This window comes from Balearica regulorum, chromosome 6, assembly GCF_011004875.1.
Source record: "Balearica regulorum gibbericeps isolate bBalReg1 chromosome 6, bBalReg1.pri, whole genome shotgun sequence".
Taxonomy (NCBI): domain Eukaryota; kingdom Metazoa; phylum Chordata; class Aves; order Gruiformes; family Gruidae; genus Balearica; species Balearica regulorum.
The window spans coordinates 38,236,003-38,308,091 of record NC_046189.1 but is presented as its reverse complement, the minus strand read 5'-3'; the positions used below and the strand labels follow the sequence as shown (position 1 = coordinate 38,308,091).

Here is a 72,089-nt window from a genome sequence, read left to right as displayed (position 1 = left end):
CAGCATGCAGGCACAAGTCTGGAAGAGCAACTCTGCATCCAATGTCTGGTTCCAGAAGAAAATAACTTTTCATTAATGAAAATGGATAAAGTTCCAAAACTTTGCAATTCACTGGGAAAAACCCTAGGAAACTAGTAAACTATGTGATAATATAGAAATCATACATTATTTCTCACATTCTTCACCAGAGAAATGATATTTTTCATATTTGTAGTAGGTTTTAAAATATTTAAATTAAAAAGGAGAACAAAGAATTATGTCTGTATGGACAGTAACTCATACTCTTGCTCACAGCAATTGTTTGCTCAGAGAGCTGATGTCCATTCGGTAGTCATTATTTTTTTGCCATAAGGGCTTTGAATATTTAATGCCAGCAAAAACATTTCTAGTAGAACATTCTTGTGTATCAAGAAGGCCATGCACGTGGACATGTAACAGCTCCAATAGTTTATAATCCATGTTAACAGCAGTCTCTAATATTACCTGCTTGGGCAATAAATGCTTATTATGTAGAGCTCGCATGTAAATGCCAATGTAAATATACAGTAATGATTCAATTCATACAACCCTCTCAACCATAACATGCATTATAAATATTCTGGTATCATCTTCCAAAACCTTCTACTCTGAGTTGATTTTTCCCCTAAATAATCCATTTTACTTACCACAGTCTTAGAAGCACAAATGATATTTTTTAAAAAATTGTCGCAGGTGGGAGAAAATAGATCCTTAGAGCTTCTCTAGAGGTTTAATGTTTGCTATATGGGAATAACATATACCTTGTGACTTGAGGTCTAAAACCCACAACACTCAAATTTTAGGAGACAAATGATCTTACACCAGAACGTCCCTTAACAGCTGAGCTGCTAAAGTTTTGATAACGGTTGTACTTTACAAAGCAGCAGAGAAGTTTAGAATAGAATTCTCTGGACACTTCCTAATAAAGATAATTTTGCCTTATAATGATGTTTGGATTTAGAAATATTCATAGGTAAGAAAACAACATATTTATTTTTACACTCATTATTTTTGAAGCCTTCCTAATGTAATTTTTCACTGGTTAAAAAAAATAAATAAATAGGGCACTAAAGTTAATGAGTAAGAAAGTTCTACATTCATCCAAGCTGGTCCTTTTCTCTCTCTTTCCCAGGTGTTTTAGGGATCTCAAGATTTATTTTAAAGGCCAGCTTTGCCTAGGGCTATTTTTAATAACTTAGCAAAGTCACTCCAACCCATTGTGTAGTTATACTGTACTAAAAAAGAGAGAAAACCACAGCATATGTTGATGCATTATGTAAAGACTTTCCTTGACAGGATTTAGTTACATGCAAGCTCTAAATGCAGTGTAAATGCATTTTCCGGAGTGTTAGGCCTCCAAGTGCTGAAAGTGCTACGATACCAAACTGCCAAAAAGGTGGTTTTACATCACACAGTAATGGACCTTAAAAAGACAAATGAGTCATGCACTTTGGGTGATAATATCTTAATCTGTGCACCCATGATCAAGTCAGAGTTACAAGGTGGTGCTAGCAAAATTCTCTTCAAAGCCCTTCTCTCCTCCCTGGTGTTCACCACTGGCTTCAGGTGTGACCCAAACTCTCCATGCCAATAACTTGTTGACTGGAGATATTCCAAAAACTGTCAATGTTTTCACAGTAAAGGAAGTATGAAATAGCTGTTCTTGATATAAAAATGATACTCCAGCCAGTGTTGTTTCCACCTCTATTAAAAGAGCTTCAGCTACATGGTGAATAACAGCAGGGAAAGACCCAAGCCCTGTAAAATCCCACGCTGAGGATGAACGCAGAAGAAAGCCGAGATGTTCTGGGATACTCTCTTCCTTTGCTTCAGCCTTTGAGGGAGAAGAGGATCACTTCTACCGTGTCAAGTTCCACAATTACAAGCAGATAAACATAAGCATACAGCAACACAAGGCGTTCACAAAAATAATGTGGCCTTCATCAAATCTAGTGGAAATTAGAATTCCTGAAGTCATCGCTTGCTTCTTCCTAATACGGCTGTTAACCACGTGGTAGGCTCTGCTCTTGCTCTGCTCACTCCCACGCTGCCATCACAGAACGAGTCAGAGCTGCCCAGGCAGTTGTGCCAGGAGGAAGAAATCAGTAAAAACAAGAGAAAGTCAGATGTGGAAAGTAAAACTCCTCTGCAGACAGATTGTCCTCTCTCGTGTCCAGAAGCAGTCAGGGGATACTATGCTGCCTGAAATGGACTAGGAAACAAAAAAATGAATCAGTTTATCAAAGACTTGAAGCAGGTAGTTGAATTAAATAATTCAGTATGTCAGTTCCAATCGCTTCCTATGTTTTTATTTGCCCACGTAACACAAGGATACTTCTAATTTTTGTACACAGCTGTACTCCGTTGCCCTTTTCCCCAGCGCTCTCCTCCTGACATTGTACATTCTCATATGATTTGGGAGATATCAGCAAATCTTACTGGTTATTGGTGAACAAGGGTATCCAGATCTGGGGGAGGGGGGGAAAAAAAAAAAATTAAATGTACCACCAGTGCAACTAATAGACACCAAGTTTCGTATTAGATATGTTAGCTGCTTGCACTTCTTGGAAGACTTCTTCACAGGAGCCACCTACACAAAATAAGGAGGTTTTTACTCAGACCACTCCAGCACGTCCACACAAATACATTTAATTTCAGCTTGCTTCAAGCAGACAAAAATAGAAAACTGACAGCCTTCATTCTATAGCTTTTGGGATTGTTCCAGTTTTTCAGTTCCTTCTAATCTCTATAGTGTGTGGTCTCTGAAGTCACATACTTCCTTTTTCCTTGTTTCTCAAGACCACTCTGTCCTCCCCTTTCCTCTGGTTCGTGCTTGTAATCTTGCTTTTATGAGCCCCTTTTTATTCTATATCTGCCAAAGTTAATTGGGACTGTCCTAAAGCAGGTACACAGCACTGTCCTATTCTGATGCTGTAGTTACCCATGGAGGTTATCATAGATGAATCGCCTTTACACTACAATAGCAGGTGCCTAGCGCCATTTTTATAACATCTCCACTCTTGCCTGATGCAGGGGTGTGTTTAGCAAAAAATATTACAATGCTATGCATAATTCTCATCAGAATTATATCTTCTGAACTGTGAAAAGCATTCATTCAGATCCATTATTTCTATTAGTTCAGACAAGCTCTACAATAGAAAAAAGTGTATCATTAGTAAGCAGTTCAAAAGGCAAGTGGTATTTAGGGTTAGGGAATGTTTTTAGGGGTTTAGGAGTATTTTGGATTTAGGAAAGAGGGAGAGAGGGAGTTTATGCTGTTAGGTGAGGCACTGCAGGTAGCAGCCCCCACTCCTTGGTCATGCACATGGACAGGAGTGTCAGCAGAACCACATCTCTGCTGCAGCCTCTGTGGGTTTATAAAGACTCTAATTAATTAGAGTCCCTCAAGTCCAGCCACCCACCTGTGTTATCAGTTCACCTTTATTTCAAGATTCAGTTATCATGACCCTTCTAGTTCTTCTGAGCAAATCAGTGTTGAACATTAGGCCTGTTGGGAAAAGTGTTCTCCATGGGACTTTTTAATCTTGGTTTATTCTACCCTTGGAACAGGGTCTGCAAAACCAACTTGCACTCATTACTCATTTCTTCACAGAGCCAAGAGTTCTTTTTTTATAACCTTTAACAGCGACAGTGTGATGGAGGCACCAGCCCTTCTCCCCTCATGCACAAGCTTGCAAATCTAAAATAGGACCTTAATGAAAAAAAATTTAAACATTATAACTCCACAGTGTATGTCATTATGATACACTGAATGCAAAGCAGCTGTTCTTAACAGATTTGGCATATAACAGGGGTAACGTAACTTTACACAAATCATTATGTTCATTATATTAAATTAATAGATTAAAATTAGTCAGTGATGTTTTTTTAAGACCATCTACCCATAGATCCCTTTATCCTTATATTCCAAGGTTCGGGTAGTTTTTGTCCTCAATATTCTGTGCAGAGAGGACATAAATGCCCAGATCATTAGGAGCATAAGCCCCTAAATTCATGGCTGTTGAGCCTCTTCCAATATAGGCATCTGAAGGAAAGGTACTTAAGGGAAATAGAAAATGACATCATTTTTTTCCTGATCTTTTGAAGAGTGAATTTTATTTTTTTTTTTCCCCCCATCATACAGGAACAGATTCTGGACTATTTTTTCCTACTAAAGGCTTTAAAGTCTAAAATTCATCAAACATCTTGTCCTCAGAGACAATGTCATCCAAGTTCAAAGGATCTATAGCCCTGCGAAACTGATGTCTTCTTTCAGAGCTAACGTCTTTGTTTTCATTGAATGTTTGATTTCATCAAATTAAACCACTTCTTATACTTCTATAAATGTGAAAAAAATAGAAGACAGAACCTAACCTCTTGATTCTCTGAAGAAGAGCACACATATAGATGTACATATATCATATACATTCAATTGGTAAGTTTTTCTGTCTAATATTTTTCTAGGATAGATTTATTGTAGATTATGGTTTTTTTCAGATGCTTTTTGAAGAGCCTTTGAATTGAAAATAGTAGTCCTTCAAGGCATTTGTTTTAATGAACATCATTATAATTAAGAGCATGCTTTTCATAACTAAATATAAAAAGAATTTTTTTCCAGTGAAGTCTGGGTCTGATTACTGATGGAGGAACTTCAAGATCTTTTTTTTGCTAAGCATTTCAATATTCATTCAGAAAAATGTCAAGATAACAGACTTTAGCATGTAATTTTGGTGATTCATACTTTTTTATCACTTCAGTTTTAATATCCAGTTAAAGCAAGAAAGTTTGAATAAAATAAGAACACTAATGAAAATGAAGCAGTCATATGCTACATCCATACCTCCAGAGAATTTAGGATCTTCCAAAAATTGACCCGTAGCATTATCCTTCATATGTATCTGATACAGAGCAATAGTACTTGATTTATTAGTTACATTTGAGAAGTTGAGAGTAATTTCTTTCCAAAATTCAGTGTACTTGTCACTCCTGCTTTGGTCCAGAAGGAGTTTACCTTATCTAACTGTTCTTTCAACAACAGATGAAACTTAGATGCTATAAAGCGGTTTAGAAATTCATTAGATTAATCTGCCACTGAACTATGTTCAAACTAGAAGTCATAAACAATCGTAACAAATGGGATTTTCACCTCAATTTAAGAGTCAAGTTCCAGTATTTTTTAGTATGCCACTATACATGATGTATGCCATTATCTTAATAAGCCATTTTTGCCAACTGTATATTAAACAGGATACGACCTAGGAGAGCAGGAAGCATAGAAATTAAGTGTGAGGTCTTGAAATGCACGTTAGCACGACTGCATAATCAGTAAAACTGAAATAACTGGCACCAGGATGGTGAACCATAAAACTCGAGTTGTGTCCTGAGGTTCCCTGCTGGGTAGAGAAGAGGTGAAGCACCCCGAAGGCAGACTGCACCGCCACCGAAGGGAACTAGGCTTCAGCAGGGCTTTCCATTACCCCTGCACTGAGCAGAATTACCCTAAATTCAGCAGTGAAAAATACCTTTAAATGTTTTTACCAGTTCCACCTGGGCTCAATGGCTTTGGCATGCTTGGCAGCACACCTGGTTGAAGCTCACGTTACCTGCCCATCCTCCCTCACCACAGCTCTATACAACTGCAGCTCTTGGTTAGCATCTATTTATAAAAACAGAAAAAACCATGGACTTCCCTTGGGCTGACAAAGGTGTAACATGCAGGGACCCTCCTCCCACAGTTATGCTCCCACCAGTGAGATCTTCTTAGTAAGGCTGATGGCTCCACCATGCACTTCTCTACTAGTAGAGCTATCATTGCTTTACTTACTGCGGAGTTTTATCCAGTTGGATGTGCTAGGGATGTTTTCTCAATACTGGCTTTGACTTGGCTGCTCAGGAGACCAAAACACATCTTTGGTCCTGGATCACGAAGGGTCAGCCCTTCAACCCCCCGTTCTAGTGGGTGAAACCTTTTCCAAGCTGATGTGCTGAAGAACTTTTAAGATAGCCTATTGTAAAGAAATGTATGTTATTAACCATTAAATTTAACCATCACTCTTCAAAAACTAAACTCTCTTTAAGTGAAGAAACACAGTAAAGCTTATTGGCATATTTGGACCCTAAAGAACAAAACAAAAGGGTAATCAGAGCTGCGTTTTTAAAATTACATAGTTTAAAATGAAGGTCATCTGCTGTGGGCAGAGGCTGGAAGAATACCACTGGTGTTGCCATAATTGTACCTGAGAAATCAGTTGATAGAGGCCTTTCATTTCTTACGCCAAAATTTTCCTTTCTCTTTCTCTACACATAACCAAAGAGCCTTACACTGATAGATTCTACATTTTATAGCTGTCACATCAAAACCATTTTTACAGTCTCAGTGATACAGAAACTCATCTGTGGAGTCAGGAAAAATAACCCTTTCAGAGGCAATTAGGAGAACTCAGAAGCAGGTGAATCTGGACTTTCCCTCACAGACAATTTCTCTAAGGACACTTTCACCATATTTTCTCTGTAGAAAGCAGCAGTACAGGAAAATCTAGGAACATCCTTAAAAAGAAATATCCACACATTAAAAAGTTACCAGGTTGCAAAGTGTTACTCTCTCCAAGAAGGTAAGAATTGGCAAAATCTGTTGCCTCTTGACCACATTGGTTTAAATTTAGTATCATACACAAGACCATCTGAGCACTTTGCATAAAGTTTCAGCTAAGACATTAAAACTGCTTCCATGTCCTATCTGAAGGATGAATATTTCTGAAAATTTCATGTCACCTCCCAGCTGAAAATTCAAATAAAACACTCGTTAAAAAGAAACAGAGTGTCAATGTGCGTGAGGTATGTCAGACATAGCTCACTGCTAAAATAGAAAATATATTACAGGCCTGTTTCTGCTGAGATTCATTTCAATAGCTCCCAGTTCTTCAGATTTTGTGCTCAAGTAACAGTGTGAATTTGCAGACGTCCTCCGGACAGCCTTGCGACAACCACCTCACAGCATGCTCTCTCCCAGACGGTGAACCGACCCACCAGGAAAATTTGCAAAGGAGCAAAGCTGCAAGTTGGACCCATGAGACTTGATTCATACTCTCTTTCTGCAAACGTATAAGAACACCTATGCCGCTAAATCCAGTGTCTCCAGTCGCAGGGAACTTGGTCTGTGTTGCAACAGGTGAGACTGTGAGCTACAATGCCATCTACGTGGGTATCTACACAATCTATACTCCACCAGGCAGGTGGCATCCCAGAAGGCACAATTCCTTTCAAGCTGCAGTGGTATCTCTAGTGCTCACATGCTTTCTTTCATTCAGAACATGCTTTGTTGTGAGGAAAGAACTGAAAAAGTTTTCATATATAACTTCATTTTTATACCTGGCACTGTGATGATAAGACTGCCATTTGCTTTTATTTTGAATTAAGGGTTTTCAGTGCTGCTCGCCCCCATGCTTCTTTCAGAAGCCTGCATAAATCTTGCCCCATATGGGACTCATTTTGAACATATTAAATAATGATTTTTCCATGTCTCTCCCACTTTGATGTAGCCTCCTAGGAGAAAGAACTATCCTGGATATACGAGTTGATCATGTTTTAACAATTTGACGATCTCTTCAAAATCCTTCAATAAAATGCAAGTTTAAAAAAAAAAAAAAAGAAAAAAAAGAACTTCTGCACTTAGCTCAGTTGATAAGAGGCCCTGTGCCCCACAAATTACAATGTAGCAACTTTTGAACATATACTTTAAATTCACAATTCGTTTCTTATTTTTAAAGCTATTTTTTATCATTTGATTAATTGCTTAAAACCGTACACAAAGATAAAGGGAACTTTGAAATTCATACCTTGGAGTATTAACATGTACTCAGGACTAGATGTAAATGTCAGAGAGAAAAAAGATCTAATGAACTCTTTATTGGTGAAATACAGTATTGCAGCTGCCTAGAATTTTAAATGGTTTGTAGCCAGCTCTGAAGCAAAATAACTACAGAAGTTTACTTACAGCATGGACTCTTATTCAGCATTTCTAATGTCTTCTTCCAGGGTGGATGGAAGCCATTTGTTTTGCTAGAAGTTGCAGCTACTTCATTTTGTTGAAGTTTAGTGGATCCTCTCAATATTAGCAAAATATCCGGGGGGGGGGGGGGGGGGGGGGAAGAAAAAAGAAAAAAAAAAATTTCTGTCTAAAAAATTACTCCACCATAAGTTCTCCTTTTCCCTGATGTCTTCTCTGCCATAATAATGGCTTCAGGATTTAAATCCTTTGCTGCTATTGTGACTTCAAAGCCTTAAAACTGCAATTGAATGAAGTAGTTCATCTGTCATTATTCAAATACGAAGCAATTATGATGAAATAAAGATAGAATTCCATCGAGAAATACCCCAATCAATTCTCACTTATATTTAACTAGAAACATAAAATGATGCTTAGAAGAGTAAGTTTAAGTAATAAAAACTTGGAATATAAAAAGTATGAATTACTGATCTATAACTCACTCATTTCTGAATAAGCTTTCTAAATATATTTCACAAATATCGACAAAAGTTTAAACTTACAATGCAAAACTGTCTCTCAGCAGATCGTAAAGAGTGACTAGCTTTTCAGAAACTTATTTTCATCAGTTCGGGTGCCCAGAAGTTCAGATGGGAACCTGCTGAGATTTTTAAGGGTCTTTGGGCAAGTCAGCTCCTTCTGAAAGGAGGAGATCCTTAGATCATGACGTGCTAATTGCATCTGGAATGAGTGGGTTTTATAGGTGACTATATGAAATAACACACCTATCTCAGCCATCTCTTCACTGTACTGCTGCCACTGCTGTGATGTCTACACATCCTGTAAGGCCCATCTGTGGATTTAGCCCCAGATGTTTATTTTCACCTTTCTGAACACAACCAAGGCCCATCCCTACCCCTGGGGCTTGAATTTCACAGGGAATTCCCACCTGTACCCAGTTGTATTTGGGAACCTGACCATAACGTAAAGTAACATAGCTTAAAAAGTTAATTATTTTGTTTCATTATCTTCCATCCTTTCTTCTTCTAGAACTTACCATACCCCAGGGCCAGGTTAGGTTGGGCTTTTTTCTTCCTTTTCTCTTCTCTTCTCTTCTCTTCTCTTCTCTTCTCTTCTCTTCTCTTCTCTTCTCTTCTCTTCTCTTCTCTTCTCTTCTCTTCTCTTCTCTTCTCTTCTCTTCTCTTCTCTTCTCTTCTCTTCTCTTCTCTTCTTTCTTTATCTACCCATGTATACTACTCTGCAAGGTGGATTCTGTAGTTATCAGAGCAAGGGCTACCAAAGTTTTGCATATTAAGCTCTTCAAATGGGTCATGTCCTTCCCATTCTCAATCATGCAACAAGCTCTATGGTAAAATAACTATACGTCATACCTTTTTCTTCACTCATAGTGTATGGTTCTTTTGGAAAATAAAACCACTCTTTCCCGCTTTATGGAAGAGAACTTTGCCTTCTTTCTAGTCTTCCCATGGCAAAACAGGATAAAAAAAATGCACAAATGGATGCTATAGTGTTTTTCCCTCATGTTTTCAACAGTTACAGTGAGTTTAAGAGATCTATACAGTATTAAATTGTGTCCAGAAAGATCACATACAACCAGGGATCTACATACTCACATTTATCTTCCTTCACTTTATAGGCATTTTATCACTCTACCTGGATATCAATTTTCTGTCACCTACAGACACTCATGTCTTGCAGCTTAATTTGAAAAATGTAATTTCTTCAAACAATCCAAGAACTAAACATCATCACAACTAGAAAGCAGTAATACTTAATACTGAATTTTAAATCAGAGATGTAACTAGCAAGAAGCATTCGGGGCATATACAATTAATTATTTCACACAATTATTCTTGATATAACTCTAACCGTAATAACATAGAGCATTTGAAAAAGCAGACTGTAATATTCTTTTTTTCTTCTCACAGAGGCTCTTTCACTTGATATTCTGTCACTAAATAATATGTAAAATACTGACACCTAATGTTAACTTTCAGTATTATTCATTTTGCAAAACTTTTACTACAAGTAAGGAAAGACCACATGAAACTGGTGCTTATGCTACAATTTTGTTTCAGTAAATTGCAATATAGCCTCCCCTCACTTTTTGGAAATATATATATCTATAAAAGCAGGGATCTTTTGTGTTTATCTTCACAGCTCAAAGGTGAAAGAGCAATTCAGAAAGATTGAAGTAAGTGAGTTTTGACTCACTGGATTTAGTCAAATCCATCAAATGGAACACAAAGGTTTATTTACAAAGTCAGTATTTGTACCTGTAGCCTGAAGTGTTACTAAAAGACAAAATGATAGTAAACATTTATTAATAATCTGTTATCTTTCAAAACCTGGACTGTATAGATTCAGTAAGTACTTTACCTACCGTAGTTGGTTCGCTTTCCTCAGAGACACAAGGAATTGCTTTCACAGTTCCTGAATTTAATGCAGACACCATACCGTGACCTCAAAATTCAACATTTATCTCCCCATAATTTCTAAGACAGACAGTCCAAACCTGATGTCTAGGTGCTATTTAGAAAGAGATTTTGAGGTTCTTACTCTTCGTGGGTTTGTCACACAACCAAGGTTCAGCTGATATCAAAATAAGGTATATTATACTACGACCTGGTGTCATGTCTGGATCTATATTAAGCTTGCCTAACTTTATAGGGAAAATATAAGTGACTGTTAGCCAGAGCTGTACAGCAGCACAAGTGTCTCCAAGGTACTGGCAATGAATTCAAACCCTTTTCAACGCTGTAGACCGTCACAGTTTTATATTCAGTGCTTTTTTCATCAACAGCCACTTTATGGAAAATGGTCCTTTTCTAAGATCGTGTCACTTGACAGATGAAAGTAGCTGTGCTGCAGATGCAAGTAGAAAAACAAAACCGCAGCCACTGACAAAGAGGTACCTGGTCTGCCGTACAATTAAACAGTCTCAGCTGAAATAAAAAGGAATGACATCAATGTAATCAAAACCTCTCCAGTGATCCAGAGCTTTCCAACTGATTAAGACTCCTGTGCTATTCTTTATAACAATATTCTAGTTGAAGAAGCTGCTCTTACTCTTCACAGGTGATAAAAATACCAACAAATGCTTTATTTTCAGTTCTTTCAGCTTTCCCCTACACATTACAATCAATGAAATAGGTATTACTGCAGCAAGGACTTTAAAACTACCCATCTTTGGGGAATTTTAGAGCACACGTAGACACTGTGAAGGCCCTTGGGTTTCCCTGTGCAGCAGGAGATACTCAGAGAGTGTGAAAATTTCAACCAGCAAAAAATACCTTTGAGTCAAAATGGAGGAGGCCTCACTTCTTCCCCCAAATCTCTCCCTGAAGTAGAATAAAAAGAAGTACTATCATCAGAAGTAATTTTTTAAGTGTTTCATACCAAAAATCAGACACATTGAGTATTATCAGAAAGAAAGTTTTAGTTGATTCTTGAAGAAAGGGTATACGCTGAATAGCTACAGACTTAGGATCTTAGTTGCCATCTATGCCAAGGTGTTATTTACATTTTAAAACAACTCTGAGTAAAGTCTTGTTTAAATGTAAGCAGTTTGTCTTCATTGCTTTTAGCTGTCTAGTGCAAATCTCTACAAATTTGGGCCACGCTGTGAGTTAACAATGAAATATTTTGCTGCTGCGTAAACAGTTCAGAGTTCATTTTGCCTAATGCAAAATAAGCCTTATTAACACTGCAGTAAATGCTCATACAGCCCTTGACACTGGCTTACACGAACTTAAAAATGTTCTCAGCTTTCTCAAGCATACCATCTCCAAGATGACTACCTCAAAAAACAAAGAGCAAATGTTTTGTTTTAGCCAACTCTATCACACCAAAGAAGGTATCTATCTGCAATGTAAATTCATTCTTCAATTAAATCATTAATTAAACTAGAACTTCAAAATGTTTGGCCCTTTGAAAAATTCAGTATGCAGCAGTTAACAGTTTTTAAACAACTAATTGTTCAACATTCACTTTTCAAGTATACCATGTATTTTAGATAGAATTAGTAAATTAAAAATTTAAATTGGACTGTATCTTTTAACTGTTGGTGATTTGTCTATTTTCTACTTTTTATTATGCATCATTTTTATAATAAAGAAGGGATTTTTTTTCGTTCCTGTTCTAGTTGATAGCAATTCTTCCATGCTTCTTGAAGCTAATGTAATAAAACTACATAAAATGTTTAAGAAAAGCCCCATTAAAATATACAAAGCATATTAATTCATGAAGTCAAAGTCAAAGCAGAGTGGAAATATGAGCTTTAATAAAACTATGTCTGTTGTAAATAACTATTCAAGCACAGTTGTTTTTTTGCAAATTGCATGGGATATAGCTCAGTCTACTCGAAGCAAAGAACCGCTCAGCGGGATAAATGCATCTTAGTCAGAAATAGATTAAAAGATACAGCTGAGCCATCAATAAGAACCAGATAGCGCAGTATTGTTTGCTGTTTGTTTTGAAGATGTAATTGCAGATCCCAGTATTTCAATAAATCTGTGCACATCATGGAAAGAATTGTAGAGAGGAACTGGGGCAATGCGAAGAGCATTTGGTTCTCGCATGTCACACTGCAAAACAGAAAGGGAATGCTTAGTAAATTCAGGTCACTTCATATTTATCTGTCAGACTATATTTTTAAATATCATCTTTGTCTTTAAGGAAGAACGACTGGACCAGCAACGAGACATATGTAAAAACTTTGGGACGCCCAAGAAACTACTGTGAGGAGCATTATTGTGAAGAACATAGCAAGAAGAGTAGTGGGTTGCCTAAAAAAGGATGCAAGGGGCTCAGGATGGGCAGGACTCCAGCAGTGCCATTGAGGGGCTCCAAACCAGCTATGTATCTCCAGAATTTACCTTAGGACCTATAGCAACCCATAGTTGAAGAGGCACACAGCTGACAAAAAAGCCACTACAGAGCAGAAACATGACAGTATGATAGAGTGTCTTGTACCAAAGGTACAAGTAATCTCTCAGGGCTTGCCGTATTTTTCTTCCTCCCCCTTGTGAATTTGAACATTTTGCTGAATAGAATAATCTCTCCTGTTTGAAGCATATTACTGCATCGCGGAGACAAGCCAACAGTGTAAGGCCCCGTGCCCTCTTAAAAGCAGCAGTTCCTGGAATTCCCTGGCAGCACCAAAACAGCAGCATATTTAGCCTAGAAGAGATGTCCTTTGGGGACACGAGTCACCAGCAGAAATAAAACTCATATATCATTTATATGGCATTACACTATCAGCCTCACCTCCCGGCACTTCTAAATCACCAGATGCATAGCCTTAAATTTAGCTTTTATTCTTTTTGAGGGGTGGTCACTAGTAACCATGCCATTACATGGCACCACCATTCAGTGGCCTCTTTTTCTGAGTCCTATGACACTTCTCTAAAAAAATGACACTTTTTAAATTTCTCCACTTCAATGCCTTGCAAAAAGCAAGGGTTTGGCCATTTACAGATCAGGAAAGAGACTGGTGGAGGCTCAGACCTCCTCATCATCACTGGGCTGTGGTCCTCTTTGTGGTCTCTGGCCTCATGCCTGGACCCACAGCAGGTGACCTGGACGAGCACCCTGAACAGGAAAGGCCTGTGCAGGCAGTACATTGCACTGAACAGCTCCAGCATACTCCTATTTGTGATTTTCCAGTAATCTGAGGGATTTGGGGGGTTGGGTTTTTTTTCTTTTTTTGTTTTTCTTTCTTTCTCCTATCTTTTCTGTGCAGACCATCGGCTTCAACTCCATAATGCCTCCCGCCATAATGCACCCATAAACCAGCTCTGACCTTAGTAGTGACTCCTGGGTGCTACTCACAGAACTATTGGAAATAAATCAGTAGAGAAAGGACAATCTATAGGCTAACAAATAATTTCTAAAGTAGCTCTACTTACTAGACTTATAAAATAACTCTACTTATTAGATTGAAGACGCTATGTAAGCAATTTTCATCATTCCCAGTCTTTTTGGGCCTTATATGAGACTGCAAAAATTATTACTTTGGTATGCTATAGGTTCACAAAACAATGTATAAGAAGATGAGGTTTGATTTACTCACAGCTACTCCTCTCTTCTCCAGCTCTTTAAACACCGATTTGATTGGAAGAGAAAAAGACAGTGTGAGTTGGCATCCCCTTTCCTCAATCTGAGATGGCGTGATTATTTTTACAAAAGGCTTCTCTGGATTTGTTTTATCCTCATTGTAGTAATGCTTTATCAGGTATTCCAAGTAACCGGTGAGTAGAACAGATTTCCTTCTCAATGCTTTCATTGTAGTTTGAGCAAAAACCTATAATAATTTTAAATCATTAGAATGATAATGCACTGCTATAGAAAAGTAAAAAGGAAATAAAGAAGACTAAGGCTATTTCTGAGCTTTTCAATGACTTAAATCATTTTGGTTATACAGGGACCAAACTCTGTCACTCGTACTTTGCCAGGTAGCAGATTTCTCTATACATATTATCATTGGAATCAAGTGATAATATCAGATAGACATTATAGATAATGTCTTTAGACAATGAAAGACATTTCTGTCTTCTGTTAAAGTTTTACACACATCCATATCTGCATAAATGAATTTGCACACAAAAACAGTTTGCTAAGAGAGCATTCTTTTGCATATCTGAAGAGGATCCATAAATTCTCTATACATTCAATAAGGCTGCATGAAACTCAAAGCCACATACAAGTTTTTCCTTGTATGTACCTCAAGTAACAAAAGGCAAGGGTCAGGACTGAAACATTGCTACTGATCTACAAACTCTTGTTTTTGAAAACACCAAATTTGTACTAACATATTGACTTTACTGGTTTAAGTCCTGTACAGGCAGCACTGCAGGCTCTGGCTCTGCTAGCCCACAAGAAAAAATATTTGCTTGATTCTGGTTTAATAGCTCTGTGCTCTTACACAGCTACAAAGACTGGTGAGCCGCAGAAACTCAAAACATCATGAGACTTGCAGAAGCGATTGCTTAAAAATGGCTGTACTACTTTGACACACAAACAAGAACAGGGTGGCAGAAGAGTTTGGGAGCAGGATAAGGTGCAACAGTTTCTGCTGGTGCTCTGGAAAGGCTGGGTTACAGGGAACAACAGAAAATGTGGCCCTGGAAACAATTCACCCCTGCTTTTCCCAAAAGCTCCCTTCTTCCCATGCAAGCAGCTTCAGGGAAAGGTGACACGATACAGACATGCAAGTACCAGGTAGTCACTTCAAATCTGATTCTGGCACATAAATGCCATGTAGCTGTTCATGGACAATGATGCCTCCACTGACTGCAGCTGCAAAATCAGGTCCTGTATGAAAATCCATGATCTTCACTCTCAAGAAATCACTGCTACACACTGAAGGAGTAACACTTTTAAGATTACTTTTATCATAACCTGAAAGAGTGCACAAAGAGGTAACTGAGAAATCCTACTCAAAATACAACAAAGTCTAGTTTCCAGCAGCACCTGGAAATGCCTCTTTTGTAGAATATCCCAAGTACTACTCCATGATGCTACGACAGTCTCTAGATGCTGCACAAAACCAAAAGCCCCTACGTGGTTTTCCTATGAAACAAAATATGGCTGCTCTAAGACAGTTGTTGCACGGAGACAGTGCAGTCACAGAAATGACCGTGACAGGGACCAGAGCCACCAGCAGTCAGTACTTGTACAGGTCAACAAAAATCTAGAGGTGCTGCCCTGGCCTCACAGGCGAGCAGAGCGTACAGACAACTATTCAGCGCAGTACTGGAGGTAAAATGGAGACCTGCCTCCTGTTCCTCTGGGCTTTGAAGCAGGATGAGGGATGGATCTCCTTAGGCTGAGTGCAAAAATCTGTTTGCTCAGGCTTTGTGCAAGAAATATTTGGTCTCCCAGGTGAAATTTTTGGAAAAAGATCTCTTAAATGTGGCTGTATAGCACTCCCCTTTTTTCCATAAAAGGGAGCAGCTACCGCCATAACAGTCACTTTAAGCATTATTGAGGAATAACATGCATTAACACTTGCAGTTTTCATTGTTTCCATTGGAAACACTGCCTTCTGCTTAATGTGTCCCAGTGAAGGTGGCATGCAATTTCACTAGCCATCTCTTGCCAGACATGAAAACTATTTTGTTTTCCACTGTATTAGAGCAATTAGCACTGGGAAATCCTGGCTGTGCCAAAAGGTAATGCAGGCACGGGAAGGGGAGGCGATGGAAACTGCTCAGCCCTCATTGTTTGAGGCTCCCTGCAGCGGGCTAAATGACATCAACCCACACAAACTGGAGCACTGACAATCTGGGTCATAGCAGAATAGCTTTCAGCTTATCTCGAAGGTCACATAAAGTTTAAAAAAATATATTGGATGTTTAAGGACTAACAAAATAAATTGTCAGGCAGAACAAGAAGCATTGCTGTGCCCTTTGCAGTCCTTCAGCATTACATGTAAGCTAGGGAGAACACAATTGGTGATTTTCTGACTTTGTTTGCTTAAGATACTGGTTTTTCAGTAAATAAAGACAAGGGACATACCGCGTATGGGCATTGCTCTTTGTTCCAGCACCAGCTTTGTCATCACACTAGCATTAATGGAACGCCAGCAGAAATAAAATTCTCCCGTTTATGCTGATGACAAAACCTTGCTAACCAAGGCTGGCTTGAAAAGCAGCTTAAGAAAAATTTTAACATAGTACCATATGTAGCATATAGTAGGGAAATCTATGTAAAACCATCCTTTTCAGCTGCGTTTCAGGGGTGAGCCATCCATAAGAGAAATGCTGCTACATTCTGATATGAACCAGCACGATACAAGGAGTTTTGAGGACAGCTGCATGCCTTCAGACAGGGCTGAGCTGTGCTCTCCAAGGAGGACCAGGGGGCTCTCAGCACACGGGTCACCCCCTCCTAGGCCGGCAGGGATTTGCTCTGTACGGTAGGACTGCCCTGTCCACTGCCACGGTCTGTGAGTCGCAGAGATGGGTCAGAAGTGGGGCTCTGCTCCTTTGGCCGCCAAAAAACTAACAAAGAGAGCAAATAAAAGCCATTCTGGAGCCATACCACACTCACGAATTCCCCTTTTAAGGAAGCATTCACAGACAGCTTCTGTCTTTTCGGTTTGTAATAGAAGGGACTACAGTAGAGGAAAGGTTCCTTGAGCCACCGGTTCAATTTAGACACCAGGACACCAGGTGGTCACATCCATTTTCTTTCATAAAGGAATTAAGTTTGTTTTGACCAGAGAAATGTACATAGAAGCAACTCTGAATGCAACTTTTTAGAGTTATGTGATTCTTCCCCAGGAAGATCTCTAACGGCATCCTTTGCGTGAGTTGCACCGAGGCCAGACCTGAATATCTCCATGGGAAAAGCTGCCCCTAAAAGCCGGGACAAACAGAGTGCCGGCGGCAAAGCTTGGAGGTGCAAACCTCGAGTATACTGGGTCCAACAGCAAAGTTTGTGAGAATAGTGAAGGGATGAGCGTATTTATTAAAGGTCTTGAGGTCTCAGGGTTGTGGGGTTACTGTTGTTGTTTTCCATTTCCCCCTCCCCTGTGCTTTTTAGCTATTCTGCAATTTTTTTTTTTAAGGGAGGCAGCAATAATATGCATAACATTCATTTAACATTTTTATACTCTTAAATTCAGGCTCAAAGTAAAGCAATTACTTACCTCTAAACTAGCTTGCAGAGCACAGACCAGTAAAATTGGAGGATTCGATAACCGAAATCCATTAATTCCTTCACTTAGTTGTAATTCTGGAAAATGAATAACTTATATTAGTGTTTTTGATTTCTTCCCTTTAATGGATTGCACCTTATCTTGAAGTCCATCTTCACGCAATAAAGTATTTCACTAATGTGGCCTGTAGGAATCAGTCATTAAAAGGAAATAGTAATCTAGTCACAGCTAATACTTTTAACTTCGAGAGAAGCCCAATTTTATCCAGCGGAAGACTTCATTAGCTGCTTCGTGGGAACTAGAGAACTGCAAGCAATTTGTTTAAATGGTGTGCGTTAATACCACCTTTACACTTGAATCTCTTTTAACACTGGCACAAACCAGAGAAATTCCAAGTCAGCAGAGACAGGCTCGTGCGGAGCCGCGGTGCTGCCACGAGCAGGGAATCACGTTCCTTAACTTTATTCAACTGACGAGACACGTGGGAGACTGCAGATGCAGCTAAATGTAGCTTCAGGCCACGTAGAGAAGTTGCATAGACTTTAGGCTGTGAAATTTCACAAAATCTGTTTAATAAATCTATAAAGCCTCGCTGTAAGTTCCATGTCAACGTTCATATTTCATGCTCCAACACCAGAGCAAGAGGATGCTGCGGAGGAAATGCTTTTCATGCACAGCAGACTGGCTAATCTTATAATGATCGTGGCCCAACTTCTCCCCTACAAACTGCCCATGGAAATGAATAAACAATGTTTTTTCTTCTTCTAACAGTATTTCAAGGTAATTTGTGTCTCCTGTTGGCTTTCCATAGTGCCACTCTCTCACATTTGGTCAGAAAACAAAGAGCAGACTGAGGCTATTAGAGAGGTGTTCTCCAGCCAAAGTCATATCAACAGGCGCTGCCACAGAAAATTAAAAATATAGTAAAAACAAAACAACCAATCAAGCCCAAAAGGTCTTTTCTCTTCCTGATCCCTCAGGATACTCTCTCTGCCATACTTTAAAATGGAGCTGAACAGTCTAGCTGTCAGATCTGGAAAGGAGCCCTCATTTCACGTTGGGACAATAAATACTTAGTTATTTCAGAGAAGGTTTGGTTTTGCCTTATAACCCATCCTTTGCTAGCGCAAGGAATTCGGAGATGTTGAAATATTAGTGGTATTTCATGACTTATGTCAGGTTGCATTACCTTTATTTATACAATTTCTCATTAATTCCAGTGGAACTAATCCTAAGGTAAGATATTTCCCACGTGAATGATAGCAGGTCCTCGCTCCTCAGAGAATTATGTGTTTAATTCACTGAGATACTTTGAAAGTTTCATCCATATTCTGTATCTGCATTTTGAAGATATTTCAGCAAAATGCCTGGAAGCAGACAGTCAGACCCATATGCCCAGAGACCAAATTTATTCCCACATTTATTTTGTTAACTCCATGGCATTACGTATTTGGGTTGAGTTTAGCTTAATACATTTAACATAAGTGAGGAAATACAAAGGTCTACCCTTTCTCCTGAAACTACTATAAAAGTGAAGCTGGTTACATGTAAATATATCAAAAAAGGTAAAATTGAAAGCATAAAAGTACATACTGTTTTCCATGAGGAATCGTGTTTTGAAGTCATGACCCCACCAGCCAATTAGCCTAAGATTTTGTAAAGAAAGTAAATTAATAGCAATCTTGGTATAATATCTTTTAATTTAGATTCGAGAGTTAAGAAATATATAAGTAAGATTAAGATATATAAATACATTTCTAATAATACATTGTGTTTCTAACAATGACTTAAAAATGCAATAAATTTTATAAAGACCTAATACTAAAAACTTAATATTACGATTTGGAAATTTCTCTTTAATAAAAAAATGTACCACATCTTTCAATTAACTATTGATTTCTAACAATATCCATTTTGTCTGAATTCATTTCACAAAATGAAAAATAGAACAGAAATATTTCCACTGTTTTGTTCCAAGGCATTAAATTCAACCTCCCCTTTAAACTTAGTTTAATGAATATGGTGAGCTAAAAGGTGTTATAAAATCTGACTTAGTTACAACAAGAAAAGAAGTTAGTGATGGACAGCAGACAGACAACAGGACCTCAGAAGGAGAATTGTACAGGAACTGCCTTTTTCTTACTGTAAGACAGCAATGTGAATTCTGAGCAAGCTTTTCTTCTCCTGAATTGATTAGGCAAAAAATTTTCTTTAAATTAAAAACCAAACCATATTTTTAAGATTATCTCCAGAAAAAAAAAAAATGAATAAAAATCAATTACTGTGAAAATCATTTATCCAAGCTTGTACATTAAGATGACACTGCATTATTAACGTCTATTTGCTCAAAAATATGCTCAAGGACATAACCGTAGTTTTCCAAAGCCGCTGGGTGCACTGGCTCACCTAGTGCCCAAGGCACTGCAGAGGAAGTCAACATTGCAAAATCAAGGAGTCTCTCCCCATCAACCTTGGGTTCTCTACTTCCTAACTCAGTACATAGTAATATTGGTGACTACTAACGTCAATACTACCTGAAATTTCCCAGGTATCAATGCTATCACAGTATTAGGAAGTCACCCCCACAGACTCCTTCCTGATCTGCTAAGGTCTCCAGGACCGGACATATTGGACACCATTTCTTCCAAGGCTTTGCTTGGTTTTCTCTATGCCAGGTAGCAGAGGTGTTGGGAGTGAAGCTTGGCAAGTGTTCAAAATTTATAATAGTAAAAAAATAAAAATCTAGAAGTAAAACTCATGGTTGATCAGCCTTCCTGGAGGTAAACAAGGAAAAAGAAAGGCATTGCCCCTCTCTAAAGCAGGAGAACTTCTTTGCAGTGTGCTTCAAAGAACTCAGCTCTGCAGCATTAAGACCACATTTGAGTTAAAGACTTATTATATGAATACTGCATAGTGTAAAATAAAGTACTTCATATTTCTGTATAACAACATAGGTTTTATGTTTACTTCTATGAAAGGCTCTGAGCTACATCCGAACATAGTGTATACAGAAAAAGCATGGGTTTTTCTTTATTGCTGCGTGATGTTTTTATTATTATAAGACCCATGAAAATCAATAGTGCAATATACATTCATTTCAAATGAGATATTACATTGCCAAAATGAGTACACCCCAAATAAAGTATAATGCAGCTTCTGCCCAAGTGACTTGGTTGCTGATGCTTTGAATCATAAAAGACATTCCAAGCTATTTAATATGAACTGTATAATATATATACAACATTTTACTATAAACCCTGAATATGGTGTGTTACTACAGCATACTACTAATGCCAATGGCACACACATTCCATGAATTCCAAAGGTTCTAAACAGAAGAAAAATCCATGGGAAATATAACATTTGGACTATTACTCTGTAGCAAGCAGAAAACAATACTATGTTCTATTTGGACCACATCCTAAAGTCAAAGACAAAATAAACATCAACCAGAATATTACCCAGATAGAGCCTGATGAAAAGCGCTTTGGTTGCGTTTTGAAAATTCAAAACTTGCTGACTTTGAAGCTGGCTTAAAACCAGACCTCTGCTGCAGCACCACGTTTGCAACTTGGAAGGTGAAATATCAGAACTTTTCCAAAATGACAGAATGAAGGATTTTCTTTGAGAGTTTTAGCTGTCTTGCCCTTCCCTACCATAACTTTGACAATTTTTATTCCCCCCCCCCCCCTTCTTGGCTGTTCTAGAACTTCAGAGGTGTTACTGCAGGATGTGCACTTCGAGGCAGCTCTGGTCCTACACTCTCATTGACCTAATGGTCCATATGGATGTCTTGGTATTTGACATTTAAGTTGACAGGCTTCAAAGTGTGGGAACTCACAAAATCTTTACAAATTAGCAATTTACTGTTTACAATTTTCTGTGAAAATTTTGAAATGAGGATTGCCACTGCTATGCCAAATTTCAACCTGTTATGATGGGAAATAGCTAAGGTGTTAAACCCCAAACATAAGGCTTTATAAATGCTCACTAAAAATAATAGGCAATAAAACTACACATTAAGATACTGCAGTAAAATCTCTTATTAAAGAGTTGTTACTCTGCATGCAAAATGAGTATTTTGAAATGCAGTCACCATTTTGACTATTCCTGCTTCAAAAACAAAGGCAGCAAGATCTAAATTGATTTTGAATTCCAAACCATAATCTTTGCAAAATGCATAATGTGGAAGGCTCTGAAAAGCCTTATATGACGTGCTTGTGTTTAAAAACACCTTAAACTTGTTAGTAACGGGACGCTAGAGTTATATCCTTTTCATTGCAGATAAAACCCATTTTGTAAGTGTGTTAAAAATCAGTGTCTGGGGAGAAAAGGGTCTAATTTTGCAAATGTTCCACTATAAACCCTGAGAATAACGTTTTCCTGGTCACTGCCCTTTACACGTAAACGTATCCAAACTGAACACTTGTCTTGTTTTAACACAGTACTAATCAAAATGGTTATCCCAACGATAGCCGGCTTGTGGAGTGTGCCCAGATGGCATCCTCCTGCCAGTCCCAGATACCCATGACCCTCCCAAGGTTTTGTTTGGCAACGGTGCTCCTGGACCACCTCTCTGGCTCACATCTCTCCATCCAGCAACAAAAGCTAACATGAAACCCACCGCAATTATGCCAAAAAGGAGAATAAATTAGTGCCGAATCAGCTGTGGGTTCTTATGCGAGTTGTGCATGTTCTTACAACCCAAATTCTATAAGAAAATAACTATTAAAATGGATAATGCATTCTTCCATTTAATTTCTGAAATAAAAGCTGCGTTCTCGTGGTTTGACAGCATTGAGACTTTCCCAGGGAATTCTGCAGCTTTCCAGTCTATGCACTGAAGTAGTTTTTAAATGTGCCACACAGTATTTAAAGCAAACTGTTACTAGCTCGATTTCATGAAACAAGTAGGCATATAATAAAATACTGCTGAAAGGTTTTCAAATTCCTTATTTTTACCCCAAAATGTTCTCTTATTTTACAAATCAATGAACAAAGATTTGCTGGGTTGGAAAATTACTCCAGAAAGGAACAGTACCCTCTCATTTAGTCATACTCTCTTTAGGCGCCTTTACACCAGGGAACAATCCCTTCAGTAAGTATTTTTATCTAGCTCATTTTCCTCCTTCCTATCTGTCTGCGTTAGACAGAAGCACTGATTGTTCATAACTTGAGTCATCTCGTTTGTAGTTGCATTAATGATGCAAGAGTGTGGGATATAATGATCATGATGTATGTGCAGTGTAACATCAAAGAAGATCCAGTTAAAGAACACAGAAAAAATTAAAAAAAAAATCCTTTGACCTTTGCTTCGAAGTTACAGATGATCATGCTACTTATTTATAATTTACAGCCTGAAGCAACATGGGTCTCATTTCGCTTCTTATGTGGGGGGAAGAAACTCTTGAGTTGTGATACAGAAACCAGGGAAATACTATTAATGTGGCCCAACTTTTACAATGCAGGGCAATGTGGTGGAAGTATCCTGTCACTATATTGTGTGAGAAATCATTTTATGGCCATGAGAAAGCATGTTGAAAAGCTACAACAGGAATGTAGTGTGAAATTAGTAACACTTTATATTACGCTTGCCAGCTTCACTGGGCATGGAACAGTTTGTCTTCTCTCGGTTATCTAGAAAATTCATATTTATTACTTAGATTATTTCTATATTAGGAGCATATACCAGCAAAGCATGCTATGTTTATGAAACCATGGATTAAGCTAAATCATAAACAGGCAGTTTTGGGGCAGACCGTGTCCGCAAAGCGGCTGATGCGGCTGCTGGGTGGCAGCTAAGCTCTTCATTCACACATCACTTTCTTTTTGCAAAAACTTCCAGGTGTTGGCAAAGATTTTTTTTTTAGTTTTCATGCTACTGTTCTAGCTAGGAGTAAGAATCAACACTAAGGAGTTAATGAGATGTCTCCCTGCTCCCAAAATTGATTACATAGAACTGAGGCAGATATTATGCTATTGCTGCAAAGGCAACCTCGTGCAGGAAAAGGAATGGAATGGCCAACAATAATCATTAAGTTCGGTTTCTTGCAGCCCTGCATGACCATGACACAATTGGCTGGTTGAAGAGCACATCCATTCCCTGTGCTTATTCCTCATGACACCCTTAAGACCTATAACAGAGAACCAAGAGGCACAGTACAGTGTGACACAGGCTTAGAGAATAGAGGTTAACTGTGTCTCCAATATCACTCCATTAGCAGGAAATGGAGAAAAACTGCCCGTCAGGTCTTAGGAATTAGACTACAAAAGATTACAGAAAGTCTGAAGGCTGGAGCCAGCCTGAAGGTAGGAACAGACTACATCTGACCTAAGTTACGGAGATGTGAGCGTGTTTGATCATCATGCTGCTGCCTAGGAGAACGTGGTGGTACCACGTCACTGGTGTCGTATCCAGAATCCAACTCTGCCCAGCTTTCATGCTTCAAAAGGCAGGTTAAAAAAATAAATAAATAAATAAATAAATGTACAGCCAGCTCCCAAAGACCAAAAATATTCCTTAACATGCCTTATATTCATCTATGAATCTCCAGCTCAACTGAAAGTTTAGTTCCAACCCTTGAAACACATGCCTTCAGTGTCCTGGGCTCCACATAGCACAATATAGATAGAAAAAGCAGCCAGGACTTGGGTCCTGAGCAGGAGCATCTCCTAACGCAGCCGTGCTCAAAGAAAAATCAGTCCCAGAAAGCAAACTCCTAAATCGTTGTATCACTTCCTCAAGGCCACCTTACTCTCACTCAGATTTACAAACGGCTCTCCCTGAACTCTCAGCACAGACAAGATCCCCAGGCTCAACAGCAGGGAAACAGTGTTTGCATTCTACTCTGCATTAATTTGATTCCAGCTTTCTAATTGCAATTTTTTAATGCGTTTCAATTTAATTGCATTAATTTTATTGCAAGCACATGAGCATGATTGCGCTTCTTTGGATTCAATGCCAACTTTCAAAATAAATAGCAAGAATGACACCACACACACACACATACCCCAAAGCAGACAGAAAAAAACCAACAAAAAACCCAACAAACCCCCCACACACACACTGTTCATTGCTTTACATAGCAAATTTTTGGCTTACTGACTAGAGTTTGAGAAGGAGTTTCAATTTTCTTTGCTATCACAGACTTGTCTGATCGTGGATGAGTCATTTAGTCTTTCCATGCCTCAAGCCCTTATCTCTAGAAATGCTGCTCAGTACTGCCCTAACTCTCTGGTGAGTGGTGAGAATATATTTGTTAAAATGTGTTCACATATTTAGTAATGAGGACCATGTAAGAACAGAGAAAAAGATTTCCTTGGAGTATCTTATACTGGATTTTTTTGAAATACAGATAGGGAAACAGGATTTGGAGGTAATGGTTGATGCCACTGTTTTCTTTTTTCCTTCCTCCAGCCTTTCCCCAAATTATCCTGTCAGGCTCAAAAATTGTATCCAGTGTCAGGTTTCTGTTGAGTTCAGAATTTAATATTTTTCTCAATCCCTGTCACCTAATTGGCACTGACATCAGGGAAAAAAAAAAAAAATTCAATATTTCTATTCCTTAATTCCATACGGTGTTTTACAGCTTTGCTGAAACAAAACTGAAGCCCAAATGGATGGACAAGTTCTATTGCAACTCCATCCTCTCCATACTGGGCACCACAGCAAGGTCCTGCTCTGACCCAGGGCTCCCCTGCTGACAGCTCACTGGAAGGCAGAAAAATATTTCAAATAATATTTGATATGGTGATGAGGGGTCTGTTTAATCAAAACAAAGAGTAATTGAAAAGTCACTCCCACTTTCATCACCAAAATGCAGAATTCACAGATTTTAACCCTTCTGTGTAGGTGAAATTCTTCATACACTGTGCAGCCGCCAGTTATGGAGTGTACTTCATAGTACATCACCCAGATGTGTGTATATATATGTATATGGGCTACGATATGCATGGGGGATTAAGGGAGTTGGCAGCTAGCTCCTGTTAGACTCTAGCAATATTTGGAAACCTGACCCTCACTGTCTCCTTCAGAAAACCTTGTCAAGATTGCCAGAAGCTATATTTAAAGCTTGCCCCCCCCCCCCCCCCCCCCCCCCCTTATATCTATTTAGATATCCTTTATTCCAAATGGTAAGATTGGACTTCTTTCATTATTCTGTTCTGTGCAATGTCTGTTCTTAATTTTAAGTAGGATCCGTTGTTAGAATTTGAAAAGCTTTTGAAGCCCAGGTAATTATTAGCCTCAGACTTCTGTAGTTTTGGGCTTGCACATACTCTGATTCTTTTTTTACCCTTTTCAACTCATTACAAATGTTTCCTAATTATTAAGCATATGTGACTTGTGAGCAATGCCATACATTATTAATGGACCAGTCTCTTAGAACTCAGTGGAAAAATCAAAACTCCTTATGAAAAGTTGCTACTGTGAAAGTAGTAACTTTTCATATTTAATATCAATGAGGCTTTACTTTGTCAAAAGACCAAAGTAATATGATTGTATTAGAGGCTAATAGCATGACATTTCTCTTCTGTTAAGTAGCTTGTATTTTCAGTACCATCTAAAGGGAGACAATTTTTCTCCTCTATTTTGAGGCTTGTCTTGGTTAAGAAATAGCTAAATTCACTTTCCGCCTAGCAGCAAATTTTAACAGCAAAGACCAAAATCCTGAAAAACAGTTTCATAATCTAAACAACGACACTTACTTAACTATGCACCTGCAACGGGTGAAATTAAGAGTAATCATCCTTTTTCCAAGAGTAGCTGGGCAGCTCTCGGCTCCCTGAGCTTTGCTGTTCTCCGAGGTGGGGAATTTAATGCAACTGTTGCCACAATTAGAGAGACTCTTGGGTGAAAAACCTAGGCTGTTTGGTCAGTCAAGTGCAAGGTGATTTACAGCTGATAGGTATTTGAAGATAGAGGGTACACACGCTCTTCTTGAATTGATTTTTTCCTTGTTAGTCTTTTAGACTCAACACAAGTGGGAATATACCAATTTCAACATGTCCCTCCATATTACCCCTCCAGGTCAAAACAAAAGGAGATTGAGTTCACTTTTGTAGCAGGAAACAAGTTGGTGTGATCAGGGCATGAGAAAGAGAAATGGCTGCAATGCTGCGAATCCAATCAGGGCCCCTTGGAGTCGCACAGAGCTCTGCCAAACCTCTAAGGCGCTTGCGATGAGGGATGATAATTTCATTCGCCATGATCAGGCAAAAGAAAGGTATGATCAAGCAGCGGACAAAATTGGAGCCTAAATTAAATCCCGGGAAAAGATCTCACAAAAAACAACCCCTCTAAGGCTAATGAAGTTGAATTAAAAACTGTTAAATCAGCTTACGAACAACTATTATCACAAAGTAGTCATATATCACTTCTACTAGCCAAATATCAGATATATGAAAAGGGGGAATACAGCCAACAGTATGTTAGCACATTTAGTAAAGGGAAATCAAATATTCTGCCTAACACCAGAAATTAAAAATCAATCAGGGAGCCAATTTACTCATAGAGATATTAATAAAGTTCTCAGCGATTTTTATAAAGTATTGAATAGCTCCCAATTATATTATGGTGATAAAAAAAAGCATATTACATTCTTTAAGAATTCAGTAATTTTTTGCAGGGTGTTTCAAATAGATTAAATTAAACAAGGAGCAAAAGCAACAATCCCTCCTAGAGGTACTTTTAAATGTGAATTGTGACTTAAAGGAGACTTGGATGGTTTTGATTACTATGATGCATTTACTGAACTATACAGTCTCCTCAGTCCCTTGAATGAATCTTTGAGGGGATGGTATCTAGATAGATTCCTAAATAATACATGTATCTGATTGAACTATAATATAAAAATTTTAAGATCCGTGAAGCTGTGCTTCCTCGAGTCTTTGTTGTGATTACTGTATTCAAAAACAATATTAATGCAAGACCTTTATCATACTAGAATTCTTATTAGCTAAAATGTAAGAGTTATCACTCTGCTCTTTGCCTGAAACAAGAAGCAATCCACATTAGATGAGATTTATTATTTTTTTTAATGTCAGTGGCTGGAACTTATTGAATTCAAAGTTTTAAGTGTCAGCAGCGTTCCCACAGAATCCAGTAGCTGTGTTACAAAACATTTACTAACATTAAGTAATACTCAAGGAGAAAAGAACTTAAACTGTGTTTACTGAGCTGAAGTCTAAGACATGAAATCAGTAAGGGAGAAGAGAAATGGACATCTTTAGAGTTATTTTAGTGTCCCTCCTCAAAAAGCTGAAATTTCATCCATCATTAGAGAACATGAGAGAAATGTGACTTAGGGCCGTAGTCGCCCTAAGTTTTAGTAGCACATAAACCACCAGGTTTCTTTGGTTTATTTTGGGCCCTAAAGTATATTTGACACGAGGTCCAACAGCGATTTCAGGAGCCCCCAAAGCTCTTCTCAGTGCAGAAGCTTACAATAGGTTGCTAGAAAGTCAAGTCAGAAAGCTGTCAATGAAAATAGAAGGATACTGAAAAACTAGATAAGGAAATTATTAGATTTTTTTTTATTAATAAACTGTACACAGCTAAAGAAATTAATAATTCTTCACTTTGATGAGCTGTTTTTCATGCCATGGGACAGAAAGAACCTACAAGTTTCCCAAAACAGTTGCACTGATGTGATTAGGTCCCTGATTTGATGCCATGCTGACTGAGAAACCAGGAGAAGGAAGAGGAAGAGAGGATACAGTGTCCCTCCCAGCATCTCACTGCAAACTGCTCTTCAGGCACTTGAGTCAGCACGATATTGCTGTAGCCCCCCTATAGTTTCCACACAGTAGAAGGCAGCAAGAGGCAACTCCCAGCAAGCACTGCCAATGACTTCAACACCAAATGAAGAGCAGTGATTGTGGTAGTAAGAATTTACTGTCAGCAACAAACAGCTCAAATTAAATATTTCACAAATGGAAAGTGAGAAGAAGGATGGCTTAAAACAAGCAGGCAAGAAGAAACAATATATGCCATGAAGGTCTCGAAGAAGCTCCTGACTCAGAGATGTGTGGAGATGGGCTAGAAGTAAAGGACAGCAGGCTGTGGACTTGCTTTGTTGGGCTTACCAAGAAATGAGCTGGTGTGGGGGGCAAAAGAAATTATTTAGTTTGCAATGATGAAGATAAAATAGATATGACTAAGGGAGCCCTGAAAATATGAAAGTGCGTGCCCTGGTAAGACCGTCTTGTACTGGCTGTGTGCTGGAGACATGAAGGTTCAGCCAGGAGAAACAGAGGGTATGGGGAGCAGAAACCCCATGAACAAGTGGAAACAAATAAGCAGAAGTAGTAAACCAAGCAAAAAAGAACACCACCCCCACCCCCAATTCCCCCAGTGCACACACACAGAGTACCAACTTTGCAAGAAATAAAGAGGCTGAATTATTTCCTTAACCCGGACAACGACCTTCCAATTACCTTTAAAAATGCTTATGGTTTGAATCAGGTGCCGGCTGTGATATGAATCACAATATGAGCTGTGCGCGTGATCCCAGAGCCACGGCTCAAGCCAGAGAGGTGTTCAGCCAGGACAGGGACACGAATAGCTCTGGGAGACATGCAGTGCAGGAGACCCCATCTGAACCGGTAACTGACAATTACAGGAACATACTCCAGGGGACATAAAAGGGGAAAAAAAGGTAACTATATTAATGGTACAAAAGCATAATGACTATTGCTTGTGCTTTCAGCTTAGAGCAATTTCAAGGCATACCATGATCTCAAAGTACATTTAGTAGGAAAGAATTAGAAACAATTCCCCACTGTGGACTAATGAACTAATACAGAAGCATGAGCAAATCTCATTTTTAAAGGACAGGAGTAGACTACAGCTTTAAATGAGAATCTTAGGAGGGAAGCTTCATAGAAAGTACCAAAAGTGAGAATATGAAGCAGAAAAAGTGAAAAATGATCAAGTACTGATTCAACATCTAGTAGAAAATCCCAAATGCAAAATTGCATTAGTTCCAGCACATTTCTGCACAGAGGTAAGAGAACTCTTAGTGGAAATGGAAGAAGATTTACTTGATGCTTTTTGTTGAAAATAAACTTTTTCCTCCCTAAGAGAAAAAGGTTCTGTGAGGTGGATATAGGAATGTACAAATTGAGATAAGCATAAGAGGGGAGATAACTAATGCCTCTCTTTGCGACTTATTAAAAAAGGCAGGCAAAGGAGGTTTTCTTCCCATTTTGTTAGAGGTGTGTTACACCAGCTTGAGCGTTGCATCCCTGGAAGCTCATTCAGCAGGAAGGAAAGTAACTCGCTGCCTTCTCTTACTGGGAAAAAACAAGACACAGCAGAAAAGTGCTTTCAAAACTACCTGTCTCGAAGTGGAGAATTGAGGCACAAAGAGCAGGCAGCTAACAACACATCTCCTTTGAAGTGGGGGGAAAAAAAAATCACAGCAACCATACAGACTTGGAGGAGAGCCCCAGGATCTCTTCCTTGCTAGTTAACGGGGATGCAAGAGTTGCCCCTAGGCTACATTCACCTTTCCATCAGGCTAAGCCTGCTGGATTCCTTTCATGTGTTCAAGCAGTTGTGTCTTACACCATCTGATGAGAAAAGTTAGAGGCAGCAGATGGGAAACCACGTCCGCAAGGAACGCGGCCACCTCCCTCTCGTTTCCAAGGCTGGGAGTGGGAAAAGGGCTGTGGCAGAACAGATCAAGTGGTGTATGTCCCATCAGTGTGGTCTAGAAGGAGAGATGCAAGAGAAATTTGAATCTGCTCAGATCTGACATGGAAACTCACTGGTTTAGCGAGTAATTACTGAAGAATGAATACCATTAAAGACCTATTATAAGAATTTGACCAGCCTCAGTCTTAAAATAAAAATGATTTTTAAAAAGGCTGTGACAAGCCTCATACTTTAAATGACATTTCTTCATACTGTTGGTGGAGTTTTGGACAAAAGAAAGAGCAAGTTGTCAGGCAAAGATTTAAACATACATAAAATCCACAAATCTGCCACCAAGATACCTGCAGATGTCTGCAGCCAAACACACCTGTGCTATAAATACTATTCTGGAGAAGAAATGACCTATAGAAGCAAAGGGCTTTTGTTTACTTGTTTATTTCCAGCCATCCCAGCATTCTGATGCCTTGATAACAGGGATGAAAAGCAGGAATACCATGCTTTTTTTAAAAACGCCACTTTATATATTTGAGAAATTTTACAGAAACCATGTCTCTGATTTTCTACATGCTCCATTTTAAGGTTTGAGTTTTCAAAACTAAGAGTAAGTGTCCAAGTAGCATGCGAGTACACACAGGGAATGAAAACAGCACACTGCTTTCACGCTCATGCCAACTATCCTATAAGTGACATAGTCTTGACATACAGCAGATTGAACCATACATAGTCCCATGAGTTTACAAGGAGGCATACCGCTCCTCTCCCAAAGACCTTAAATCTCACCAGGGCAAAAATGACAAAACATAGGGGAAGACCTTCTGGGAGGAAAGAATGAGAAAATTCTTTATAATGAGAAAAGAAGCAAGATTGCTTGAAGATACAGCTTAATTACAAGGGAGGATTTGAAGGAAGATAGAGAGAAAATGCTTGACAGAGAACAAGGAGACAATCACGGGAGCCACATAAAAGGACGTACAGAGCTGAAGAAATGAGAATGGGAATAGATGATGTGAACGCACATTAATCTTTCTCTTTTTTTTCTCCCAGAGACTCAATCCAAAGTTAAAAAATGCTCTTGGATATTTGCCATTCAGTTGGTGAATCCGAGAACACACCCCTGCAGGCCCATCATGGGTCTAGATTGGCCTAATAAATCATTTGTCCCAAGACAATGCAATTAAGCCTAATTAGCCGATGCCTTTATTCCTAAACAGTCTCTTCCCAAGGGAGGTTTTAACTTTTGGTTTCCAAATTAGCTCAAGGAGCTAAATTGTTCTCATCTCCTTGGCAAAGAAACAATTCATTTCTACCTTAGTAGAGGATACTTTATGCACTCAGGGGACAGGTGTTGCACTCCACGAATAGTTTATCCACGCATTAGTCCACTAGGACCAGCTCCAAGCCCGTCTGCAGACAGCAGCATGTACGCTTCCCTCTGTGGCCGCTGACTTTCCCCCTTGCTGCGTTCAGCTCAGCTCCCTGGAAGTCTCTACATTGCTTCTCCAGATCCTCCCCTTGGCCGGGCCAGGGTGCTCTGTTCTGCGAAAACTTTCAGTAGTGCTGAGATACTCCGAGCTGACGGACTCCAGGGGTCAGTGAGAACTGGACCATCTTTGTCTATTATTCCTAGAAGCATCTTAAACAAGAGCAGCTTTAGTTCTTTCCAGTACAGTAGATATAAAACAACCTTTCCAATCCTTTTATGACTGTCCTTTGCTCCCAACTCACATTGCTCCAAAGCTACATTATTTTCAGTAGTTTCACAGGAGCTTCAGCTATTTAATTTTGGGATTATGTGGCTCTAATTCAAAAGGGAATAATGTGGTATCTCCTCACAGATCAAGAAAATAACCAAAGAACTCAGCTGGAGCTGCCCCTGGAAGGGGTTGAGCAACCTCTTGCAAGACAAAGTTACTGGGCAGAGAGGTCTGCACTGGAGCAAGGTGAGGACCCAGAGCTCCTGGGGAAAATGGGGAGATGTATGGAGCTGGAATAGCACATTTTTGTTTATCTCACGCCAGGGTAAAAGTTCATATGCCGAAAAACTTCTATAAAGAAGTAGCGAGAAGCCATTTGTGCTCTGGCATTTTCACTGGAATCAAGGTGCCAGAAAGGAAAGTGATCTAAGAGAAAGTGTTGATATCTCACCTCTGTCTATAAAGAAATTGTCTAAAGATACTGTGTGTTTCTCAAGGCTAGTATGAAATAGTTACCTTTCTGTTTCTTGTTCTTTGATACTTTTTTTTTTAACTTCTAGTAAAAGCCAACACCTCCTTGGACATCAGCTGCTTCCTGCACGTACAGCACTTCTTTACATCACACAAACTTTGTATTTTTAAACTCTACCTGCTGCTAGTCTGTGCTAAAGTTAAGTCTTGATAAATCCTTTCATTTTAAACACTAGACTGTGTACAATTTTCATTTAATCCTCTGCCAACGCTTATCTATTCTTCTCCTGGCTACTTTACATACATTTATTTCCCTTTCATCTTTTTAAATTGTGCCTTACTTTTTCTTACAGGGATTTGACTAGGACTTTTTTTCTTCCCCTATCTCAGGACTCGGTGAGTTTGTCCCCTCCTGTCCCTTATGCCAGCTGACAGCAGAGCTGAACTCATTGCACATTTACAGCTGCGGATACCCTGCTGTGAACGCCGGACTTTTGTACCTTCGATCCCAGGTGCTCACAAACGTTCACACTTTGTTATAACTATCTTGCTTGGTAGATTTTAGTTCTTCTTTTTATAAATGGAGAAAATAAGAAACAGGGGAAGAAAAAAGGGGGGCGGGGAAAGAAACTTTTCTGGAGTTCAACAAGCTAGTCAAGCAAAATTTCAGTATTAGCAGGTCACCTTAGTGCTCTCTGTCTTGGAAACCTCCTTTCCATGACATAAGTGCATTTGTGTGGAGACTTGGTGGCGCAGGATCAGCCTGCACTAACCCAAGAGTTTCAGTAGTGTTTCATAGCTCTGCTCTGCCCTGCCCAGGTCTTTTTTTTTATTTGAAACCTTCCCTTAAAGAAATCACACTAGCACAATTAGCCAAGAATATATTGCATTGTGATATATAGAGCAGGTATTAAAAAAGCTATTTGAGTATTAAAAGACACTTCAAAGGAGGTGAGATCATGAGAGAATAGGGATATATTGGACCCGTACGTGTCAGATTGATTCAGTTTTACTGCCCTAGGAAGAAATATAGGGGACTAGCAAAGGACTACCCAACATACTCAGGTACGGATGTTAATCAGGATGGTTACAATATGTAACTTTTAAACCCATGGCCCTTGCAGTGAATTAGAGAACTATGCCTAGCTAAGCCAGGGAGTGCAGGATGGTGTTTGCAGTGACACAAAACAAGAGGACACACGAGTTTGTGCTGTCCCTAGCCTCCACCTGCCAGCCATCACCCCCAAGGATCAAACCTTGCCCTTGGGCATAAACCCTTTGCCAAGTTAGTGAATTACCAACTTTTAAAAATGTCATGGGAAGTATCCGTAGAGAACAGGAGTGGGATTGGTGTTACCTTTTGTCTGCTGGGGTGTGGCATGGTATTATTGAACAACACCGGGTTTGGGTTGCACAGATTTGCAGTTAGGCTGCCATAACCTTGGCCTGCAGAGCCAAAGCAGAAAGCGATTTTGGCATGGCCCTAGCTGCTGGTGGTAAGGCTATCAAATAAATTAATAACACTTTCACATGTTGCATTTTAAAAGAAAGCAGAAGCAATTAAGTGCTTTGTTGTCCAGGGAGCAGGCTCTGGATGGAGCAGCACCCATGGGGCGCAGCTGGAGGGAACCCAGTTTCTAAAACCGGGGATAGCTACAATGAGAGCACCTATTTTCTTTACACCACTCTTATTAGCAAGACTCTGGGCATGGACAAAAGCATACACATGAAGTTACAGGAAATTAAAACCAAATACTTAAAAGCCTTTGGTGATGGGCAGTAGCTGGACTTGGGGGGTTTAAAATTAAAATTTTGGATTGAGCTTGTTAATTTTCAATAAGTACCTAAGTCCTTTTTGCTCCAGCCTCAGTCAGTAACAGGCAAAGGTGCTTGGGAAACATTCCAGGTCTCCCTCTCTGACTTATGGTCAGAACATACATTTTTATATTAAAATACAATACATTATTTTGATATAAAAATAGCTACTTAGTCAATAGCTTGCAGAAAGTATGAAGGATGAGACAAATTAAAGAAATCTATATAGGTGGGTAAAGTGACTCGCATAATATTGGCCATGAGTTAAAAACAATATTTCAGACAGTTTAAATGACAAAAGGATATCAGCTGGATTGGAATTTAATTACCCTCTTATGTGTGGGCTGAGATGCAAAGAAACAAAAGCGTTCGGTGCTTTGGTTTTGGAATGAAGTTGTCTGGCCACTGGGTGTCATCCTTGATTCAGATGACAGCCAAAGACTTCCCAGCTACAACATAAAACCTGCAACTTCCTGAGCAGTTAAATTCCACTCTATTTGATTGTACAACATACAGCAAATTGCTCTGCATTTAAATCAGCTATAAAATTGAATACTTTGACATAGACAAATTCTCCTTTGTCTCACTGCCTTATTTGGAGACCTGAAATGGCTGGTTGATGTGGAAAACAAAGAAAAATAATGCAACCGGGGCATATTAACTACAAACAATCTGATGAGTGATTATCAAATCTCAGGAAATATGAAATAACTATGATTAAATAATGCAAAGGGTCTATGCAGGAAGCTTGGAATTAGATCCTTAATTGGGCCCCAGGCTGAAAAAAACCTATTTCATATAGGCAATTTTATTTAAAATATCTAGTATCCAGATTCAGTACACAAGTTAATGACTATGTATGAAGAAGCTGTTTCAGGAAAAAGTAATTTAAGATCTTAGCTACAATAGCAAGCTAGTAGCCTCACAGAAGTTTCAAAGTTTCATAAATGAGGCAAAAAGACTCAAAGTCCTTGAGATTTCATTCATTCCTCCTATTGCTATTCTGTGATTTCTAGCCTGCCCACATTTTGTCACTGCTTAGCATCTTCCCAGCTCCCCACAACCAGGGTCCAGAGGTTTGGCCATAACAGCAATGACTGCAGAAAAAAAAAGGGGGGGGGGACACCTCACAAAAAAAAAAAAAAAAAAAAAAAAAAAAAGCGCTTTCCAGAAGAAATATCCAGATATTTGGAATATTTTGCCAGTGTTCAAATGTGAGGATCGAATCAGTTCACAACAGGTCATATGTCATCCTAATGAGTTTTCTGTTATGGGTGACTGAGAAGAACTTATCAGTGTTATTTTGTTATCTCCTGAGAGTCTAGACAGTCTGAAACCAGCACACAGTGCAGCGAAGCTGCTTATTATAATATTATTTCTCTCTGAAACCTGATTTAGTTTGCCTTCTTCAAGCTAAAATAAAAGTGAGTGCCAGCAATTTCCCCGAGTATTATAGCCAGAAAGAAATGTTTACATTTGTCAGTGCATTAAAAGTACTAATCCTACTGTTCTTAATATACATACATAGAGTACAGTCATATAACATTTTAAATAACAGGTATTTTTTTTTTAATGCAGCTAACCTCAGTTGATAGCACAGCTTTTCATGGATTATAAAGTCTCTGAGAACACAGATCTCCATGTAATGCTTCCTAGCTTTACCAGTGGATATAAATTTAATGAAAACATGCCACTATTAAAGAGCTATTAGATACAGAGTTGAAATTGTCTTTGATTTTGTTCACCAAAGACTTCAATGATTTTAAAAAAAAATCTATTTTTAAAGAAAGTTGTTAAATATTCTCTTTACATTAAACAGTCTCATAGGCATGATTTATGTTACTTGTTTTTAATAATATAAGCATTCTCTTTTATGATTATATTTAGTTTAGAACTAACAGCAGACTTCAACGAGGAAATGCGTTTAAGAGATGAGCACGTACATTAACAATTGCAAAAGTTACTAAAATTAACATAAATCAATCTTTCTGAGGTGACAAAGTCAGATATCCAAATTATCTAAGCGTTTGATTGATGTGATAAGTCCGTAACAAATATTAGCCCAATGAGGGTTTTTTGAAGCAGGGAATTTCTCCTGCATCTATACGTACTCACATACATACAGAGACAGACATGTCCATAGTCTATGACTAGGAATCTATACAGCTTCTCACTTTTAGACCTCAACTCAAAGGGACGATACTTTCCCATTCAAACTTCACAGCACCTTTTATTTGGGCATAGAAATATACTCACGCTGGTTTAATACTCTGGGAATGCTTCTCATGAATGTAGGCACCAGCGAGGCCGCCTGCTCCAGAATTTAAATACTGCAAAGAATAAATCAACAGGTACACATCATGCTCGTTATCTGTAAAGCAGACCTTTCCTTCCCTCACACTGCTCTACAAAACAGACAAAGTTTAATGTTTCTAGTGGTTTCTAACTGTAGATCTTTGCATTTGTCTCAAAGTGCTGATGTAGGTACAAGCAGATACATTTTTTCAGATTAGTTCTAAAAATATCCTTCTTGGCTTACATACGATATTCGAAATCTAATGGACAAAAGGCTGGAAAATTGAAGTACAGCTGAAACAGTCCCATGTCATAATACATATAGCAAAGTCATCAAATAATTTACCTGACTATATCTGTTGATTTTAAATCTCAAGAGAACTCAGAGGAACTAAAGATACCTTGTTCTGTGATCTGAAATTATTTTTTAGGCAATATTCTCTTATTTAGGAACCACTTAAAAAAAATCCTATAGCCGCAAGATCTTCTTGGTGTAGGAAAGAAGAGAAGAGCCTCTGCTACTGTGACCACAGAGCAGAATGTGCTTCAGCTGTGCATCCATCTCACATCCGCAAGACCTCGCAGGTCATCGCCACTATTACATTTTGGAACCTCTCATAACAAAACCACCACAAAAGTCAGTGTTCATCTCCTTGTTGTGGCTTGTTCAAAGACTCAGCTAAGTCTTGATCAACAGTTCAGGTGCAGTTCTTATTCTTCTGACCTGTTTGCTGACCCATGCTGTAAATGACATTATGGAAAACAGTCTCAAACAATGAATCTATTTTACCTTGTAGGAGCACCAGCAGGCAAAATCTACTCCCCAGTCATGCAAATGAAGCTCTACATTCCCAACAGCATGAGCCAGGTCAAATCCAACAAAGCAACCCTGCAGGAAAGATAATTAATATACTACTCATCAAGATAATCATCACTATAAAATTATTTTGAAAACCCATCTTTAGAGCTTTACTTGCTCTCTATCTAGGCATGCTATCAAGTCCCATCTGTTTTGAGTTATTACTAGAAACAAGTTTTCTATACCATAGATACATGTAGAAATCATGAATTTGTTTTGTGGGCTTGTCTTCACAGACACTTGGACATGGTTTAGATTCCTAAGTTTTCTTCTCATGCAGTAAAGTGAAATCACTTGAAATAAGTCGTCCGAATGAAGGCATAATTTCAAACTGTTGTATGGCATGACAAGCTCCAGGCAGAGACAAAATAGTAACGTACCTAATGATGCCAGTCACTCACGACCAATTGCATTCCACTTATGCTTAAGGTCTCCCTGATATTTAAACCACGAGGATCTTGCTCTTTGGGAATCCAAATGGGTAAGATAGCAGCTTATGCAACACACTGACCTCTGAGGACAGTTGTACTTGTCCCTAAAAAGTTACAAAAGCATTCTGCCACTTCTCGGGGAGCAGTGTTGTACCTGTCATAACCACAATATGCACAGGGCGCTGGCGTGGGGGGAAAGCATATAAGTACCACGTATGGACGTATAGACCATACAAGTAGCAGGTGTACACACAAAATAACCACTGGATGGCAGCATTTTTAAACTAAAAAGTTCTTCCAAGCTTTGCTGTTTATTTAAGCACAGAGAACTAAAACTGCCTTTTGTGTCTGGACTACAAATTAAATGCTATTTTGCATTTTGCTTTTAAAACACAAACAGCTGGCTTTGCAAGCAGCATGGTAGGAATAAGAGTGAGGGCACAGACTTCAGAAAAATCAACGTCCAATAATAAAACAAAGGATTTTTTTTAAGAATCTCTTGCTGTTTCTGGCAGGAAGGGAGATTTAGCTAAATTATTTTAATGGTACTTTGGTATATTTAATCTTCTGTATAAACTAGATAACAAATTGAATGAAGCAGCTTTTTAGGAAGATGCCATACACTAATTCTAATGGAGGCGTTAGTGAAGTTATCAGCTTGAGAAGTCGCTCCAAAACGATGGCAAGAAAACTCACTGCCTAACATTTGCACAACCTGAACATTTGCTCTTAAACAGAACCGAAGTTCCAACAACTAGTCTAGCCTTCGCACCCTTTGTGGCTTTTCTTCGCAGGGACGCTCAGAAGTGAGTTAAGACAAATCAACTGAAACGGGGAAGCTAATGCCGAGAAGCTGGAGCACACGGGATGCCCGTGGGAACGCTCTCGTTCAGAGATAAAATGGCCTTGGTTCAGAGAAATAAGCTACAGCAAACTACAGCCAATCTGGAATTGAACCAGAAGGTTTTCCTGGGGTTTTAAGGCATTAACTTCAAAACTTCAGTTGACTAGATTTAAACAAGTATCCCTTTGTACATACGTCCCACAAACTTTTTTGAAGAACTGCTATGAGACATTCATTGGTTGCAGTGGAAACCAGGAGTAACAGGATATGCTGTGAGGCTTGAAGAACTGTGTCTGGCAGTACATTAACAAAATTAAAAGAAACCAAAAAACGATAGTTGCTCATAAAAAAAAAAAAAAAAAAAAAAAAAAGGTCTGTAAGGAATTTAATTCTATGGTAAGTCTTGTGTTAAAATCAGCTGTCCCTTCCCTGTCGGTAAGTGATAAATTCTATTTAAAAAAAAATGTTCAAGCACGAGATGACAAATTATGAAAAGACAGTAGATGGGAGGTAGGACAAGACTCCTTAGGACACCAGCAGGTTGGATAACCTCATAGTGGCAGTAGCATAACGAGGGTCCAGAGCCATATTTATACCTGTAACCTCAGCACTGACACTGGCTGGAACTGATCAGCTTGCACCCACACCATGGGCTCGCAGCCCGCAAACAGGATGGCCACCAAGATACCATCCAGAGGTTCATCTTCCTGAACTGTTTTAAATGGTCCCCAACCCTTTGAATTCGGTTGGTAAATCCTACTGTGCACTATTTAACTTACTAATGAGGCTTAGCCTGAAAATCTGGGTTCAGCGCTGGCAGGTTTCCCGCATCATCTCAGAAACACCCACTTGTACCATTTTGTTCAAGTCGTCATCTGCAAGATGAGTGGTGCTGGTTTGCTTTCCCGGAGGAGGTGTCTGGCACTCAAGTCGCACAAACAGCAAATGTTTAGCCACACAGATTGCATGGAAAAAGTAAAACAAACTGAAAAAGCTCTCCCTGCACAAGCCACGCAGAACAAGAACTGCGTGGGAACGTCGCTTCCTCAGACTAGGGGGAAAACAGAGCTCTCCATCTGCTCTGGGCAAAGAAGAGGACATGTGCTCTCCCCTGCCTCTTCCGTTTTATTCTAACATCTAAAAGTCATTTCTGCAAAGTGTCTGGGTAGCTGCTGATAACCAGCAGGTAACAACTCAGCATGGACAATGACATTTGGAGAGAGGGAGAGAAATGACAGCTTCACACCAGCAAAGCTGGGACATTTAGAAAGAGAGACAGGAAAAGAAATGAAGATGAAGGATCTTAAAGCTCTTCCTACTGGGACTCAGGAGATTAAAATACTTTACATACTGTACAGAGTCAGTGGAAAGTACAATATAACTTATGAAATGAAAATTGTATTTGAAAGCTAGAGTCTCCTAAAAGTCAGCCATTTCTTCGCTTGTGGAAGAATAAAACGACTCAACTCCCTCCATCCTCTAGAGCAAGCTCAAAAGTATGAAACAAGGAGAACTGCTACATCCTCTTCAGCCTGCTGATGAGTCTCTTGCACAATACGTAGTAATTTTGATTTATCTGAGAGACCTAAGATGGAAAAATAGCCTGAGGTAATTTTTCAAGCTTAATTTAGTTCATTTAATATTTAATGACTTAATGAAGCTGTCTATGCGCAGAGCTTTCACTCTGGGAGGAATCTTAACGTACGTAGAGAACTTAGGAAATTGGCTTAAAAAATGTAAGAGGAAATCAGTAACTTAATTCAAAAATGATTGACCTCAAGAATCCTAGGACGTTTTCCAGACCTCTTGAGCTTGCAGCTGAAATCTCTAGCCAAGCCCTGATAGGCCACAACACTGCAGGATTTTATTTCAATTGTACATTAAAAGAATTATTAAGACCATCTGTGTAGGACTTTTCTCTGCTGCACTGGCTGACAAGTGATTTTTTTTTCCTCCTCTTCTCAAATGACACTTCCACCTTGTATTTTCCTCTTCTGACTTTCTTGCTTGTCAGTTCTCCTCAGACTATTTTCTGCTCAGGAGCATGGGGTCATTCACCACCCTTCATCACCAGGAAGGGGAGCCTTGCATTTTTGCTACGAACATGACTTCTCAGGCTTATCCTCTTTTAATATACATTTTAAAGGGTTCCAGTCTTGCTGTGATAATATGCCATATCTATAAAGCCAATCGTACTAACCACTGCTGGTTTCATCAGGTCCAGAAGCTCTTGAAGGAGATGTGGTCTTGAAGTCCACAAACTCACTGTCCTGAAATCTTGTCAGCCTGGGGACAGGGACTGGTTGGATGCCACCAAACAGAAATTAAGCATTACATAGATGCTAATGACTTTGGTTCAGCAGCTGGGGGGGGGTTGTTCTCTTCTAACCCAGCGGCTGCTCCTGATACCAGCTCTGACCTGGGAGAGAGGAGAGGAGCCAGTTGCTTTTGAAGATGCAACATTTTGGGCTTTTTGGTAACCAGAAGCCCTGAGACTAAGAGAAGCAGCAGGATACAGGAATACCTCTTACCGATATTAAGACAGCAAACTGTTCATGGATCACTAAATTCGTAGCTGCTCAAGTAAATATTTGCCATGTGCAGATGTTTAAGTGAGGAGTAACAGTATGTTACATAGTAGTATTGTATAAACATATAAACATCACTTAACCCAGGGGGCAGAATCCGTGAGGACATTGAGCTGAGCGTATCCGACAGCAGGGAGATGAAAACAGGGCTAGCTCATGCTTTCCAAGCCTTATGGGTATTCAAGCAGCTCTTCAGGCTGAATTACCTTTTCTTTTTAAATACACTAATGACATTTCAGGTCATACATCTACCTGGATACCAGTCCTATGTGCTCTAACCACGAAGAGGCTGGTAATTAATTTTTTTTTCTTTTTTTTTTTTTCTTTTTCCTCTTGTGAAAAAATCTCTGGAAGAAGAGATTCACTTCTACATTCCGGCATTTCTAACAGGCATGCAGGTGGAAATGGGCCTTTGACATCTCTCTGTGCCTGCTGGAGTACCGAACTGCCGTCAGAAATTGCTTTGCTCTTCAGTAACACGATACAGTCTCTGTATAAAGTGTGCTGTGCTTTCGTGTATATCCATGTGGAAGCACATACCCCCGAGTTAATAATATTATTTGCACTGCTTTATGGAAATTAAGCTCTCTCCACCAAGTCCTGGTTATCTCCTCAGATAATATAAACATCAAACCCATTTTTGCTCCACATAATGAACTATCAGTGACTACTTTCCCCCAGAACACAGGTTCTCAGCCACTTCTGTGTAGTTTATAGCTTTCAGTGAAACTACATCACTTCTACTCATGCAAGCATGTGTCCCACAGTCCAGAGAAACTCTTTAGAGAGGTGGTAAAGTGACGGGCTTTTCCCAGATTGTTCATATTTACGGTAGAGAAGAAAGATTTCTCTCACAGACACCTTTCAGGCACATCACAGAGCAGATTTTGGGGAAGAAGCAGTGTAGGCACGTAGGCGTTGGCGGCTGAACAAAAGCTTTGCTACCACCAGGAGTGAGAGCAAGTAGAGCAGTGGGTGGCATCATCCTATTAATAACCTGTCTTCCCTTTCAAACATTTCAGCATAGCCTTTTGATTATTTGTGGTCAGCAAAGTACTGGAAGACTCTCAAGGAAGGCACCATGAAGGTGTTGCTTTTAGAGCTCCATGGAGCTAACACACAGACCCATTTCCCCCTGCAGCTGACTTCCCCCCTCTTCCTTTTTCCCTTGGTTTTCTGAATCCATGTCAGAAATCAGTCTTGTTTTGTACTGCATTCAGGACCAATTTTGTCGCCAGGTGCTGCTCTGTGAGAACATTCCCTTTTTATATCCCATGGGCCCCACACTACCTCTCACACCTGCTGTGCTCTCCCAGGGGAGACTTTACCATCACTTTCCAGCAGCATAACTTACTCCTTGACCTCTAGAAAAATTTCCACTGCCAAACCCATGGCAGCAGAAGATGTATAGCCTGATGTGAGCCAGGAACCTCTCCAGAGAGTTAAAACATCAAATATAAATAGTTAGCTGGTTTGCCAAAATCCAGCGATACTAAATAAGTTTATCCTTGAGTGGTTTAATCTTGTATGAGACAAGGTACATCCAGTAAAAGACTGCCCCTACGGAAAGTCTGGTGACCTCCTGTTGATAAGAAGACTTAATTAAAAACTATTTTTTCCTGGATTCCTGAGGCAATTGAGATGGTTACAGAAGTGTTACAGCTATGCCCACAGAGCACACTGCCTGCAAGCTCCTAAGGCTGAGTCATCACTAAAATACAGTCTCTTGTGATGTTGATGTGCTCCACGTTGTGCCTGTCTCCAGAAAACTGATCAGCCAAGTCGGAACGCTGCTGGCTCCATGGGGAGCTCACCTCTGTGCTCACTGGGGGCAAAAACTGCCACAGCGTGACTGCAGGAAAGGAGGAAATCATGAAAATCTGCCAAAAAAAAGCAGAAATCTAACACTAACTTTTAAAGAGGGATTGGAGCTGTGATTACCTCCTCCTCCTTCTGCACTGAACCTCTTGAAATTCTGTCCTTCAAGAAAAGCCCTGCAGAAGTTAACAGTCATGAATTATCTCTCCATATAGTTTGTCACACCTGCAAGATTGCTCTCGCAGGGCTATTTCTTCATGCAGCACTCTGTGCCCAGATCCTTTGGGGGCCAAGTGCTTTCACTTTTGATTAGGGACCCATAGGTTTCCATATGTGCTCTGTTTTGTTCCACAAAAAGTAGAAATTAAAAATATTTCACAAGGAAAATGGATGTCAAGATGATGGGTTTGGAGCACTCCTACCTTTTCTTGGCCAGCCTTTGTTATTCTAGGGATGTCAAACAGCTGTCCCGTGTAGTACTGCACCCCACTGAAGAGAATGACAGCAATAGAGTCCCCTTCCTTCTCAATTACAGCAAGGATATCTTCAATCCTCAAGGTCTCCTCCCCCTAAAACAAAGTTAAAGCACACATTTTACATCAACTCTGGCAGTAATGAAACTGTCATTTCTTATTTCATAATCTATATTTTACCATGAGCCATGCTGCTTGCATAAGGAGATCAAAAGCAAATCCTTAGCATGGTAATGATATACAAAGGTAGCGCTCTGAAGTAGCCTATGAGTAAGTAACCTCAAAAAAAAAAAAAAATTAAAAAAAAATCATTAACAAATTTATCTTCAAGGTGCTGGTTATAAAAAGTCTATTCACTGCATATTCTAGCATGCTTCATACTCTTTAATATTTCAGACAGTTTTAATTTACGGTAAAAAAAATCCTGGTGCAAACTGCATATATAATGATTTTTATATGGCATCTGAAATTTGTGACACCAACAAGACTTGACAGTTGTCTATCAGTTTCACTCTGTACTTTTCTGATAAACTTTGTATCCCACAGGAAGCTATTATAAACCTGCCATATTTATATTTCAAAAACAATAAGTCTCACATCATCAAAAGTACAAAAATCCCCAAACCTGGGGTCATTAAATATAGAGGAATTTCAACAAAAAAAAAAAAAAAATCCTCATTCTTGATTCTTTATAGGAAAATTACTGCCCCATCCTCCTCCTGTCTTCCTAGCAAGGGATCATGTAAAACATACCACCACCTAGGGATCAATTAGGCAGTGAAAACCTAGAATTAAATTAGACTTGTTACTGAAAAGAGCTTGGGCAAGATTGTTGAATTGCAAGTAACTGTTATTATCTCAACAATCCTTGCAAATCTATCAAGCGTTCAGGAGTGGGCTCTTTACTCACAAGATGACTCAGATTTCAGAAGCAAAAGGTCACCATCAGTTTATAGTTGTGGCAAAGTTCTTAATACCGCAAAAGTGAAGCAAGGCAGTCTTTCAAATTAATCTGAATTGGATATTACTGAAAGCAGACCTTTTCCCTTAGTCTGTGCTGATACAGACACAGTGTTGTTTGTGTTATGGCAATCTTTTACCTTCGGACATTAAAAGGACGTTGGGGTTTCTCAATGAGCTACTATATTTTGCAGCTGTCTCACGATGGTGTCAGGTTTTGCAATCAGGAAAAACAGGAAAAATAACATTTTTGTTCTTCAAGGCAAATGCACTAGTTGAATCAGACAATTATAAAAAGGGTTCTAATACCAAAAACAGAACACGATTCATAAATTTTACCTAAAAATATTAGTAGAAACAAATTGTAAGTTCTGCAGGCAGACATAAGAATATTTGAGAATGTGCGGCTAGTCTCCTATGAAATACGCTTCTGCCCTTCGCAATAGCAAGCAGAACTGACATATTTCTCACCAACCTCCCGTGGCTGCATCATGAGCATGCATTTCTCCACATCAAGTCCGTGAAGTCGAAGTTGGGACTCAACAGCGTACTGGAAGAGATTTCCATGCAGAGCACATTAGCACAATTACATGATAAAACAACTAGACGAAAAACACATTCAGAACATCAGAAAAGGGATCCAGATGCCTGCCTTTCACCAAAATTAACGCTTTAAAGCCTAATCCATGTCCACTGAAAACTTTCTAGATTTCCTTTAGTTTGAAAAAGATCAGAATCTAATTCATGTCATCAGACAGCAAGGATAAAGTCAAAGCCTAAATCTTACAGGATAAGTTCATGGAGCAGAGTGAGGATGGAAATGTGGGAGAGGATGTGCTTTACCGGATGCCAGCAAGCAAAGCCTGCACAGATAACCGCAGAGAAGACTGAACATCGCCTCGCCAGAGGCCCTGGATACCCACTTTGCTTGGTAGCACGTGCTAAATCCCAGGCTGTCACACATGCACTGCTGTCAACGCAAACAAGGTTTGGCCAGCACACATGTGCTGGCCCACGCTATTCTCACACCTTACATTTGCAGCACAGCTGGGAGGAAATGAGAGCTCTAAACTCTCCGGCTATTTTGAAAATCCTACCCACTGATATAATCAATAAATAATGGTTCTGGACATAGGATAAAAATCATCAAATAAGACTATTTAAAAGTTTAAAATCACACGACAGAAAACAAAGTGATGGCCGTTGCACAAGTTATTACTGACGTGCTACAGAAATTTAAGATGATGGAGGCCAAATGTAGAAGCACGCCTGGAACAAACATGGGATTGGTATGAACATTACTTAGAATAAAGGCAATTTGAGGTTTATACATCTGTGCCGCCATCTTCAATACAAATAAACCTGTTAGTAGCTTGACTCATTTTTATCGCACCTTAGAGATCAAATTTGTTATCAATTTCCACGAGTTTACAAAGTTGATGATAAAGTAGCAGTGGGCCACAAATCTAAAGATTAATTTTCTCTAAGCTGTAATGCACGGGCTATTGTCTCCTATTTTATAGCAGACAAATTATGTTTGAACTAGTAATCTGAAGTGCTAAGAACAAACATTTCCATCTCTGTCTGGGGATATATAAGTGCTAATGTTGTGAGTTTGTATTGATTTGATTTCATAAAGTAAAACAGCAACAAGAATTAATAAAACATTTACAACTTCAGTTGATTTAGGCCAGTAGTTTGCTCAATGTCTTTAAAAAGACTAATAAATCAATGTACCCATTCAATCTTTTCCTCTTGTAAAATTTTTTATTTGAACGAAAGGAATAAAGCTACGATCTGTAAAATATGCTGAGCTCAAAAGCTTCTGACAGATTTTTTTTATTGTAATGTTACTTGGACAAGATGAGCTAATAAATATTCAAATCAGGCTACTGATATTCTTTGGAAAATATGATTAATAATACAAATATGGTGAAATATTAATTTCTTACATGGTCAGAGGGAAAGGCTCTGGCTTCTAGAAGAATTTTATAGCGTCTTGGAGTAGGCTTAAAGAAAGATAGCTGTTAAGAAAAAAAATAAAAGGCTATGTTGAAATGTATCTAAGCAGAGATGAGAGAGAGATACTCCCAGTATATAACTTAATAAGGACTGCTTTACTTTCATGCAGACTACAGAGTACCCCCCAGAAATTACAAATATTTCTTTGTCCATATAACATTTATCAAAGTAAGAAAGCATGATAATACTGTATTTCACATATCCATAACAAAGGCCACATAAATCCAGCAGTGAAAACTTGCACTGAGAGGAACTAATGGCAAAGCTTTGACCGCGGACGGTTTCATCCGGCTCTGTCCCACGACCAAAAACTGCAGCTGAAGAGTAGCAAACAGTGCAAAGAAATTGGATTTCCATTCCTGCCCTAAAAATTAGTTATTAAATCCTCCCCTCCTCTGAAACAAGCCTGACCAAATCACTAACCCTTCCGCAAAGACCTCACTCTCATCCACCTCACCACCTGTAGGTGAATGTTCTTTCCTTCCTGAAGGCAAGTCGGGCTTGTCACCATACTGAGAGGACTGGGAGAAGACTTACAAGAACTAGGAGAAGACTTACAAGAACTAGGAGAAGACTTACAAGCCCTCCTGTTCATGCTAGTAGTGGTTACACAGAGCTCAGCACGGGCTGTGTACCCAAGCGGTTTGGCATGAGTCTGGTTGCGTTGCACCTAACGCAGGGCAGAGCAGCCAGGTAAACTGGCTTGTACTTAGCCCCATCCCGCCCTGCTTCGGGTTTCTTAATTTAGCAAAGGTCAGAGACATGTTACAGAGGAGCAGATCCGAGTGCTAAACCTTTTTGTGTGAACCAGACAAAATGAAGCTTCATGTCTTCTTTCAGTTGAACCAAATCTTTGGAAATACTGGAGAACCAGAGACAAGCTGTATGTAACCAGAGACACCTGCGCATAAGGAAATCACATTTATGGCCACTATGGCATAAAAATCAAAATCAGATGCTTTACCACATTTTAGGTGTATATAAACGAACATAACTCAAAATGCCATCTCTGTATGCAACTGCATTTTAAGCTTAACTGAAATTACAGCTTTGTCTTGCTCCTAGTTGAGCTCTTGTTTCTTAAACTTTGAAATTTGGTGTGAAATTCAAATTTGAGAAGTTACTTCTAAATGTTTCTTAAATAATAATGTCTCCTCTCTAAGGACTGACATGCAGCACATGTGAGAACAGCTCAAACTACCCCTACAGAATTCTTGAAAATATTTCTCTGTCCAGCTTTTCTGCTTAAGTGGAGCCAGATCTTGCAACAAGCCAAAGCATCATACAAGGTACAACGCCTGAGGTTGAAGAAGAGTTAGGCTATCATCCAGTGCTGCCTTTGAGGTCCTCAGAAAATGTTTTGCTTACGCTTACAAAGAAAGGAAAAAAATATTTGCCAACACAACCTCAAATAAACATCATAAAGACATACCATCTGGAGGTGCAAGTTAACTGTTAGCCCGTTCATTAAGGCTACTTCATGTCTTTGGGCCCCTGAAATAATAATAAATTTCAAAAAAATGGTTAGGGATTTTCTTTATAATTTCAGAGAAATCTGGTACAGCGTTGAGAAAGCAAAAGCAGGTTTTCAGTCAATATCTCTCTAAAGACTGGAAAGTAAACAAATGTTTGAGGTGTCATCGCAGTGAAGTAAAAAGATTTCCTGTATGACTCACTACAGCGCACTGGCAGGAAAATATTTATTTTTTCAGGTCAGCCACAGAAAACAAAAAAACCAATGAAGTATTTCCATTTCCCAGCAAACCACCAGTGGATTTATTATGATTAATACCTCAGACAAAAATCAGGTCAGAAGACTATACGTAAGGCAAGACTTGCAGGCTTATTTGTGTCATAAGTTTATATGTAAAGCAAGGCAGAAAACATATTGAGACAATCATCTATTGTTAAGTGGTTACTGTAATGTCAAGCTAAATCTCATCCGTAATAAAAAACCCAAGCAAAATTGGCCTATTGAATATAACAGACCATTATTAATGTAGCAACTCAGCAAGAAGCAGCCATACCCACATAGCTTCAAGGAGGCTAATAACAGGTGCCTTTTGGCTACGGCTAATCATGGGCACAGCTAATAGAGTAACAACTAATTGTGATTACAAAGTACTTAGTAACAAATTCTCAAACCCTTATCAACCACTGGTGAAAGGTTTCAGGCAGGACAAGGGACTGCGCATCGGGCAGGGCGCCGCTGAGACACGGAGAAAATCAATTCCTGTTTCTTTCTGTTTTGCCTGATGTCTCTTGTTGAAAAGCAGCAATTCACCCTTGACACAAATCAGTGCTTTGATAGTCTTCTTCAGCTGGATGACGGGCTCCTGTGCCTTGCCCTAGTCATTGCCCCAGAAGTGGATTTAACCAAAGATGGAAAGAGGTTGCAGACAGAGAGCGATGAAGACAAGTTTAAGCAAGCAGGGAGGGCAACGGCTACCCTTGAGATTGATAAAGAGCAAAGGAAAACCATGATGTTGGGATAAAAAGGGTAAGGGGAACTACAAGAAACAGAGAGGTGAATCCTGGGTATCTCCTGTCCCTGCCTTGGCAGGCACACAAGGTCCCAACCAACACAGGGGGAAAGGCAACAAGAGCACCAGGACACTCCCACCGCATCCCACAGAGTTTAGGTTCATGGAGTTAGTACTTTGCTGGCCTAGGAAAAAGACATAACCATGGGTGGAACTCAATACAAGAAAATATAGTCAAAGAACATGCAAATCTATAATTAAGGATTTATTCATAAATCCTTGCCAAGCAGGCCTCAGCTGCTGCCACCACAGGAAAAGCCAGGAACTGTTCTGATTGAGGTATTCAAGGGCCTTTCTTTGTGTTGCTAAAATCTGTAAGTATTGGAGAAAAAGATCTGTCAATAGCTGTCAGTGACTCCAGAGATACTGTCCAGGGGATGAGCCAGGAGGAAGGAGAGATGTTGTGAAAAAGTTCCCTCCTTCAGATACAAGGAACATCATCAAGTTTGTGGGAAGAAATATAAGTAGACCTAGTTCTTCATAGGGAAAAATACACTCTTTTCCTCACTTAAACTCCTCTCCTTTGCTTTCTTGTCTTCCCTCTGATGGCATTGCATCTGCAGGCTCCATGCTGCTGGAGCAGGTCACCTTGTGGCTGTTCTATTGCAGATACAGAAGACAGCTAGAGAGAGTGATTGCAGCTCAAAACAGTATTATTTGCAGTCTTAATATTTCTATGGAACTCTTGAGGCTGAAAGAAGGGATAGCAGCAAGAAATGGTATTGTTCTTATTTCTCCCTCTGCTCCTTCCATGAAGTCTGTGGCTTTCACAGCAAATTCTGCATGAGCAATCCTCTGCCTGCTGTACCGTTTCCCTATAAAACAAATGGTTAATCTGTAGATCACTTTTAGCTGCATGCTAGCATCCCAAATTAAATATGACACTACATTTGTCATGTAAGTCTTGGTCCTCCGTAAATTATATATTTATTAAAAGCTTTCCATTATTGAATTTCATGCCCAGAAAACAAACCTCATCCATGTCATTGGAAAACTGTTATCCTTTATAACCTGCACTGCGTTTCAGAAAACAACCTTTCTATGATCCAATTAACCTATTACAATATTCAAAGACCCGGCACACAGGAGACAAAATTATGTTTGCTTTCTTTATTTCCTAACTTTATACCATATCTCCAAGACAGGCTAAAACCTGTATGTTCTGCTTGATAAATCTCCTCTTTAATAAAAGGAAGCAGCATTTACAAAGTACAACTTCAGAGACAATTATGATTGTGTTAGGCAGACACTGCCATCCTTCTCCTCTCTGACTGTGGTGGGAGCCTGATCCTCACTATAGTAAGTAAAAAGCATTTTATAAAATCATTGAAAAAAGGCTAAGGGCCCCAATTCTGAAAACAGTTTGGTTATTTCAAATAATCCTTATCACTCAAAGTCACTACAAATCTGCTAAGCGTTCGGTCTTCCCTCAACAGAGACCTGCCTGAGCTCATCGTACAGCAGCAGCCGTACAGTTAATCTTGTTCCATCAGAAGGTGATCCTGCCAAGGTTGTAATGTTTTAATAAAGTCTGGTAGGAGAAGCAGAGATTACCGTCACTGCATTATGCCACTCGGCGTGAGCATCGAAAAAGAGCTTTGGTCTCCATTGACCTTGACTCTGCGTTTCACAATGTATTTACTACTGTAACTTTCATTGAACAAGAAAATGTGACTGCATTTAATAAGCAAGGTGTTATAGCACTATAAACCATTAAGCGGACAAAGATATTTTACAGTCTTTAGTCCATTCCAGAATAAATCTCACCAAATAATTTTTACTTACTGCTACTACTATTTAGAGTGAGAAATGACAATTCCTCCTCCATAGCATATTAAATATTGAATTAAAAAAAAACAGGGTAAAATTCTGTTTGTTGTTACATTGCATTCACTAAAAAAGGAAATTCAGCATTCACTCAACTCATACATACTCAGTATTACACCTTGCTGGAAAACAGTGCTTAACTGAAAATAACACATTGGAAGAGAGTATTTTAACTTAAAATTTCTCCTGCATCTTTTCTCTTCGCCTTTTCACTATTACCTATTTTTAAAAATCAGAACTTATTACAACACGTCCATTATTTGGAAAATATTAATTCATTTGCATTCTAAGAATTGCTCCCCTAGGTCCTGAAAAAAGCTATGAGGATATTATAGAAATAAAATCCTGCTGGCATTCAAATCAGAGGGCCAGATTTGAGCCAAAACCACATTTTATAGTTCAATTAAACAAGGTCCAAAAAACCCAGAGGACAAAATCGAAACTGATAATGTTGACATGCCCTTTACTGCTGAGGAAAACAACAGGACTATGAAACCCTTCCCAACAAAGAATTTTAAAAACAAAAATAGGTTAATGGTAGGTTGACCTCAGTCATAATTTTTTTAATAGAAAACTTTAAAATATACGTTTAAAATTAACAAAGTTGTAATAAGTTCAGTGTAGTCTGGTCATTGTCATAAGAAAAAAAAATCACCAGTTTGATATAGAGTTTGGAAAAGAAAAGAAAAATAGAGAGACTGTTCAGAAATTAGATGAAGTTTAAGCAAAGCTCTCGTTTCCCTCTCCTTACACCCAGAATATTTTTAGTTAAACAAATAATATAATACACATTGAGGTGGCAGGCTCTACCAGACAGATGGTTAAGGGAAAAAAAGTCCCAGCCTGACTCCCTGGTTTCTGCAGTGACTCTTAACCTAAAGCTGAGACCAAACTGATCCCAGCACCAGAGCTGGCAGAAGGTCAGTGCTCAGCCTACCCCGACACCCTGCGGGGAGTTCACCACGGCCGCATTTTGCAAACAGACCAGTAGCAAACGTTCACACAAGGTGACGAAGAGAAGGGTGATAATTCAGCTGCTTCAAGCTGCCCTTTGGGGGATCTTGGCTTTCTCTCCTGGTTATGTGAAGAGCATCAACAGTCTACCTTGTTACTTTACTAATTTAAGTGCCTGAAAATATGTGGTGTGACTACTCTCCCATTCTCATAGGATGTAGGATAATTAACTGGAGGGTGGAAAATTAAGTTTAGGGTTTCCAATTTAAAAGTCCTTACCATGCATCGGGCTAGTTGTGTGACAGGTCACATTTCCCCACCTGTCCACAGCTTCCCAGCTACACCCTACCAGAGTGAGAACATCCGCTTGCTGGGAAAGATCAGTCAAACTGGAGAACTCTCTAAATCAGCTGTGTTCAGCATTTCAACACCCTCCATCCCTTTATATTTTCACATTTTAATGTTCTATGTTAGTTAACAGATTAATGTACTGAGCTTGCCTTTGAACGTAGTGAAAGCAAGACAGTACTTTCTTAGCCTCCTGAGCAATACCAGGTACTACAGTAGCAACTTCCAAAATCAGAACAACCAACCTGCATTTAGGTTTTTATTTCATTCTGCAGATGGGATCACTCTGCATAGCCCAGTGATGCCCAGTGCAGCCACACTCATATTTATGTTATCTTAATGCTTACATCATGGATAGACAAACTATAACAATATCTTTCAATATTTATTCTGTTTCAATAATAATATCCAGTATTTCAGCTATTTGGAAGCTTCATGAAGAAGTCAGGAAGTGACTTTATAAATAAACATATAAACTTGTGTATTTGGCCTGGCTGAGATGGAGTTAATTTTCCCCTCGCAGCCCTCCTAGTGCCGTGCCGCGTCTTGGTAGCCGGCAAGGTGTTGATAACGCGCCGGTGTTGGGGGTAGAGCACCAAGGTTGTCTCTCCAACATTCCCCATCACCAGTAGCCCGGGGGTGGGCAAGATCTTGGGAGGGGACACAGCCAGGAGAGCTGACCCAAAGAAACCAAAGGGATATTCCATACCATACGACGTCTGCGCAGCAATAACAGCTGAGAGAAAGGAGGGTGGGGGGGAGCATTTGTTATTTTTGACATTTATCTTCCAGAACAATCCCTACACATACCAAAGACCTGCTTCCCGGGAAATGGCTGGACATTGCCTGCTGATGGGAAGTAGACAAGAAATCTTTTGTTTCCTTTGCTTCCACATGGGGCCTTTGCTTTTCTTTAGCTTTATTAAACTGCCTTTATCTTGACACACGATTTTTTCCCAATTTATTTTCTCCACCCCCTCTCCCGCTGCAGAGAAGAGTAATAGAGCAGCTTGGTGGGCACCTGGTGTCCAGCTAAGGTCAACCCACCAAAACTTGTCATGAAACATTCCTTAATGTTTCTGTTTCCAGTTGTTCAGACCCCGCTTGCTCCTCTTGGAGGAAAAAACCCCATAACTTTCTCATTGAACACTTGTCTATTGTTGGAGGAGGATTACAAGATGATATCTAGTGTACAGTAGGTCAGCTTAACTTTAATATTTTTCCTTAGTAACAGTATAAATGAACACACGATAGTTCAGTTCAGACAGTCAGTATTGACAGTTGCCTTCAACAGCTGAATTGAAATACTGACCAAATCTCACGGAAGTCTACTAACCCAGCCTTGACAACGGCAGTGAGGGTTGGGGAGAAAAAGGGTCTGTGAGAGCCTGCCAAGATAATTTCTCTTTCCCCTTCTGACAGCAACAACTCTGAAGGAAATCCCAGTGAAAGATTATTTCAGCAACTACACACAGGTTAAAGTAAGAGATGATAGAGGAAATTTGCATTCAGACTCAGATGACCACTTACGTGGCTGGCAAACTCACCAGGAGAAGTCTCCGGGGCACCTTCTCAATCTCTAGAATAACCAGATGCATTTACTGCCAAGGTCCTGCAGCACTGCAGACTCCTCAAGGGCTACAGCGGGGTAATGGGAACTTACGAATAGCAGGTCCTGCCCCAATTATCTGCTTCATTGACATAAGCGGTTCTCAAATATGAGGCTGGATTTAGTGGCGGGGAAAGGAGGAAAAGCAGAAAATGCCTAGATAGAAATCATTTTTCAAAGGGGAAAGTTCATTGGTTTATTTCTAGGAGAAAGACTGAGAAACTGTAATGCCAAGTGCCCTTTAAAAGGGCTTCACGTGTTAGACCAAGTGGTTTATGATGCTCCAAGAAACCCTTTGCTGCGATTAATTTCATTATATGCATATGCTCGTATATTATTGCATACATTCATCTCTTAAATCACTTGCAGCCTTAAAATAAAGTGTTAGTCCATGCAGAATGCAGTGAGAAAAACTGCTTTAAAACAAAAGAATTCAAGGAACTACATTCTGGTTACAGAGTTTCAGGACTTTCATTCTTAAAAGAAATCTAATTTGTTTTCATTTCTAGAGAAAGATTTTTCCCTGCAGTTCACACCTACCAACCAGCTCAGCCATCAGGTCCAGGATGCACTCGTCTGCCAAAGCCCACGGGCGCTGACCATTGAAATGGCCATGAACACCTCTGAAAAGGAAGATGGAAATGATGAAAACATATGCTCTTCCCTTTGGATCAGTCCTGAGAAACACCCCTGATTTGGAGATCCCACATTTGGAGGAGGGAGGAAGAGACGACTCACCCAAGATGAGCACGGCACTTTTATCATGCCATTAAAGCTCATAGCAAATCAATTAATTTGTTGGTTCCTTACAGGGTTTAAATTGCTTGAAAACTATTTATTTTGGACCTCAAAATTCCTCTATGAATCCCTCAAAATCAGACATGATCCCTTTTCCAAAAGCCCTCTAGAAGTGACTACACAGGTACAAGAAGCCTCTGGGAACAGGCACACCGGGACAGGGCACGGTGGTGCCCAGCGCAGGATGGCACCCTGCTAACCCCAGCTCGCTTAAACTACACCGAGAGCAGAGATCACCCTGCAGAGTTACTCCATCTGCATTTCTAGCTGAACATGGTATGGTGCAGAGGATGGTAGACTTGAATACTGCCTTGCTCCCAGACAGAAATATTTCCTGTCAGAAACAATTTCTATCCTCCTGAATCTCCTGTCTGAACTCACCCTTCTGCATAAACCAGCAGGTACTTAATGTACATGCAGGGAAGCACCTGCCCAAACAGAGCTGCTTGCTAATTTTTATTGCTTCTCTTCTCCCTGCCAAATTGTTCTAGATCTAAGTGTGCATAAAGCTTTTTGGTATGACAGAGGGCATTTAAAAACTTTATTTTGCAAACTGTTCCTGTCTACAGTGGATCATACAGGTACCTTAAACCTGAATGCGTCACTGCTCTGCAGTGACAGATACGTACGTTCAGTTCTGGATTAAGTGCTCTGAACTAATTTTTGCTTCAAATGTGACAGAAAAGTAAACTTAAAGTAGCCACCATGCATATATGAAGAAAAAGTTGCAAAATTTCTTAAACATGCAGTACGTAGTGTACAGATTTAAATGCCAATGAAGGCAGATTGAGAAAAGTAATAATGGTGCTAAAGCAGAGGAACATTGCTCTGGGCTTCCATCTCACACGGGAGGATTTTCATATTTGCTGAGCACTGCGGGATACTTGTGGAGTCAGAAATGCCGGGCTGCGTGCGGCTGAGGTAAAACAAGTATAAAGCTGTTTCAAAACAGGGACAAAACCAGTAAGAAGGTAGGGAGAGAGGAAAAAACCCTAAAATCTATGAGGGGGGGTGGGGGAAAATCTCACAACAAAAACCAAGTACTAAACCTTTGAAAGTATAATGGACACACACAATGTTCACTCAAAATTATGAGAAGACGTTTGGCAGATTAAGCCATGAGAAAGGAGGGAATGAGAGACACTACCGGCTAGTCCCCCATGCTTAAGGCTATTTAAAAGGTTTGTTTTCCCTACCCACCTCCTACTTTCCCTTCTCAGGTAGAATTTTGTTCTGACTCCCACACGAATTGCCTACCTTTTTTACAGTCAGACCCTTTCTGATTGACTTGGGTCTAATTCACACCTCCTAGGGATATTTCCAAAAGAACCACAGTCCTAAAGAAAAGAACTCTTGCAAAAACCCCACAATTTATATTAACCATTTCGTGCCTCTCATGCTTGCAAAATATCATCTGCTTTTGGACTAGTTTAGGCTAACAGCTGAAGGAGGGCACAGGTACAACTGAACATCTCACAGATAAAATAACCTCCCTACGTTCAACGCGTCCAACCCGACACAGACAACAAGGAGCACCCCGATCCCTAATTCGGATAAGGTCGCGGTGGAATAGCTGACCGCTTTTCTCTGGTTTAGAATTGCTCTCTGATGAAACCTTGGTAGCAGAAAGCCGGCGGTGTGAAATAGCACTCATTTAAAAGAACATTTCATAGATGAGGAATAAAGGCAGCAGGTGGGTAGGGGAGAAAATGCAGTAAGGGACAGGATTAGTGCTAAAAGTTCCTCCCTTCTATCAGACCATAATGCAGCTGCATTCCCTGAAGGCAGGGGTATGCGTTTCACAAACAGCAAGATATTTGTTCTTAATTTCCCTTTTTATTCTTAACTGTAATATAGTGATCAAGGGACTCTGGGATAATACAGACCGTTAAAATGAAAAAAACTCAAAGATTTTCCATGGCTCCCAGCCTGAGGGGGATCTGTATTTCTGAAAGAGGATGGCAAACGTAATAAGATGGGAAAAAGAAGCCCTAACTACCTATGGGATTCTCTTTCATTAGCTTTCTCTGATTTTATAGCCATTAGTGTCCTTCTAATGGGAATTTACTGATGAAAGCTCGCTCTCTCTACCGGCACGCAGGACTAACAAAATTTCAGAATAAATTTCCAAGATATCATGAAAACAGATATGGTATTTTGGGCATGAGAATATTTTATTTTGAGCAGAAAACATGGAAATTTAAGTATATTGAAAGAGGGGAGAGCCAGCATTAATTATTATTCATATTATTATTATAATTACAGCACAGCTTACAGCTTGCCTCCCTCTTGATGGCCAATATAAATGCCAAGAGACAAAAATTATTGCAGCTAAAATGGTAGTTAAAGGCATATTCTTGGACCCTTTTTTTTATTTTAATCACATGAAACTCGGTAGCCTTTGCTGATGGCACAATACATCCTATTACACTTAGGTTGTAAAATTCTATGCTCTGCCTCAGAGAATTTATATCTCTGTATATTATGCCACCCCTCTCTCAGCTCCGGTAGGCACTGGGGGTAATAATCTTTAAGGACACAACTGCAGTGCTTCTGGCATTGCCCTCAGACACGGATAGCCTACGTCTCGTTTCGTTTCCACTGCACCCTAGGTAGCAAGAGAGATTTAAATCAAGGTACCCAAATTAATGAATACAAAACGTGGCCCATCACATCATAAAGCATCATACAAACAGAACTATTTCTTAAACTACTATGAGAGTTTCTCATTGCGCAAATTAATTTTTCGTCGGTTACCATTTTATTTTCAATTTGGCAAGAAATCACAATGCCACATTTTATTCGCTGGGGTCTGGTTGATTTACAGCTCGCTAGGGGAGCTAGAAATGCATTTTCTGATATGATCCCAGAGTTTCAAAGGCAGTAACAAAGGGGATTTAAATTAATTGCCAGCTTCAGGAATCTTCTGCGGTCATCCAAATCTTGTTCAAGTGGAAATTTCCTTCTTGCTTCTTTGCCAAAAATGATGCAAGATATTTCATGAGCCAATACAGATTCTTAAGTTTGATGATGGTTTCAAGCAAAGAAATAGCCAAAAGAAAGGAAGATATATCCAAAGAAAAAGAACTGTATGGAGCAGCAGATTGAAGGCAAAACTAAGGCACCCAGGGCATTAAAGCAGGCATTTACAGCTCTGCCACACAACCTGCCGAAAGGCACGATGCAGTGGATCTGTCAAACAGAATATGACCGAGCCCCACCAAGCTGCACTCCTGCTTGCAGGACTGTTCTGCCTTGCAGGATTAGCTCAGCACGTAGAACCAAAGGTACCTTTGGACTCCCTGAAAACAGTCCTTTGCTACCGCAGGTTGCGGTGCTATGTTACAAAGCCTTCCACAAACTTGAATTTCTTTGTCTACTATACTCATGTCAGAAGCTTGTTGCCAGATTGTTTCAACGCTTAGAAGTATATACACATATTTAGTTTCTAGCCTCAATTTATTAATTCCTAGTTTATATTTACTGTGCCAGCACGTTATTTCACATAAGTGGCTCCTTTTTTCCCCTATGTTTACCCCGGATACATTCACATAGAACAATCATTTTTCTTCTCAATCTTCATTTTGCTCAACTAAACAACTCTAATCCTCAAGCCTTCCATTCAGCAACTTCTCCGCTCCCCAACCGCCCTACCAGCCCTTTACAAGAGCATAACAACTGGCTCCGGCAGGCTCCCTTCTGTTATAATAGTTCCACTTTAATGAGTTACTCGGACGTGAGAGACATTGCCTGCTGCAGCGAGTATGTTTGTATGCAATAATGATTCTATAAAATACATTAATTGCTTAAACTGTTGCAGTGGGGGAAAGGGAATGCAAGACTCTGCAAAGCACCTATTGGTCTTTATCCAACAAAAAAGTCCCTTCAACCTTGGTCTTTTAGATTCATAAAACTGGATTATTGGCTACTCCAGGCTAAGCACAGAAGAGACAACTCTTCATCCCTTTTTGCCCCTCATTCAATATATATCAGATTTAGCTGAAATCAAAACAGAAAGAAAAAAAAAAAAAGAAAACAGAAAGTCTCAAAGGCTCCTTTTTAATCCATACAAAGAATGCCAGTGGCTTGAATTTGCAGTCTTTATACATTAGCATAAAAAAAAAAAAAAAGAGGACTGAGCAACATGGAAAGAAAGAATACAAAAACCAGAACAGGTATGTGGGAGGCAGATGTAAGAGCAGAAGCTATAACCCGCCATTTAAAGGCGGGGGTGGGGGGAGAGGAAAAAAAAGCACAGTGACACTGTAAGAGGGAACATCACAAGAAAGAAATGCATGAAAAGGCCTCTCTCTCTCCAGGCCGTACTCCAATGGGTTGCCAATCACCAGAGAGCTAAAGCTACGAGCTTCCCTGCCCTTGAAAACAGCTAGCGGGTAATCTTCCTGTTCGCTCTTGCCATCAGCTATAAGCAGTGAAAACTGTTTAAATAGACAAGTATAGTAGCTGTTTGAGATGAGTCCCAAGACACAGCAAACAGAAAACGCGATAAACCAATCTATAAGCGAGCCAGAATCTATATCATTGCTGACTTGAAGGATGTACCTCATTTGCATGCCATTCCTTAGATTCTCACTACTTATTCATCTAAGCCACAGCCACTAAATTCCACCCTGCCAACACACAAGCCATTGAACAGGCTTCGGCTGGTAACAGCTTCTACCTTAGAGTAGATTTTGCTAAGCTGTCCTTGGTGACCGGAATGAAAGCATCCATTTGTGCATCTCCAACCACCTTCTCCCTTGCAGCCTCCAGCACCCAATCCCACCCATCAGCTTCTTTAAGCACACATTGCTCTGTCCAAATTTCACTTGGCTTTACTTTGACTCTCTCAGTTGTCTTAGGTACATCTAAGGCTAGCAGGATTTTGTTCTGGGGTTTTGTTGGGTTTAGTTTGGGTTTTGGTTGTGCGAGTTTGTGGGGTTTTTTTAAACTTTCTGTTTTATTCTGGGTAAGGTGTTTGGAGCCAAGCTGTATTTTTGGCAAACAACCTTTCTAGATTTGCTCCCTCTCTCCCAATGGCTTAAAGTCACGTTCAGCCATATTTCCCCCTGAGATACAGCTACTGGAGGCACTTTTGATCTTCTGGAGAAACATGCTGCCTACCCTTTTTTTTCAGGGTTTTATAATCATCAAGAAAAACGAAACGAAACAAAACCACAAAAAAAACCCCAACCAAACAAAAAAGCACACATCCTTCACTGTAGCAAAGACAAACATAAGAATGGAAATGAACCAACGAAAAGGTACAGCAAAGGAGCTGAAATATGTTTGCACTCCCAGTGCATCACTCTAACAGATAAGAGTGCTATCTGACTTTTACCTTTTGAAAGAGCTCAGCTGTTTCCCTGATAAAGTACGATAATCATACAGAAATGGACAAGGTTGCAATTTTTTCAAATGACTGGAGAAACTGCAGCGCTGTGCTGAATGAATAACGAGGAGGAACGAGTGCTTCCCAAAGTTCACATTCATTCCCATTCATTCTCAACCTTCTTCTCATTTATAAGAATACAAATAATAAATAGGAAACAGTAAACCATTTTTATTAACCCACAGAATTCATATATTAATAAGTAAAACCAGCTACAGACTTTTCAGATTTACATTGTGAAGCCTCCATCTAGACCATTTCTACTGTAACAAGGCTGCCCAGTTAGCAGAATTAGTTTTCCTTCTTCTGCCTCCCCATATTTCCTCTGCTTTCTCACCATGAAATCACATCTGTTCCCCTCATATCCTGCACCCTATAAAAGTGTTCATCTCTCTCCCAGCTCAATCACTCATCTGGATGTTATTTTCCTTTCCTGCTTTCAGCTCCCTGGTTTTCACTTATCTTTTTCCTTACTCATCCCTGCTCCAGCTGCTCAGGCAGGTGCTGGACACCTCAAAGCACAGACACTCCATGGAAAAAAAAATGTAATATATATTAAAAAAAGACTCCCCCCTCCCCATATATCTAAAAGTTTCCCATCTGCTATGATGACAATGGCCCTTTCCTGCAATACTGAAAGATGTCCCTCTCTTGTCCTCCTGTCTTTCCTACATCAGCTCCATTCGGCAGAGCTCACCGTGATCCACCCTCAGCTCCTCACCTCCTGAGAAGACAGGAGTGCTTCTTTCTAAATAAAATGAACTTGTCAGGCAGAGACCTGGTTTAAGAGGAGCCAAAAACCTGCCAGCGCTGGCAGCAGCACCACCTGCGCTCGGTGCTATTTCAAGGGGAACTGCCTGTTGAAAGGCCTGCAGGGTGAATCACACGCAGTTAAAAATACTAATTAGAAAATCACAGGGCCTGAAACTGAATCATGTTCACCAGCAAGCAGCAGTAACCAAATGAGTTTGTGCGCTTTGTGTATAAACACACATAGCAATTGGATGGGGATGGTTAACTGTGCAGGTCCTCCAGATGAGTCAAAGCAGAGCCACTGCGTGCAGCATGGATTATCACAGCTGGAAGTTTCTCTTTGCCTGTTTTACTGTTCATACCTTTAAAGGAGATTTAAATAGCGCTAGGGAAACACTGAGCATGTTTTACTCCTGGGCTGTCGTGATTTTAACACACTATTCTTCTATTGAAGCATTTTCAAGGCAGATCCCAAACTAAAACAAAGTGCTCATCTGAAGCATGGGCTAGCATCTCGCATGCCCTGCTGTGTACTCACGTTCGAGCCCACTTGTCCAGTTCTTCATCCAAGTAAGTTTTAACTTTTCTTGGCTGGAGCCCAAGAGAATTCCCAGCAAAGTATACGCAGCTCTCCTCTCCGTTCACCAGGCTCTGATCAGCTGTGGAAGGAAACCACAGAAATACGTACATGTGCGTGAACAGAGGAGGGACAGTACACACACACGTGTGCCACCACCCAGAGCTCTGCCCATTCCGGAGCTCCCTCGAACATCATGATTCCCACGTGCCGATGGAGGTGCCACATCCTGACCTTCCCCTCCCAGGACACCCCACAGGTCACCCTGCAAAGGGATGCAAGGAGGAAGACAGCTGGGCAACTTGTAAGCAGTTATTCCTCTTGTCCTCCTGCAATTTTTGGCTGAGTCTGTCCATACCTGTTCTGGAGCTAATGCGAGTTCAGGCAGCACTAAATCCCCAGGTCTCTGGGGCTGTGTGGGAAGCAGCCACTGGCACTGATTTTGTCAGGTCTGTAACCAACGGTGAGTGAAGAGGGAGCATTTTCCTGACCAGGCTATCCACTTCTCTTCCATCACCAATATACTCCTACCCTGAGTCATGAAACTACTTGAATCATGCATTTAATAAAAGTTAAGACTAGGTAAATCTGTGTCTTTCGTGTAAGTTCTCCCTGCATGATTAAATTGCTATTTAGAAAAATGTAGTCACTGCACAGAATATTGTAAGGCAGTCTCAAAAGTTCTTGTCTTGTCAGCATATATTGTGGGCTGCACTTCATGTCATCATCTGAAGAGGAGGAGGAAATCTATGTTGACAAATCCTTTCAATGATTAGGAGAAAAGCAAGGCGGTAGAAATTTATAAATAATAACTCTAGTGAGGTTCTGAACAATCTAATTACCCCATGTCATCATCCATCAATCCAAACAGTGCCTTTTTCTATTATTTCTCATGTTAGAGATTCTTGGAGGGACAAGTGATGGTGACCTTCTAGAAGTAGTAAGTAATTTGCATTCATCTATACTTATACTTACAATACCCCAAAAGCTAACATTATGTGTATTTTTGGTAAACATAGTCGATATACCTCAGAAAAAAACATCAAATGAATGAATCTGTTAAGATGCATGCTAGAAACAAATGATAAGATTGCATTTCTGTCTGTGAAAATTTTGTGTTAGGGCTGTAGAAAAATAGATTAGATGCCTGGAAAAGGTCTCTTACTACCTTTTGCACTAACAATTACCAACTTCACTGAACTTCACCAGAAACATATTTTTCAGAAGTATAGACAACTTGGGTATATTCCTTAATTAAAGCTTTAGAAGCTTTTAAAAAGCCTAAGTCAGAGAGCAATTTCAGCCTAATCTGTTTTACAGATACTATGTCTGTTTTTCATCTCTATTCTAATATGAATGAAAACAGAGGGGCATAAATATTATCCATGCTCCCAAATTGGTTCTATTAACAGTTCTTTTCCTATCAAGAAACAACCTCTTTTCCTATCAAGAAACACAATAATACTGTCTCATTGGGAATACAGAGGATCTTTGCTCAAGAATTTGGAGCTCAGTCTCCCTAATACTCTTTATAGTCCAATCAAGCATTAAACAAGTAAGGAATTATAAGCAAGTTAGCTTTTCTTGCACCACAGTCCTTTCCAAATAAAAACGTGTATTTTTTTCTACTTTTACGCCTGTTACTTTGGATGTGCTTTTTTGGCATGTTATCAACTCTGAATTGGGCTGAACTCTTTTCCTTTTCACAAAAAGCCGTTTACTTCCCCCTCGCTGACATCATTAAGAGAGTCGTTTTGGGCCACTGCTGCTCCCCAAACTAGGCTTGGTTACTCTACCCTTGTTTCTCACAGTATTGGCCCTTTTTGTTTCTGGAGGAGCTGTGGAAATAGGAATAAGCACAATTCATGAAATAAAAGCTTGTTCAAAACAAACGGGAGATAATTATTGAAATGTGTCCTTAGAGTAGCCTGAGTAATCTTAGTGTAAATTATTGTTCATGTATTTTTTTAAATTAGATACATTATAAATTATTCTCGCACCTACTCAGATTCACACAAACTAGTCAGATCTAAAAATGTACATTATTTTGCATACTAAATACACCCATTCTTATACGTTGAAAATGTACTTCTATACCTTTTAAACCTCAAAGAAAAAGCAAGTTTATTTTCAGGAATATTCAGTCCAACCAAAAGGGAAAAATATGTCTTTATTAACCAGAAAGGAAGGACTAAATCTGTTTATACATTATCTGAGTCCTATCCCTCGCTGTAGGATAAAAGATCACCTCTTTCACACCTTCCTCTACCCCCATCACAAGCCCTCCAAACAAAGAGCCAGATTTATATGATTAACCACTACCTTTAACCGTCTCTTCAGGGAAATATAGCTCAACACTTTCACTCTGGGACATCGTTTTATTCCCAAGAAACCCAAAGGATGCTCTATTCCTTTACAAGATGACAAAGCACAAGCCATAGCCTTAATCAGATTGGTGATTTGGTGCTCGAGTGCCAACTGCAATCCAGTCCTTCCTACCTCACCCCAGTGCACAAAAAAGTGTTAAAGAGACTTTGTTGTCAGCCTGGAGAAAAGCAAAGAGATCCAAACATTTCTTTAAATCTTCTGCTGTCAGCTTCTCCTATTTGCTCACCTGAGCCTCGTCCCTCGTGCTTAAAGATAAAAACACGAATGAAGATTTGCCGGGGAGTTAGTCTGTTAGTGGTTTCCACTTGATCGATATAACAAATAAACAGCTGTGACAGGCTATAAGTCGATAAATAAATTAAACTATTATAATGGCTTTCTAAATATTTTTACATGTGTCATCTCCAGTTGTCTCCTATGGATGTTCTCATCTGCTTCTTGTAAGGCTTCATCTTAACACCTCATTGTAATGTTTTATGTAAATATATAAAGAATATTTGATGGCTAATATCTGTAATGACATTTATCTTCAGAAGCATGGTATCTAGGATCCGCTCCTGTGCTCAGATAAATGTCATGGGAGATCTGTCTCTATGGTATAGACACAAAATGTAAATATATATATATTTACACCCCTGCTGTTTTTCAGCAGGGAAGCTGTTCCTGATGACAGCTGAAGCACAGAAAAGAGAGACAGGGGAAAAAGAGGAGGAAAACCCCCTCAATTTGGGAACGCAGGAATGATGTGTTCTCTGTGCTGTTCAACCAGTACTACTTTGTAGGTTGTTTATCTTCACTAAAACTTATATATCCACAGTCTCAGGACTAAATATTATAGTACTGGAGAAAGAAAAAAAAAAAAAACCAACCCACAAACAAACATGTCAGCAGTCTTTAAATGTAAATATTATGGCAATTGAAAAACAAACAGTACTGGAGGTTGGAAGGGAAGCACTGAAAACTGTCACAGGCATACTGAAACCTCTACATACTTCTCAGAAGAAAGATTCTTTAATCTGAAGCTGCCGAGACACTACACTGAAAAGTGACCTTTCGTGTTCTTGGGAGATGTTTCACACGCTGCAGCCGAAGACACGGCTGCTGTTCGGGTGCCCTGGTTGAGCTGGATTTCAATGGCAGAGCCAGATTAACGGCGGCAGCAGCACAATGGCCACGTCAGCTGCCTTCCAGCATCTCTCCAGCTTCAGAGGGACCTTCTGCAGCTCCTGCACCTACGCTGCACTGCAGACTGTGCACCAGCGACGTGGTGGCAGCTGAACTGACTTTCAGGACAGAATAGCCATACACAAAGAAACAGATGGAGTTTAGGAAACCCTCTTAAGTGACCAGGGAAAAAAAAAAATAAATTACTTCTTGGCAGACAGGCTGAGGACACCTCCTCCACGCGGAGGAAGCACCTAGTTTAAATATTTGAAAAGTGTCCAGTTCTGCTCTGAATAATATAAATAGCAAAACTCAAGGATTTAAATGTGGGGAAAGATAACCCAATACCACCAGTACATAGAGAACTAAGATTTATCACCCCCATGTTCTAAGGCTGTGAGCAGACCACATCCCCACATTCATCATTGCTAGGCAGAAAGATACTGAAGACGAAGATAGTTTCAAAAGATGTCCAGGAATTCAGACAACTGATACCATTTTCTATGTCCAGTAAAGATCTATGATAATTTGGTGAATGTATCTGTAATCTCACATGTACCGTCAGTACTGTTTTTTTCAGAAAAAAGATCTGCAGAAAATTGAATCTGCATTTCTTAGAAAATGAAAACATTTTGAAAGAAAGTTCTATGACATTTTTTTCCTTTAATTTTTAATAGATGCTTTCTGCCAAGGCAGAAAAGGAGAATTACTCCTCCTATATATATATTCACCATCTAAGGAAATAATATATGTCATTTCTTCAGCTTCCAGTGTGCTATGACCAGGGCTTGCAGAGCAGGCACAGCTTTTGCTCGCCATGTATTTGACACGTGAGCTGAAAATAAATTCAGACTGAACTTGGGAAGCAGGAGAAGAGCCCAGGACCATGCTGCCTCCATAGGTGGGTGCTCCCAGCAGGTTTCCCTGCGTGATTGTGGCCAGACACAGCAGTAGCAGTGGGGAAAAAAAAAAAAAGAAAAACAACACACAACCAGGTCCCCTCTTAATAAATGAAAGGTGCCCTTGCTCCCACACCCAGGCATGCCACAGGCTCCTCAAACCAACAATCAGATCAGGAATGAGCCAGAAAAAAAACTGAGAACCATTTTGCATGGCTATATTGAAGCCATGTGCAGTTATCTATTTGTAGGCAATTCATGAGGAAAGTAGGAAAGATCTTCAAATAAAAGGTTTCATTATGAATTATTTGCTTAGATCAATTATTTGTTCTAAGACACAGTCTTCCATTTGCCCTCAGGAAAAAAAATCATCTCTACTACTATCAATAAGGCATAAATGTTAATATACGTACCATCTTTTTCATTAACTAAAATAATTGTAACTAGATAGATAATATCAAACCATATTATACCAAGGAAGCAACTACTCCGCACTATTGTAAGCTACATTGCTGTTTCAAACCATTAGACAGAAACGCTTCTGCCTATAATTTTCAATCAGTCACTATATTGTTCAAAGCAGCTGACTGACAGCATAAGCACCATGCAAGTACTGTATCCTCGCATTTTATTCAGGATGGGAACGAGAGCGTAAAGCTTTTGGTGCTAGAATAAGTTGATGGATTGATTTAGCAACATCAGGGACATACTGTGCTCAGATATGACTGCAATTGCTCAATTATCTCATAAGTGACAATGATTTCCAAAGATTTGTGACAGACACATGCAGATGATGTGAAGCCCCACCCTTTCTCCCCTGCTCCCCCGCTGTAATTATAATTCTCACTTGGAGGCAGATCCTTGACTTTTGGGATACAGAAACATTCACGAAGATGCTTTAACTCATCTTCTTCGTCTAAGTGAAAAGCAAGTTTCTTGTCTGCAGGACTGCATCCTAGCCGCAAGGCAGTTTGTTCTAAAATGGTTGCGGGTAACACAGGAGGAGATGGATCCATTTTCAGGTCATCCAATTTCACCTTAAAATGAAAAATGCCACAGTTTAGCTTCTGCAGTATGCATATTCGCAAGTGGCTGAGAAGCAGCCACTAAAGCCACATCATTCAAGAGCCAAACTTCCTTGATTTAAAGCTTTTAAAGAGTGAAGTATTTGAATAGAATGGTAAAACTGATCAATTCAAGTATTTCCAAGGCAACATATTGCTGTAACCCCCAAAGGCGCTTTTTTTCCCCTCTCTATGGATACAATGCCGTTCCCTTTTTAAGCTATACCAGCAGCTTCTAAGTTCTCCCACCAGCCCGACAGCAGTTACAAACGCTGAAGTCATTCACAGTTTTGAGATCTCAAAGCCAGAGGCAGCATTATTGTTTCTGCACCCTGTGCTCCTAGAAACAGCAGGTCCACAGCTACACTGAAGTTGTTTCCAGGCTGTGCAACGTTCAGCCTCTTTCAGCTTTTCTTTCTTAAAAATAGGAGGGGGTGTTTGCGTACAGCCATGCTCGGGTACAAGGGCAGAGCAGGCAGGATACAGACGGCAGACAAAAGCATCGTTAGAAATGTAGCTTTCAAGACCAGCACCTTGAATTAATATTTCCTTCTAGCTACAATGAATATCCTGGTGTTATAGCTCCATTTGTCCTGGGGAAAAAAGAAAAAAAAAAAAAAAAAAGAAAAGAGAGAAGCCCTAGTCAAGCTGCAAACATGACAGACCATAAATTCTAACAGAATATCCAAAACTGTAACTGCAAAATTTACAAGCTCATTGATCTTTTTATGAAGAATAGGTCTGTAACTGTAATGCTCAGAGACACCATTGTGTTCAAGATAGCATTTGTGCACTTGGCTTTACAAATCTATTGGCAAAGAAATTTTATGACACGTACTCTTTACTTTAGGGTAAAACTTCGCCGGTGCTGCCTGCTGCGTTCTGCTGCAGAAAGCAGTCAAGAGGCTCACTGAGGTCCTTGGTGGAAACTATATAGTTAGACCACACAATATTCTCTGCCTTTTTAACATCCCCAAGAGTTCTGGTGCAACAGAAAAGCTCTAGAATAGGACAGATTAGCACACAACATGCAGCATAGAGCCACCAGAGAATATAGCTTTTTCCCTCCGTTTGAGAAAGAAAACTCTTCGAGTATGTAACCTCCATTAGTGCAAGCTCTCTTTTGTTAAAACCAATAGTATATAATAGACAGTTATCCAGAAACAAGCTGTGGAGAGAACAACGGGTGATTATACAGGTTGTAGCCAGCTGAGCATTACATTCACGGTCATTTAACCGAGCTTGGTTAGCTTTGTGGAACGGGGGTTCTGAAAGTCAGTGTAATGGTATGTTCCAAGTTATAGATATTTAAAAAAATTCAATCCCTTATGCCACGTTTATTTATTTGTCCTGAAAAGAATAAAGACATAAGTAGATTAGTGGGGGGTTTTTATCAAATTTTTATGCCAATCCCTGAAAACCACCCGGAAGAGCTTTGTCAACACATATGGAAAGGACAACAGTTGGTATTTAAATGTAACCCCCCAAACAGCACAACCTCATTAATGCCAATTAATCCAAACCTGTTTATACTCTAGCCAAATGGCCAGCATGATGCTAGTTACCTGGTTTAATTTGCTATCATTTAGTTTATGATGACAAAATTTTCTTTTTCCCCTCCAGACTTGGTATCTTACACAGTACCAATTTTCCCTTTCCCACTAGCATGTAGCATTAAAAAAAAAAATAAAAAAATATGCCAGTAGGGCTCTAAGACAGCAGTTTTCATTTAGCTAATGTTCACCTTCTCCTGGGAGGTATTGGAGATATCCTAATTTTGTGCTGTCTCCACACAGGTTGTTTGCACCTCCTCATTGTCACCAAATTTATCATTCCCACTCATTCATCCTAATCATTCCTTAGCTGATAAAAAGGAAAATAAAATGACAAAAACAGTTGGGAAAAAAAAAATATATATTTGAACATTTTGATTCTCAGAATGTTTTTCAAGGCTTCTTGGAGGTTTACACCTAGACAGGTAGTTGGGTGTGATGCTAAAGCGGCTGAGCTGGCTGGAATTAATACACCCAACCACCTACCTCCCAAAGAGTTTCCACCCCACCGAAAGCCCCACGGGAGATGTGACCAGGCTCCCTGTTCCCCATGGAACTGCTTCTCAGTTCCTCCACAGCTGAACAGCAGATCCAAGATCTTGCCTTTGCCAGCTCACCTGCTGGGGTATTGGTAACAACACGTGCGGTCTTCTGCAGGTCAGAAGAGTATTGGCCTTCTGGACCTCATTTGGCAGTCATCAGGGAGGATGTTTAAAGATCTTTATCTCCTCCAGCGCATCTTGTGAAACATCTAGAAAAATAAGCTAGGTTCACGAACACTATGGCCATCACTAATACAGGCACCTTGTTATAACCTAGACACTGTAAGGTAACTTAAATTTCACTTCTTGGGGTTACAAATTTTAAGAACTCATGGGCTTAATCAGTAAATCAAGTTTTATTTTCTAAGCAATACTTGGATCAGCACTTGGAAAGTGGACCTACTGTTTGTTTCTAAAAGCTTATTCTTTGATTTACAACACTAGCATGGGAGGCCTGATCCCACAGGCATTATCAAAGCATGTCCTGTATATACTCACATAATCAAGACATAGTCCTCTATTTTTAATAATGAGTATTTAATGCAAATTATGGAAACAATCCTTGGAGAAGGAGTTGGAAATCAGGTCTCCTGACTGTCTCCTTCCAGATATAAGGACCACAAAGTAGTCTAGTTAGTCTTTTCTACCCAGTCAAGCTCCTTCCCTCTCACGTTAATGCTTGGATTTTTGTCACTCCCCAGTGACACTGCTCCTGAAGGGAGGGGGCCTTTTAATCTCTCTAAAGAGGTGACTCATGTGAGTTAGAGACATTTGCTCTGTGATGCTCAGCTCCCCCAGTCCCTAGGAGGTATTGCCATCACCTATGTCCTCTCCTGGATACAGCCTATGAGGAAGGTTTGGGAATCTCCAGCACTTATCTCCTGCGCCCCACACAGGCGATGGCAGCTAATTCCCTTGCAATTTATGATCAAGAGATGGATGATAAGGGTACTTGAAGGACAATTTGGTTTTATACACCATATCCCCCTCATCTGGTCTGTAGATTCTCTGCTTTACCCCATGTGAACACAGCGCAGCATCCTCCCATTTGTCTTACTAGTCACCATTTTTCACTAAAGACGCACAGTTATTACAGTGGATTAATGACTACCATATTCCAGGTCATCCACTGACCCGTCTGGCAAGCATAGATGTGTTTTGTTTCCATTTGAGGCCTGACCCAAAACCTACTGAAGTCAATAGGTGTCTCTATTAGAGACCAAGATTTCTGGATCAGGCTTTTGGTTCCCTGTCATTGCTGTAGTTCGCTGCATCTGATCAATGAGTTACGTTTATTGTGATTCTTATTTATATTAAATTTTGACAGCAAATATAATATTAAATACAAAGATCTAGAAGCTAAAAATGATTAAGTGCTCAGAGGTATCTGATTTAATACAAACGTTATGAAATAAGATAAAACTACTAAAATAAAATCAATCAAAATCCTATTGAGGAATGAAATCCCAGAGATCCAATTCTGAGACCAGAATAAGAAAGTACTTTTGTCCTTCAAATGGGAATTAAGCTTCATAGCAAAGGAATCCCACAATTTCTTGCGGGGGGGGGGGGGGGGGGGGGGGGGGGAGTGTTTGTTTGGGGTTTTGGGGTTGTTGTTTGTTGTGTTTAGTTTTGGGTTTTTTAACCTCTGGCATTATTGCATTTTTTAATTGCTACAGAATAAAGTCCCATGCAATTATTTTACAATAATTCATGAGTCGTTTGTTGTTTTCTACACATAAAGCAACTACATTTGTATAAGAACAGCACACTTTTATTCCAGCCAATTATCTTAATCTAACTGAAAACTATAATCAGTATCCTCTTCAAATTAAAATGCAGACCCATCAGTGCAAAAATATAATTCCCACCTTGATAAACATGGTTCCTTATCAGGATTTTTTTTTTTTTCATACAACTTAGAGTAAAAATAATCAACATTTTATGAGAAACAACTTGCCTCCACCACCTAGTCTGAAGAAAGCATTCAGGTGTTTTCTTTCTTTGCTTGAAACTTCATTATACTTTTTGACTTAATAGATATACATGACATGAAGTCAGCATATTTCTTTTTTTGCCTTTCTTTGCTGTTTTGACTCTTCCACAGAGTTTTACTGTACTGCATACTGATTCAATATAAAGAACTCCCCAATGACTGTTGGCAATCTTTCATTTCTTAAAAAAATTATATGCAACTTAAATTAAGAGTCATTATTACATATTTTATCAGCACAGATATCAGCCCCGCTACTTCAGGTCCCATTTTAAACCTATAAAAGACAATGGATGAGAATTAGTCGGACACAAGTGACACGAATGTCTGGATGATTATTTCTGTTTTGTCCTTTATGCATAATTGACTAAATAGGAAAAAAAAGTGTGAATATTAGCAAGCCATCTTATCAAACTTACAGAGGAAGGTCGATTAGGCTTAATTATAAGAATGATAATTTGTCCTATTTTTAGATCCACTTATGATATTTTTATAGAACTACCCTCTGTCTATAAAAGTACAAAAATAATAAGTATCTTGCTGTCTTTATTAAAAAAAGTCCCCTCACCCCCCCTTAAACATTGTCTTTAAATATTCCAAGATATTACTCACAGTCTTTCTACCCAGCACAGTGCTGACAGGCATACAATGAATCCCTACTTAAAAAGCTGTATCAATATTCTCAGAGAAAAAGAGTTTATCATGGAAACAGCATGCCCTGCACTTTCTGCCCTCCAATAGCTGTTTACCAGGTTGCTAAATGCAGCTCAGCCCACAGACCTTTGACATTTTCAGGTTAGCGTCCAAATGAACTCTTTGGAAGGAAAACTGGGGGTGTGCATAAATACGAGCCCGCAAATTTGCGGTATAGGTCCATGCTGTCCAAATACACCCACTGAAAGCACCAATAGCATTGTGAATTGAAGTTGGCTTAAAAACAAACAAAGAAAAACTACAGAAGTGCACAGTGTGTAAGGGCTGATTCTCCTTCCCATCTTTACACGAGCAAAATTGCTTTTGTGAATACAGTTTTGCAGAAGGAAGTTCCTAAAAAAAGCACAGCCCAGAGC

The 72,089-nt window shown here is 39.6% G+C and overlaps 1 protein-coding gene across 2 annotated transcripts; it reads right to left on the bottom strand.

The window, feature by feature from the left end:
- Positions 1-12,283: 12,283 nt before the first annotated feature.
- On the bottom strand, positions 12,284-71,750 carry KYNU (kynureninase). 2 transcript variants are annotated; one of them, XM_075757249.1, is made up of 15 exons: positions 71,632-71,750; positions 69,102-69,235; positions 66,715-66,904; positions 61,378-61,498; positions 54,437-54,519; positions 48,048-48,109; positions 46,546-46,617; positions 45,069-45,143; positions 43,583-43,729; positions 37,411-37,509; positions 36,582-36,655; positions 19,281-19,333; positions 17,679-17,764; positions 14,097-14,327; positions 12,284-12,609 (listed from the first exon to the last, which is right to left on the bottom strand). In XM_075757249.1, the coding sequence occupies exons 3-15, from the start codon at positions 66,881-66,883 to the stop codon at positions 12,457-12,459; spliced, it is 1,425 nt and encodes a 474-aa protein (XP_075613364.1). In that variant the 5' UTR covers positions 66,884-66,904; positions 69,102-69,235; positions 71,632-71,750; the 3' UTR covers positions 12,284-12,456. The 2 variants fall into 2 exon arrangements, with proteins under 2 accessions (XP_075613364.1, XP_010309365.2); XM_010311063.2 differs by lacking the exon at positions 69,102-69,235 and having other exon boundaries at positions 71,632-71,676.
- Positions 71,751-72,089: the final 339 nt, after the last annotated feature.

Excerpts from the sequence above, each read along its gene's own strand:
- KYNU (XM_010311063.2), bottom strand. The coding sequence starts at position 71,664 with ATGCCTGTCAGCACTGTGCTGGGTAGAAAGACT. Across the intron at positions 48,110-54,436 it reads CCTGATGGCTGAGCTGGTTG|GGGCCCAAAGACATGAAGTA; the intron begins GTAGGTGTGAAC and ends TTATTATTTCAG. Across the intron at positions 45,144-46,545 it reads GAGCCTTTCCCTCTGACCAT|TACGCTGTTGAGTCCCAACT; the intron begins GTAAGAAATTAA and ends AATCTCTTCCAG.